This window comes from Pan troglodytes, chromosome 1 (genome assembly GCF_028858775.2).
Source record: "Pan troglodytes isolate AG18354 chromosome 1, NHGRI_mPanTro3-v2.0_pri, whole genome shotgun sequence".
Classification (NCBI taxonomy): domain Eukaryota; kingdom Metazoa; phylum Chordata; class Mammalia; order Primates; family Hominidae; genus Pan; species Pan troglodytes.
Genome location: NC_072398.2, coordinates 151,668,100 through 151,740,188, shown reverse-complemented (window position 1 = coordinate 151,740,188; position 72,089 = coordinate 151,668,100). Strand labels below are relative to the sequence as shown.

The 72,089-nt window shown below is 34.5% G+C and overlaps 2 long non-coding RNA genes across 2 annotated transcripts; one reads left to right on the top strand and one right to left on the bottom strand.

Moving 5' to 3' along the window:
• Positions 1-18,943: 18,943 nt before the first annotated feature.
• On the bottom strand, positions 18,944-36,238 carry LOC107973938 (uncharacterized). Its single transcript, XR_010153455.1, has 4 exons — positions 35,213-36,238; positions 33,963-34,031; positions 26,204-26,329; positions 18,944-19,425 (listed from the first exon to the last, which is right to left on the bottom strand). It is a non-coding gene; the product is annotated as an uncharacterized LOC107973938 (long non-coding RNA).
• A 1,561-nt stretch (positions 36,239-37,799) lies between these two features.
• On the top strand, positions 37,800-53,352 carry LOC107973939 (uncharacterized). The gene is made up of 3 exons (XR_001716477.4): positions 37,800-37,862; positions 49,562-49,651; positions 52,291-53,352. It is a non-coding gene; the product is annotated as an uncharacterized LOC107973939 (long non-coding RNA).
• The last annotated feature ends 18,737 nt before the right edge of the window (positions 53,353-72,089 follow it).

Genomic DNA, 72,089 nt, shown 5'->3' with positions numbered 1-72,089 from the left:
TGGTCTAAGGTTAAGGCAGAAACATCAGGGGCAGGTTGCTGAATTTTATGCTGGGTATTTTTACTTTTGAGAAATCACTTAACCTCTGCTTTGATTTTTCTAGTTGTAAAGTGGGGTGTTGAAGAGGTTATACAATTTATATTCCTAAAGTACTCTTAAAATGGAAAATGCTGTGCAGGGTGTTAATTATCTTGTCGTGTTGTTATTAATAATAATTTAAGTCATACATTTTAGAAAACGACCATCATGCCATTTTTTTGCAACCCAGCTGATTGTTTTCCCCAAAACAGCATGCATGTTAGTATAACGTAAATTCAAAGTATATAAAACATCTCTTCTGTAATTGCTAGAGGTGGTAGTATCTAAACAACTTGTAAGCTTACATTATGTTAAGAGAAAAAATAAAGTAAAACAGATAAGAAGACATGCAGACGAGTAATACCATAACACATGTATGGCTGTGTGTGCACGTGCACATATGTTTGCTATGCCAACTAAGAGAAATGCTGAAGGGATATTATCTTAATGAAGGAACTAGGTCAGCAATCCTCAGTTTATTTTGACAAACTCTGCTTTCTTCTGTCAATTCTCTTCCTCGTAGGCCAAACAGGAGGAGAATTTCAAGTGACTTTACTGTTTTGTTCAGGCAATAAAGAGAACACATAGGTATGTAATACCTCAGGGTACTGACAGCTCACGGGCCAAGTAATGGAACAGCTCCTATGCGTAACTCCATTTCGGTTATAAAATGACATTAAGAGCAGCAGCATTGGCAGGATTCATGCGTTTTCTATGCCATCTGAGAAGAAATGCCCTTTCACGTGAGAAGAAATTACCCTTCTTAGAGTTCTTTAGGACATGTAGCAGGTAGGCTATGTGAGTAATCTTGAAAAGTTTACTGGACATCTGTTATCAGAAGGAGCTTCATTTGTGTAGACTAAGATAGATGTAAAATACTTCTGGAGTATCGCCAGAGTCAAATATAGAGCCTAATCTGCTCATTTCAGCTTGAGCCTATACTAATTTCTGTCCCCTGTCTCCTCAGACAACATTTATCTGAACCACAGATTTTGAATCCTGAAATTTTACTCTCTGTTGCAAATCACTGTGCTTGTTTTAATGGAAAAATTATATGGTAAGATATGAAACTTGTTGAAAGCCCTTAATGTCTGAAAGTGGAGATGAGGTATGTGCATAAATGATTGCATGAGTTGAATGTTTATTTTCAAAAAACTCCATATCAAATGGCTTTTGTTGTGTAATAAGTCACCCCAAAACTTAGTGCTTCACAACAATTGTGTGCTTGGCTCACATTTCCAGGAATTGACAATTTTGCACTAGATTCGGTTGATTTAGATCTGGGATTATTCACATGTCTGCTGTTTGCTTTAGCCTGGGGCCTCAGTTCTTTTCCACATGATGTTGTGTCCTCCAACTGGCTAGCTCAGGCTTTCTCATATTCTGTAGTGTTCCAAGAAAATAAGAGAGAGAACAGAGGAATGCTTAAGCACCTTTCTATCCTCTGTTTGTGTTACATTTGCTAATGTCCGACTGGCTAACACATGTTAAATATCAACCAGATTTGTCTCTTGAAGAAACTGCAATGTAACATTATAAGGTCATAAATGTAATTAGGGAAAGAATTTGGGGCCATTTTTACACTCTACCAACACTGAGGGGCAAAAAATGGAGACTCTTGGGAAAGCCAGATGCCATTTCATGTACTTTGTCAATCAAGCATATATCTGCATATATTAAAAATGTAAAGTCCAATTCCTTTTCTTTGGATCTCTTTCCCTTGAGATTTAAGAAGTTTGCAGGTGTCTTATCATGTCCCAGGGGCCATTTCTTGCTATCTCTAACTCTGCTGAATATAAAACTAGGGTGTACCTTCTTGAGGTTAGAAAGTCTCTACAATCTCTGTTTTTTTTTAAAAAAAAAAAAGAAAAAAAAAGAAAAAAAAAAGAAAAAAACCTGTCCTTCACCAACACCGAACACTCATAGTTTTAACACAGCTTCCATGCACAAAGAGGGTCTTTGCTTTCCATTGCTTGACTATTGCACGATGCCATTGCAAAGTAGATGGAATTAAGCTATGACAGGTCTCAGGACACCCTATTCCAAAATGTGGCACCTTGGCATACTAAATATTTTAAGCTGAAGGAGTTTGAGAATAGGCAGGGGCAGGAAAGACCCTGACCTTACCCTGAAGCAGGTCATATGTCCCTCATATGAGAGGTGTTCCCCAAATACCTGGCAGAAAGGAAAATTTTTATTCTCAAAGACAGAGGGACACCGACAGGAATCCTAACAAACAAGCCTCGCTAACCACCCTTTAGTTTAATACACTTAGCTTGTACCCTTTTCTCTTATATTTTTCCATATCTTTCCATTCGCCATCAAATGTAGTATAAAATGCTCAGTTTAACCATTTCTTTGGATCTTCATTTGCTAATGAAGGCATCAAGTCACATAAAACTTATATTAAATGCTTTCCTTTTGTTAATCTGTCTTTTGACAAGGAGACCCAGCCAAGAATCTGGAAGAGTGGAAGGAAAAGGATATGTTTCCTCCCCTCCAGCTATCTGTTCTGATTGCTGCCTCTGTCCTTGCTGCAGAACTTCTTCAAGTTGCAAAGTAAAAAGAAATCAGTGCCTATGCTATCTCAGGATGTTTAAACCTAAATTTTCAAATTTGTGCCTGTACTTCCAACATTATATCTTTTTATATTCACTTACATATTTACCTTACCAGAAAGTAAGCCTGGCCTCTTACAAATTCAGAACTACCATACATATCTTTTTCACCAGTGTAGCTTCTAGGTAAAGCTCAGGAACTGCATGATGGTTTTATTTTAAGGGCTCTGTTGCTGTTACCTGTGTTCAGGCCTAGTGCAGGGTCATCCTGGGACATCCCAAAGGGTATGGTAACATTAAATTCAAAGATAAATATGTGGTCTTGATCATTTCTTACCAGAATTTCCCTAGAATTCCAATGCCTACTTTCTAGGTGCCCTCTCAGCATCTTTTATTTTTCAATGTCTCTCTCTCCCTATACATCTTACAGCCACAAAACCAATTAATTACTAAATACTCAGATTTTTGGCCACACCATACCACAAAAGTAGAATGGTTTAAGTTATAGAAGAGTTCATGGCAGAGATAAGTGTCCATGCTAAAGATAAATTATTTAAAACTAGGGGAATTAAGAGAAAGATTTTATGAAAATTATTATTTCATTTTTTCCTTTACTTGAAAAATGTATAATCTTTGGTTATTAAGAAAAAAATGGGAGAAGCTCTCTGAGTGGATAAAAGTGGAGCAAATGCATAATTACTAGAAGTTCAAGCTGTTTGGGCAAAGAGAATGCTGGAGTAGATTGAAACTTAGAGTTTTTAAAGGGAAGAAAGAGGTGATAATTATTGATGGTATAAAAAAAGATCTTGTAGTACCTTGAAAGGTAGCCTAAGAGGTTTAAATTTTTTCATAGGGAGTAATAAAAGTGACAAAATCAGAGATATGGTTTAGAAATATGAATTAGAAAATAGCTTGAAGACTGTACTTGAGAAAGGTATGGTTCATATGGAAATGAGCTTTGGGAAAGCTATCAAGGTAGTCCAGGGTAAAAAAACTTTTCAGTTCACTTATTTGCTTAATGGATGTAATAATATCTTGTTTACTTACCTTGAAGATTAGAAAAGATATTTCACTATAGTATCCAACACAGTACTTGGCACTTAAAAAGAAGGCTGCAATAATGGTAAATTGCTACTGCAAGTTTCAAATATCCCTATCAGAATATATATCTGGTTTCCAATAGAGTGATTCTAAACTTGTTAAGAGGACAAACTTTTTCTATGCCTTTAATGACCCCTTTCCCCCTTTATATTTGACACAATCTAAGTTCTCAGAAAATACTTATTGAATAAAATGCACACCCACATAGCACACTATTGCTTTTATGTAGAAAAATCTATAATTTGACATAGATTTAGTTATTCAAATTTTAATATTATACACCTTAAACGTTTTAATTTTATTGCCTTTCTATGCTACTATGCAGGGTTTTTTACTTCCCTTTATTGTTGGAATTCTCTCACAAATCCAGAGGTTTTTGCAATCTGGAAAATAAAGTCAGAGGGAGGTTTTTATAACTGTCTCATTTTAGTGCCAAACCACATTTCAGGTTCTAGTTCAATCCATTCTATCATGGGCCTTCTGCACAGACTCACTTTGCCTCCAGTTACCTGCGGCAGATAAAAATCGAGCCCCTTGTCTTCCAGCACACATCTAGAACTGGTCTAGCCTGTTGCTTTCTGTGCTCTCTTCTGTCCTGACTTTCAAGGGCTTCTTGGCTTTCTCAGATTTATCTCATTTCTATAATATCCCTGTGTGCACATAGTTTTATGACTTTGTCCTTTGTTATTTTACTTGGATTCCATTTGTTATTTGTTCTCTTTGTCTGTACATCACATCCATTACTCTGTTTTATCTAGCGCCCCAGATCCACAGGAGCCTTACTAACTGGAAAGCCCTATTGACCTTCCAGTTGATGTAGGGGGATCAGACACTGTTAAATACTTTGTTCTGTCTTAAGGCAACAAATGTGAGAAGCGCCAGAATTAAGTCAAGGCTATAGGCAAATTTAAATGCCAATGTAACTTCCAGAAGAGTGGGATAAGCATGCCCACAGGTGGCACCCAGTAAAGGATGTCGCTTATTAGTTTGTACGCTCTGGGCTTTGGATTGTAGATGGTGATAGTATTTCAGAGCCTACCAAATCCAAATATGCCTATCTTAGGCTTGTGTATACAATTCAAATATGTTTAGAGACTCACTTGCCTACAGAGGCCATGCAGTTATCCTTAATAAATAAGATCGCTATTGTGTCAGAAAGAAAATAGAAAGTGGAGAAGACAGTAATAAATCAAGAGGATAATTCCATAGAGAGCTGCCAGCTACTACTCAACTCCAGCTAATTGTTCCATGAGGAAATGCAAGCCTGAATATATGTAATATTCTGAACTTTTTAAAAAGAAGATCAAAATCTGCAGTTTTATATGGCTTAAGTGTACTTAAGACACTGTGGGACCAGCATTTTGTGAATGTAACCTCTCTTTTACAATAATAAGAAAATGGAGTAAAAGTTTACAAAGACGTTACTCTATTCAATTAGGGATATTAAAATTAAATTATGATATAGCATTTACTCAGTAGTATAAGCATGTGTTTATTTACAAAAAATAAATATTATTCAGTGGAATTTGTTTTTCATTGTCAATTGATGTATCTATTACAGCATATTTGGAAAATATTTACCAGATTTATTTTGTATTTCTCCTGAATAATTTTCCCCTATAGCCTCTTCTTAAGGGCAAGCCAAGAGGCTTAAGTCTTAGAAAGATGGATATAACAATTAGAGCGATGAAATCATTACTGGATTTTGACTGTCAAATTAGTCATTAAAGCCACTATGAATTTCTGAGTCTTTTGTTAGACAATTATTCTGGAAAGCTAGGCATTACTGAGAGAAAAGAGGATTTTCTAAATTCCTTAAGCTCCATTAACATATCAAGAGCCAATTCTGATAGAGTCAAGCTTGAATAGCCAGTTTTGTTCTATGCCAGGTAGAGAAATGAGGTTATGATGTACTAGAAATTCCACCTGCCAAAATAGAATGCAGAAACTTGACTGAGTTGGATGCAAGAGAATTTCAAGAGAAAATTTTAATGAAAGAAAACAGGTGCTAATATATAATTTTTCCCTCAAAGAGAATCCTCAAGGTGGTCTGTGAGAGAAATATCTAGATTAAGATGGAGGAACCTGGAAAAAACCAAAACTCTTCTCCAATAACATCACATTGTTTTGGTACCATATCTAGCATGACAAGCATTTGCTAATACATATGTATTTGAAGCAAATGATCAAAGAGTAGTTGTCTTGTTTCTTCATAGCCTGCACACATTGGGTTTCTATGTAGAAGATGTGTAGAATGATCAGAAGATTAACATCTTGTGGTCCAGATGAAGAACTCATAGTATACAAGGCCCATGAACCGAGGCTAATGGTCATGATCTTGAACTTCCACAGCTGATGTCTACAGGATGTCTCTTATGCTGACTGGCACCTTGGATAGGTTAGTGTGGAGTAGGAAAAACTCTGAAAGACTGAACTTTTACCCATTAGAAAGTGGAATCTACTTGCTTAAACCTGAAAAGTCAAGGCTATCCTCACTTGTCAGTTATAAGTCCTTATTCCTTCCATCACCATTCAACAGGTTAGGAGCTTAAGAGCAAGATTATATCAATCGAAAATAAAATAGCTATTTTCTTGCACACCTTAAGAATGATTTGTTAGTTATTGATCTTACCACATCTCTAAGTAATTAAAGAGCTTCTTAGATAGGGCTAACTCAATTGTCTCTGCTGGGAAATTGAATTAATTTCTTTTTTATTTTAATTCTTAATGGTCTTATGCTTTGCTGCTATGTCCAACACTGGTCTTACCTCATGCTTGTTTGCTATAAGATGTTCCTTTCTAAAATTAAGGCATTTACCACTATTTGGGAGAAAAATCAACCTACAACAGTTCATATTTCAGATTTCAATTGTCGAATCCTCATCAACATATTTTATAGTTCCAATTGTTCAGTTCTTTGTCACAATAAATTAAGAATATTTTATTTCTTCATGTAGTTCTTGGCTGATCATTATATAAATCCTCAGTTTTCTGTCCTTTTTTTCTGTAGTTTGCCTGCAAATACCATAAAATGGGAGGATGAGGGGAACATAAACTTTTTATTGGTAGTGTGGAGAATAATTTCACATATCAGACTGATTTACAAGTCCCTGTTTAGCATTTCCCTTCACTGTGAACTCAAACCAAAAAATGTTTGGTCCAGAAATACGGACTTTATGGTACTTGTATAGTGCCAGGATAAAAAGGCTTGTTTAATAGTAATAACAGATTAGGAAGCTCTTATGTTGCCATTTCCTGACAATGTTCTATAGCTATGCCAACATAACATATGACTAAGTTGTGTGTCAGATTGGATGGGAACAGTAAGATATTGAGGATGTTTGGGAAAAGCAGCTCTTCAACACTAGGAAACTGTCATGGTAGAGAAAATCTGAGCGGGCAAAAAAAGCAACAAGCTAATGGGCTAAATTTATGATCAGGCAACTTACAGAAAAGGAAATTGGAATGAACAAAAGCAGGTAAAGAAGAGAAACACTGTTGTGACTACATTTGGTACAGCCATTGTGGGGTGATTTTGTGGACAATAATAGTTTGAATGTGTATATACTCTATGACACAAACTTCCACTACTGAGTATAGTAATACTCTGGAGAAATTCACACACATTGGCAAGGAAACGTGTTCAACACTTCCAACTAGTTATTTCTAGTAACAGGGGATTAAATTTAAAAATAGTAAAATTACATAATGGAAAAGTTAAAACTTTAAAGAATTAATTCTCTTTCTTGTTTTTGTTTTTTGGAGATAGTATCTCACTCTATCACCCAGACCGGAGTGCAGTGGCACGACTGTGGCTCACAGCAGCCTCTACCTCCTGGGCTCAAGCAATCCTCCCACCTCAGCCTCCTGAGTAGCTGGGACTACAGCCACATGCCACCACACTCAGCTATTTTTTTTATTTTTTGTAGAGATAAGGTTTCACCATGTTGCCAGGCTGGTCTCAAATTCCTGAGCTCCAGTGATCTACTCACCTCAGCCTCTCAAAGTGCTGGGATTATAGTGCGTGCCACCATGCCTGGCCAGAATAAACTCTCTAGATAGCTAAATAGATTACTCTCTATAAAGGTATGTGTGTATGCATTTGTGTGTATATGTTACATATATACAACATAAATACATGGAAACCAATGTGAATAGCAACTTTTAGAATAATACATAAGGTATATTATGTGATACTATTTGTACAAGTGGTAAGTATAATAGACATTATTCATTCATACATATATAGATATATGGAAATTTGAAATAGAGATAAAAATCATGATAAAGACTGCCTCTGTAAAAACAGACAAGAAGATATGACACAGTGTAAGTCAAATAACACTTCTAATACTTCAAAATTATCTGTATCCTTTTCTTAAAATAATACTTGAAGCAAATTTGGCAAAATGGTTGACAATTTCTAAAAATTATTGGAGCATAAATGTTAGTTACATTATTTTCTTTAACATCTACATTTAAAAAATTTCTAAAAATGATTGATGGAATCAGAAATCCCTCATGATTTTCAGCTTTGAAAAAAATAGATATGGATTATACTATCTTCCAGCTGTTTCTAAGGAAAATGAATCTTAACTTTGTTATAAGATGAGCCATAGTAATAAGAATTCTGCTCCTTTGTTTCATCCCCCAAAGAAACCCGTTCCTAATTCCTTAAAAAGCACAATGAAGGAATTAATGTAGGATTTTTATCTCCATGCCTCTTTGAAAACTTGGGTAGCTGCTGGCATTCTTACTGCTAAGTAATTAGCTAAGGCAGCTCCTGCAAAGACAAGGCAGGTGCATCCATGTGATGGTGGCTCTGAGTTGACTTGTCCAACAAGTTGACACTGAATAGCTTGCATAAAACACTTTGCTCTGATGCTATTGCTTTAGAAAAAAAAATTGCTCCTACTTTCATAATCTCTGAAAACTCATGTAGAATTCAGAACACAAAAAAAGAATATGTGTAAATGGCTTTTAGTTAACATAAATTTTGATAATTGTGTTCATGTGGATATACACTTCACCCATCTCTTTAAAATACTTTAAAATGAATGGAAGCAGTATAACTCACTTTCTGAGACCCATGGGGTTGAGAACAGTATGTGGCATGTTGTAGCTACTTAGTAAATATTTGTGGAAAGAAAGAGGAACAGAATAAGAAATTTGTTATGAATAAACATGGAGACCAAAGTTAGATGCAATGCAATTAGCTTCATATTCAGAAAATGACTTGCATTGTAGTCATAAGCAGTAACACCTAGCCCAGAAAAACATCTTGTAAATTTGTGTGAAGTTCCTCCCAAGCTATGGATCTCTGAAATCTTAGGTGAAAGAGTGTTTGAAGGATACATTGTTGGAAGAGAGGCGGAAGAGAGGCAGAAGAGAAAGCAAAAGCCCTTATATTTAAGTGACGTTCCCCTGTGGGGATTGAGTTTTTTTATTCTTATGCTATCATTGATTGTCTTTGGATGAGAACCCGGGAACACCAAATGTGAAGCAGGGCATCTGCGGTCCAGGGAGCGCACTATTTTTATACTTTACAGAATTGTGAAAATCTAAGCAAAATGACTTCTTGTGACTCACATAATACTGGGCCCAGATTACAGGGACCAGCACTTCCACAGAGATATTTGAGGCCAAAAATGTAGATAAACCTCATTTTTTGACCCTCTGTAAATATCCCTGGGATAATACAACTCAAACATGCACTTCTTTAACAGTGAGATTGTGTATTTTCCCATTGCATTGCGACATAACCACGGTATGAGATCAACTGCCTCCAGAGAGCTGAGCATTCACAAAGTCAAATTTCACAGCCCTGTTAATTTCTTCATTTCCACATTTTAATCAACATTACACTTAGGAGGAAAAAATACAGTTACCATTATCATCTGAATATCGCTTTATTTTCTCTTTTAGGGTAATTTCGTGCATAGTCCCTAACCTGTCATTAAAGTGAATTGAAATAACACACGAAGATAAAATACCAGGAAACCTGGGTATGAAATAGTGGCCTTAAACTTTATTTTTGAGAAATAAGAGTATTTTCATATTGATATTTTCTAACATTTTTTTTTTCTTTCTGCTTGTCTGTTAAGTTAGTGAGCAGGCTGTTGAACAATGGAAATTTTCCATCTGTAATGCAGAAATACTCTGAGATTTCCAGTCACTGAGTTTTTTCTGCTACACTGTGTGAGTTTTAAAGGGTAACTCACCTTGCCGGTGCCTGTTCCATATTAAATTTTATGTATAACAATTAAATTCCCCTCTGAGCCATCTGGTTTATTGGTTGTTTGAATTTACATTCTTCAAGTTGTCCTCCCAATTTACTCATAGTGGGACCAGATTTTCTCAGTTCGTTTTTCATAAATTCCCTGCATGTAGCCAGTCCAGTAAACTCCCCGCTGAGGTGGCTATAATGTGGCTCATACTTTTAAAGTTATATTTTCATGCATTAGACCCCACAAGGAAATGCACGTAGTTCTACTTCTGTGCATGCAAGTAAATTGGGGCATAATCTACTTTCAGAAAAATCACCTTGCTGGAAACTGAGTTTACTCTGAAATTAGTCCCTTTTTCTCTTTTTGTTATAATTGTAATCTGGGAAGAATTCTGTTATATATGTCATAGAGGTCCTTTATTTATACTTTAAATTGGAACCTGTTCTGGATATATTCATCCAAATAATTCATTTTAAGTAAATGAAAAGAAAAAAGAATTACTTTTCCTCCAAGCTTTTATTTTAGAAGGTTGGTTAGGTCATCAAATTGAGGGAAAATATCCAAGTTCAAAAATCAAACTTCTTTCTTGTTGAAATGTATATAATTTCTTATTCTTCATACATTTAAGCTGCATAATAGAATATGCAGCCTAAGTAATACATGAATTCAGTAGAAAGGAAAACTAACCAGACTTTCATGTTAGTAAAACCTGGTTGAGAGTTTAATATTTCATTAAATATAATTTCAGGTATTTATTTTTGTAATATGTACTTTAAGTGCCAACAACAGCAAATCAATCTCATCTTACATAATTTATAGTCTTTCCATGTGTTATATTTTCATTGATTGTTTTATCAACTTTTTAAAACATTTTTTAAAAAGAAAAAGAATCTTTCAAATATGCAGACTCTACAGAATTATTAATTTTGAATTCTACATAATATTTTTTTCTAAGCATTTAGTAAAGCATATTACGTATATATAGATAATACCTATATTTCATATATGTGTATTTCATGCAGATATGAAATATGTATATACTAAAGCCCTTCAAGAAATAATTACTAAACACCACAAATGCTGGGTACTGTGTTAGGTGCTAAGTCTACATTGGTGAATGACAGAAACGAAAATTTTTTCCCTCTTGGAACTTCACGCTAGTGAAGGGAGACAAAAAATAAGCAGTAAGTATAATCAAACAATTTATACAGTATTTTAGAAACATATAAATTCTATTATATAGGTACAGATGAAAGAGATTGAGGGTTCCAGGGTGGGAGTGGGTTTTCTGTTTTAGCTGGGGTTGGGGAGTCATGGTAGACACATGAAGTAGGAGACTGAATCTTGTAAATAATGTACCAGGCAGAGCAAAAAAACAGTAACAGGGTCTTATGGTGGGACTATTTTGAGACCAGGGAGGAGGACATTGTGTCTAGAGTAGAGGTGGTCCAGCAATGGAGGGAGACATAGTGAATAAGAATAGAAAAATAAAGAAATGATACAAGTCATGAATGACATTTTAGGCCTTTGTAAAGAGTTTGGGTTTTACTATTAACAAAAATAAGTACGATAATTTTGACTTAGATTTTAATAATATGCCTCATGCTTTTTGTTCTAATCCCTATCTCTTTCCTGAAGCAATCATATCAATATTTCAATGAAGATATTTCTTTTCCTTTTTTATTATTTCACTATTTTAAAAATTTATGACTTTATTGATGTACAATTGACAAACAATAGACCACATGTATTTAAAATGCACAGTTTGTTAACTTTTGACATATGTGTATGCAGTGAGACCATGAATGCAATCAATATAATGACATTTCTACCGCCTCCAAAAGTTTCCGCTTGACTCTTTGTAATCCATTACTCCCTTCGCTGTGTCCGCAGGGAAACCCTGAGCTGCTTTTTTATCATTATAGATTATTTTGCATGTTCTAGAGCTTAACATAAATGGAATTATATAGTAGATACTCTATTTTTGGTCTCTCTTCCTTCCTTAAGGAAGGAAGAAATAAATTTTGAGACTTATTCAGGTTGTTGCATGTATCATTAGTTCATTGCTTTTTACTGCTGAGTAGTATCCCATTGTATGGGTATAGCATATTTTGGTTATCTATTCAACTGTTGATAGACATTTGCGCTATTTCCACTGTTGGCTATTGTAAATAAAGCTTCTCTAAACATTGGTATGTAAGTCTTTACTTATATGTATGAACATATGTTTTCATTTCTCTTTTAGAAATGGAATGGCTGCAGCATATGTTAGTTATATGTTTAGTATTTTAAGACTCTGCTAAACTATTTTCCAAAGTAGAGTGCCATCTATCTTACATTCCCACAGGCAACATGTGAAAGTTCCAGTTGCTCCACATTTTTGCCAACATTTTGTATGTTGATGATTTATTTGTATTATTTTTATTTTTTCCAGCTTTATTGAGATATAGTAGACAAAAATTTTATGTTTAAAGTATACATGTTTTGCTATAAGTGTACATTGTGAAATGATTACCACAATCCAGCCAATGAACATATTCATTACTTCAAATAGTTACCATTTTGTGTGTGTGATGAGAAAATTTGAGACCTACTCTCCTAGCAAATTTCAAGTTCACAAAACAGTATTACTAACTACAGTCAGCATGCTGTATAGATCTCCAAAACTGCATAACAAAACTTTTAACCCTTTGACCAACATCTCTCCATTTCTTCCACTCCACTTCTGCCTGCCCCCTGGCAACCATCATTCTACTCTCTGTTTCTATGAGTCCAGCTTTTTTAGATTCATCATGTAGATGAGATCATGTAGTATCTGTCGTTCTGTACTTGGCCTATTTCGCTTTGCATAATGTCCTCCACATCCATCTGTGTTGTCTCAAATGGCAGAATTTTCTTCTTTTTTAAGGATTAGTAATATTTCATGTTATATAGACACCACATTTTCTTTATCCATTCATCCACTGATGAACACTTAATTTCATATCTTGACAATTATGAATAATACTGTAATGAACATGGGAGTGCAGATATTACTCTGACATACTAATTTTATTTCTTTCTGGCATATACTCAGAAATGAGATTTCTGGATCATGTGGGAGTTCTATTCTTAATATTTTGAGGAACCTCCATACTATTTTTCATAATGACTATACCAATTTACATTCCCATTGACAGTGTACAAGGGTTCCCTTATCTCCGCACCTTTGCCAACACTTGCTATAATGTTTTTTGATGATAACCATTTTAACATACATTAAGTGATATATCTTATTGTGGTTTTGATTTTCATTTTCCTAATAATTAGTGACACTTAGTGTTTTTTCATATACCTGTTGGTAATTTGTATGTCTTCCATTAATAAGTGTCTATTCAGGTCTTTGCTCAGTTTCAATGTGGTTGTTTCCTAGCTATTGAGTTTAGTTCCTTATTTACTTTGGATTTTAAACTTTTACTTGATGTATGGTTTATAAATATTTTTTTCCACTCCTAGGTAAGTTGTGTCTTCTCTCTGTTAATTATTTCCTTGGAGGACAGAATAATTTTTAGTTTCATGCAATCCCATTTGGCTATTTTTGCTTTCACTACCCATACTTTTGGGGTCATATCTAAAAATTCAGTTTACCCAAACCATTGCCAAGAAGCTGTTCCCCTGTGCTTTATTCTAATAGTTTTACAGCTTCAGGTTGTAAATTTAAGTTTTTAATCCATTTTGAGTAGTTTTTTTTAATATGTTATAAGATAGAGTCCAGTATCATTCTTTTGCATGTGGATATTCAGTTTTCTCAACATCATTTATTGAAGAGACTGTCATTTCTCCGATTGTGTGTTAATGACAACCTTGTGGAAAATCAGTTGGCTGGAAATGCATGAATTTATTTCTGTGCTCTCTGTTCCATTCGTCTATATGTCCATTTTTATGCCAGTACCATACTCTTTTGTTTACTATGGCTTTGTAGCATATTGAAATCAGGTAGTGCAATACCTTCAGCTTTGTTCTTCTTGCTCAAGATTGCTCTGTCTATTCCAGATATTTTGTGGTTTCATATGAATTTTAGGGTTGTTTTTACTATTTCTGTGCAAAATGCCATTGAGGTTTTAATAGGAATTGCTTTGAATGTGTAGATAATTTTAGGTACCAGAAAAATATTAATTTTGTAATTCCTGAACATTTTCCATTTATTTGAGACTTCTTCAATTTCTCTCATCAAGGTTTTATTGTGTTTAGTGTATGGACCTTTCACCTCCTTGGTTCAATTTATTCTTAGTATTGTATTCTCTTTGATGCTAATAAAAATTGATTTGGTTTCTTAATTTGTTTTTTGGATAGCATATTGTTAGTATATAGAAACACTTTTTCTTTGTATTTTGGTTTTGTATTTTGCAAATTTACCTAATTCATTTATTAGCTCTAATAGTTTTTATGATTAAGTCTTTACTTTTTTTGTACAGAAACAAATAAACTAGACTCAAAGCACCGATTTTTATCATTCTTCTTCTTATTTTATTGTCATTATTATTATATTAAAGAGTGAGTTTTCTAGTTCTAAGTGTAACATGCAATTATTGACTATACAGTCTTCTTATATCTTTTCCTATTTGAATGTTTGTTTTTTTCTTATTTGTATGACCTCTGCTGCATATCTTCTAAATATGAATCATTTTTAGTCAAAAGTGTGTCATAATCTTCTTCTAGTCTCTTGTGTTTTAAATTAGTTTATGGTATTTATTTCTATCTTTTTGTTAGATTGACTTTCATTATCCCCATGTAAAGTTTAACAATTTTTAAAATATATTTCTATATCTTGTTTTAAATATTCTTTCTATTCTGAGGTAAAAAACATAAAACAAACCATTGATGTGTTCATAAAAGTGTTGAATGTTTTTTCTCCTCTCTCCCAGACACTGAAAGTTTTGAATTTTCTTCCTCATTTAGGCTATTAATATGTAAGGAGTTTATCTAACTTTTTATTTCTTTTCCATGTAAAAAGCTGGTTTTCCTAACCACTTTGAAGGGTCCTTTCCCCAGTGATTTCCAATGTCACCTCTCATTTACCCAGGTAGTTGTTTTGTATATGACTGACCGTTTTGTTTATGAAGTTTCTGTGGGAAGAAAATCTTCTTTATCTTTGTAGCCATACTAATTAGCATGGACCAGTTAACAATAAAATCTTTCAAAATGGAATGTCATTTGAACTGGAGCTTGACAGAAATGGTACAATTCTCCAAAAGCACATGACTGGGTCATGAGTTTTTATTAAACTTGGTTTAGAAATATTTCTTGAAAGCAAATATAAATATAAGAACTATTTTCCTATCTACTATACCACTCTAAATTTCTTAGGGGCTTACATTTTCAATTTATGTTTGAACAACTATTAAACATAAGATCTTCATGTTAAAATTATTTTTGTTTATTCATTTAACAAAAGATATTGATTATTCAATATCTAATCTGTGATGCACTATAGCTCAAGGCATAGGGTATAAAATCAGCCAGGTCATATTGTCTATCCTCATGAAGCTCATCATCTTTTCAGGGATAGGTGGATGAAGAAGTAACTTTGATATAATAAGTGCTCTAGGAGGGACATGTATAAAGGACAACAGAATATAGTGAAGGAAGAGTTAACTTTGCAGTAAAGAGCCAGAGAAGTCTTCACCGAAGTGATCATGACTTAGTTAAATCTCTGTATGAAAATTTAAAGTTCACCAGGCAGGAAAAAAAAAAATGTGTTTTCTTACCAGTGGAATTACAAGCACAAAGTCACAGAGGCCTGATGTCATGTGGCATGTTCAGGAAATAGCAAACAACCTTTTAAAACTAAAGCAAATACTTCAGGTATGGGGAAGGGCATTGAAGATTAATCTGAAAAAAATAGATTGGGATTGGATTTTTAAGAGATTCGTATGAAGAAGTAGGTCATAAATCTATGGGCAACAGGCAACCACTGAAATTTTGAAATAAGCACATCACGTGATCCGATTTTTATTTCAGGAATTAACTGATGTCAGGATGATGAATGGACTGAAAGACATAAAAACTAAGACTTAGTAAAGTTTATTTTCGTAGACAGAACAAGAAGCAGATTTCTGGGTTTCTGTAATAAAATCTTCACTTGTTTTCTTGCCTCTATCTTTGCCTCTTATAGAATAATCATGACACAGCAGCCAGAGCTATTCTTTTAAAGACAAAATCAGGAAAGCAAATCAGGTCATGTCACTTCTCTGCTCAACTCTTGCAATGATTCTTCAAATAGCTCAGAGTAAAAGACAAAGTCTTTATCATCAATAACGTACAAGCTCCCATCACCTGTCTGCTTTTGTCTCTTACTACTCTTTCCCTGGTTCCCTCATTCTAGCCTCACTGGCCTCCTTGCTGATTCTCATAAATGCCAGATATGCCCCATCTTAGGATCTTTGTCTCATAAATGCAGAGTTAATTATTGCTTTTAAATCTTAGCTCAAGTGTCACCCTTTCACTGAGGGCTTTCCTGGTTACCCTATTTGAATTGCAAACATCCATTTCTTCCTAGCGCTCACAATCCTCTATGTCCTGCTCTACATTTCCTCCCAAAGCATTTGTTATTCTCTAACATACTATTTAATTTATTCTTTAAATTATCCGATTGTCTTTCTCCCTTGCTAGAGTTTAAGGCATCAATCTTCTCCTTGGTTCAGTAATGTGTCTGAAAGTGCCTAGAACTTTGTCTGGCACATAGCAGGCTCTTAATTAATATTTTCAGTGAAAAAAATAAGGGTCTTAAGAAAGTAAGATAGTGAAAAAGGAACGGTTGGATTGAAGAGTTTTGAAATGAATTTAGTGTAATTGTGGGTGGGACTTAGTAATTGATTTAATACAATCATTAAGTGAGATGAGAGAATAAAAGCTTTACCAATTTATCTGGCTTTGTTGAATCAGTGGATTATGGTATTAGTAGCCTATATTCTCTTATTTCTAGAAAAGGCAGAAAAGTTAGTTCCTTATAAATTTTAAAACCATGTAAAGACTATATAAAATATATTAAAGATTTTAAAACTCTCTTAAAATCTCCAGCTATACAAATACACATTGTCTTTGCTTTAGTGTTTGATAAATATTTTTATTTTTCCTTGGAAAAGACAGAGAGACAGAGAAATAGAGAGAGCGAGATGCAAGAAGATAGGCTCTTAAATTATCATCTACCTTCCTCAAATACACAAATTAAATGAAGAGAAAAACAGATCCAAATTACCCTCTATTGCTCTTGTTTCTCTCTCTCTCTCTCTCTCTCTCTCTCTTTTTTTAAACTATGGGACCCTTGTCCTCATGATTCTGGTTATTGTGAACTTTAGCTCTTACATGGATGTAAGAGCTCTTGCAATAGTCTGGTGTCCTATAAGAGCATAGGGACAATGACTGCTATACTCTGAACAGTGTGGCCCCGAGGAGAAAAAAAGAGCTTCAATCTAGCTTGGATTCAACAGTTACTTTCAAGTTCCAGCTTTGTTAATTTATTAGCAACAAACCCTAAAGCAAATTATTTAACCTCATAAAGAATCAGTTCCTTTGTTTGTAAAATGATGCTATTGCAAAATATTGTGTGGTGAAGAAATGTAGTTTTTGAAAATCGTGAAATGCAATAAACGTGTAAGATACAGTCATCATTCTAAACAGCAAAGTGTGCTCATAGACAAGGAATCTGGCAGAGAAATTAATGTTACTTGGTCTTTAGAAAACTATTCTATTTGTTGGGGGAGGGGAAGAAAAAACTAGTTTTACAATTTTTTCAACCAAGTCTGGTACTAGGTTCCAGTGTTATTTTTCTACTAGACAGTCACAGACAGAGTTGTCACATTTATATTTTTGCCCCAAAAGTTGCCTTGGGGTATAGTCACTCAGGGACCCCTCTAAACTTTATATTAGCTCATATCAGGATATTTCCTGACTAGAAACACTACTGAATGGCATCTCTAAGGGAGTTAAGTGTGTTTAAAAATTAATCAGTACTCTAATTTCATCTTCAGAATATTTTTTAAAATCTGCCAAAGGCTTACATTTAGTTCTAATCTGCCATTAGCTAGATCCCAGGCCAATCATTTTACCTTTCCGTGAATCAACTCTTTACCCAAAAAGTAAGCAAATAGACTACATAATTTGTCAGTATGTTTTACCTACAAAATTTTATGAAAATTATCTCTTCCTGGAAGAGGATGGCAACTAGTGGAAAAGGAATTGTTTTGAAAGCCTGCTAACTGAAAGTTAGCCAAAGATGTTTGAAGCAGATACTGTCCTGATAACTTGTAGCCATTGGAGAAGACACCATTTACTAATTGTATTAAAATTAGAATTAAAAATAGCAGCATAGAGAGGCAATTTTATTATATTTATAAAATTCCCTCTCTAGGTAGTATAAAAGTCAGTAGCCAGTGATATCTAAAAGCATGCACTTGTTTTGGCTTCCCTGTGAAACTATTTTTGATATAAGAGTTTGTCAGAAGAGATTAGTGGTGATTTATATTCTCTATTTCTAATTACTTTGCCCATTTCAGATCTCCTGAACAATTCTTGATAAAACTACAGTGAAAGTTTCACAAAACCTTCAATATCTATTTATTTCTTAAGGATCTTCAGTTAATTCGAAACCAAAGAACAATCTGATATCCTGTTTAAAAATAACAATGCATGTCATACTAATTATTTATCTGAACAACAGAGGGTTTCAAATAAACAAGCAATAAAAGCAACATGTTAGGGGATGATGCGAAGAGTAACAGCAATTTCATTTTTAACCAATTCTGCTGATGCTATAATTATTATTAGTTTTTGGAAATACTCCTTCATCAAAGAATGCCTACCGTGGCATTCTGGCAGAGCCCATGTAGAGTTGACGATAAGCATTGTAAAAAGTCCCTATGCTTGTTTTTCTCTGGGAAATCAAAAACAACAACAGCTACCAATATGGATTATGAATAAAAACAAACAATAGCTCGGACTAATTGTGTATGACCACTGTATTTTCTTTCATAGGCTCATTAATTCATCAGGAAACATGTATTGACAACTCTTTACATACCAGGTACAGTGCTCTAACTTAAAACTTTTCATGTTAGACCTTGGGTTATGACTTTACAGGCAACTAGGTACTTTTTTCTGAAAAAAATAACTATTTTTCTGGCATCTTCAACATGTGCCATTTATTGCTGTTTTTCCTGATGGTAACTTCACATAATGTTGCCTTATGTTGTACTTATCAATATTCTTAAAACATTTATTGACTCCATCTTGCTTATTACCAACTCATAAGCTTTCTGCATATTTTGCCATCATATTTTATTTCTGTATTGTCCAGAGCTTTACGCTTGAGATGCAGTCATCACAGTTTGGAAGCTTGTGAACATGTTGCACTCCACAATTTACAACTTCATGGAGAAACTCATTTTTCCACAGTGTTCTTATTTTGAAAATCTTCAAACCAACTGCAAAGTTGAAAAAATAGTATGATATAAGTATGCAGCTAGTCTCCAGCTAGGCCTACTAATTGTTAACATTGTGCCATTTTAAGTCTATTTATACATAGATACATTTTAGCTAAACCATTTTTTAATAAGTTGCATAAACCATGACTTTACTTTTGCATGAAGCTTTGAAAAATTACAACAAAAAAAGAGTAGGACATTTTCTACATAATCACAAAAACTCCATAATTATAAGTCTTGAAAATTAAATATTGATCAAACAGATTTATCTAATTTACAGTCCATTATAAAATGACCTCAGTAGTCCCGGTAATGTCCTTCACAGCTGTTTCATTGTTTTGGTGTTGAGCCAAAATTCAATTAAGGATCACATGCTATAAGTTAACTGTCATAACTCCTTACTCTCTTTTAATCTAAAATAGTGCCCTGCTTTAAAAAAGATTGTCTTAATGTATTAAAACTTAAAGAATCCAAGGCAGCTGCTTTTGTGATATAATTCGTACTTCTCTAATAATGCTGCATAGCTGGTGTTGGACCCTGGTCAATGTGTTTCACTAGAAGTCATGTATCATAAGTCTGATCTATGATTGGTAATGTTTGTTTGCTTGTTTTTTTTCTGTTGTAAAGGCATTTTATGCCCTTTGTAATTATTTTTAAACCCTATTTTAAGTAAATTTGATATAAATCTCTTTTTCTTTTTGACAATTTACTAATGGTTTGCAGAAGACATTGATGACTCTTCACTGTCTTGAAAATATAAACATCTTCATACATCTATTACTCTTTTTGCGCTGGGTAGATCAGTTACAATAATCTTCTTATTCCCCCACGATTCTGTGTAGAATAACTTGAATTCTTGGGCATGCAATTGTGAAATCATTTTTAACTTTTGACCGAATGTAATATCTATTAAATTTTCTACAATGATTCCATCAATCTGTTAAAATAAAGCTGGAATTAATTATTGAAAATCAGAAATATTGAACAGGAATGAAGTCTAACTCTACCTGTCGCATGATACAAAATGTTAGCATAGTTTCTAATATATTCTTTCCTGGGAACCAAATCTTAGTAACTAGCAAATCCAGGATGACTGTTTCTCCAATATCTTTAATAGATGTAGTAAAACGGTAACACAATTATATACTGTTTTCCTAAGTAATGCTCTTGAACTATAATGTATTTCCTAAGTTGTTGAACTCAAATATCTTTTCAAGAAGAGGACATAATTATTTAGCAGTTTTTCTTTCTTTCTTTCTTTCTTTCTTTCTTTCTTTCTTTCTTTCTTTCTTTCTTTTTCTTTCCTTCCTTCCTTCCTTCCTTCCTTCCTTCCTTCCTTCCTTCCTTCTTTTCTTTCTTTCTTTCTTCTCTCTCTCTGTCTCTCTCTTTCTCTCTAGAAATACAAGGAACTTCAGCTTTTTTTCCCTAGATTTTTTGTTTGTTTTACTTTTTTTCAAGGCAAGAAACTCATGGAGTGGTTATACACTCTTTTCCTAGGTCTATGCTCAAAGCTAGATGAAGGACAGGCACCGTGGCTCACACCTGTAATCTCAGAAGTTTGGGAGGCTGTGGTGGGTGGATCACCTGAGGTCAGGAGTTCTAGACCAGCCTAGCCAACATGGCGAAATCCCATCTCTACTAAAAATACAAAAATTAGCTGCACGTGGTGGTGCACGCCTGTGATCCCAGCTACTCAGGAGGCTGAGGCAGGAGAATCACTTGAACCCAGGAGGCAGAGGTTGCAATGAGCTGAGATCACACCCCTGCACTCCAGCTTGGGCAACAGAGCGAGACTCTGTCTCAAAAACAAAAAAGCTAGATGAGTGTACCAACATGGTCAGAAGCTCTTTCATGGTTTATTGCTTTGGCCAAAGCAATTACATTTTAGAAATAAAATACAATATTACAAATAAAATAACACAAATACAATGCAATATTTTTTTGTGAGCATTCTGTACTTTGCCTATACCCTCACCAGTACTAGGATAAATGTATTGAGAAGATTGCCAAAAATCCTTGTCCCTGAGAGGAGATTCTCTTTCTGTCAATGAAGATGATGAACTATTTTCATTTTCTAATTTGAGAAGACAGCCAAATGCCCTGCTGGGTTTAATCTTCTCTATTCCAGAGTATTATTTGGATTCTACAGGCTACATCGACAATTTATGTGCCTTCATTTGATTAGCAGATTATGAGGGTGGAATGTATAAATGCACTTCTTCAGCATTAAGATTGGGAGCACATTTTCTTTAAATAAGAATTGTACAAAATGATGACTGTAATAAATAATAATCATTGTATATTTCAAAATTGCCAAAAGAGTAGATTTTAAATGTTTTTATCATTTAAAAATGATAATTATATGAGGTGAATTTGTTAATTAGTTTGATTCAATCATTCCACAATGTAAACATGTATTGAAACATCACATTGTGCCACACAAACCTATGCAATTACTGTTTTTATTAAAAATAGTGTGTTTTTCTTTAAAAAAGAAGAGCGACACCACCTAGATTTAACAGTGCTCTACAGTGTAACAATTTTTTAAGAGATAGGGAATATCAATGAGAAATAGCACAATTCATCTAAATCAATGTGAGAGCCATCCTTTAATTTGATACCTCATCATTTTACATTTGTTGTTTTTAAATTAATAATTTCCCAAAGCGTTCATTTTGATCAAGCCTGTCATACTCTTCAAGTAATCAAGGTACAGTTAGCATTCAATTTCTATGCCAATTCACTATCTTGAAACAGAGTGACGAGTAAGACATATTTCAAACATACTCGGGTGATATCCAGAGTTGACAGAAGCAGAAACCTTATTTCCATTTTGTGTCTCTTGCATATCAATAATTTATAAATTATTGACCAAATGGCCTGCATGTCTTGGTTAAGACCTTTAATGAATGAAACAAAAAAAGAAACTAGGGTTTAATTAAAGAAAGGCAAATTTGCTTGGGATTCATCCTCTATCTCCAATATTAGTGTAAATAATAATAATAAAAAAAAACAGCTTCACGTGCCTTGTCTTGCAGGGCATGAAAGGTTCAAATAGAAAAGCAGCATGGTGATGGGGCTGACTGTTCCAGAATTGATGTGCCCATGCTCCGTGAGGAACGCAGCTCATCTGTACCAGCAAATGTGTTGGCTCCTGCCTGCAATTGTATCATTCAGGTGTGCATTGTAAAAACAATTCACGGATAAGCACAGGTAAGTGTTATTACTCATGTCCTATCCTGGTAAAACCATGTAGTGTAGACATGCTGTGAAAGTGCTCACTTTTGTCCAAGTGTTTTTCTTTGGAAATTTTTTAACTGGTCCCTGTTCTGTGTTAGATTCTCGACTTCTTTCGGCAGCACTTTGAAATGACATGTAAGAAGGGGTATTATAGTGTTCAGTGTAAATAAGAAATTCCTTTTTAGTTAAAGTTTTAGGATTCTCTATCTTATTACCTCTCTCAACTAAAAAGTAATACCTCGAGTTCCTGATTGTGCTGTTGGTTGACTTTCTAATGTGGTCTTTCCTTCTTTTTATATTTTCTTTCTTTCTAAACATAGTACAATATCTCTAGCTAAAAAAGAAATGGGTAAGTCACAAATCTGAAATATATTCCTCAGTCATGAACTTCACAGGTAACCAGTGTTCATTACAGAGGCTGAAGTTTTTAAATTTTAAGAACACTTTAAATCAATGCTTTTTGTGTGACACTGAGTAATTTGTGCTAGTTTTCCTCAGTCGTTTAATGACCCGTAAGTGAACTATTGCACAAAATAATGCAGTGTTCACTTATAATTTTCAAATAATTTTTTGCATGAATGTACTTTTAATTTAAACAGTATTATATAAATTAACATTCTGGAGTCTGAAACATTGTTCATTCCCTCTGTAATATCCTGGTTACAGACATTGAAATAATTTCACCTTTCTTAGATCAGCCTACTATAGCAATAACAGTGTCATTTGGTTTCTCTTTAAGGAAGCATACTGATAAATTTACAATATAGTTTGCAACTATGGCCCAACTACTAAGGATATTCTACTCCATGAAGCTTGTTAAGTTATTCAACGTAAGGCCAAGGGCATATTTTTAAATAAAATAAAATGAATGCTCTTAATTTATCAATTGTTCTGTCATTAGGGGTCTAAACTGTTGTATACTTTTTCTTGGATCATTAGGCAACCTTGTAATAAGGAGAAAAAAATGTAAATGTCTGGAACAATTTGTTCATAGCTATAAGCCTACAACCACGGTGTTAAAAGCTCCCTAGTGGCAAGGTAGTTTCAGAATTCCCATGTGATATATAGCATTGCAAACGAGGTACTATGAAAATTTCTACAGATGGCTGCTTAATGTGTAAATTAATCTGACTCAGTAAGGATCTTGCCAGTCACTGGCAGCTATAATTATAGATCAAAATAAGATCTTGCTCTACAAATTTGTTCAACCAGAGAACTGTAGCATATACACAAGTTTATTTAAATACTTTAATTATTTACTGCCAGGATTTGTGACACACGTGTGCTTCAACTTGCAAACACTAATAGGAATGATATAGCACCATGTTAGTAGCATAAAACAAACAAGGTAATTCAAAATATAGAGGAAAAACAACACAAAATAACAAAACCAAATATCCATCTCTAAGCACAATAGATTTTCAAAGCAAATTGATCAAATAATAGACATCAGTCAGAATGGGCATTTGGAAGGATCCAATTAAGTATGAAGCTGATACCTCTTTACAATCTTATAATCTTAAAATTAAAATTAAAATCTAAATTACCCCAATTAAGCCCTCATTAACTAGCTTAATTCAGAGGTCTACTTAAATTTCAAGGTAACAGCTGAAAGTTTATTTAAGACAAGCGTGTTTACACTTAATGAGATTCCTATGAATTTTTGGCTTTTTTGGAGAGTTTAGGAAAACGCCAACCTTGAAAGTCACATCTGTTCTGTTACTAGAACTAGAAAACAATCCCCTTCCTTCTATTAACTATGAGAAACAGAATTCTCTAGGAAAAATACACTGCAATTGACAAAGGATCCCCTTTTTCCCCCAAGGTAATCTTTAATATTGTCCTTACTCAATTGAAGTAAATCCTAATTTAAATAAACTAATCTGAAACTCCATTCAAAGAAAGGAAGAAGTGGTACCATAAGAGGAGATCTGCTATTACAATTTCAAAGCACTCCTTATTTTCTTTGAGGGTAATACTTAAAGATAACATTAACCAAGCTCTCTGCCTAATATTGAGGAATATGGCCTTCTCCTTTTCCATAGTGCCAGTCTGTCAATGGAGAGATGATTAAACTATATACATCTTTCTTCACCTTCATTAAGAAACTGTGTAGCATAATGTAGGGAACATAAGGCTGGAAGTCAAGACCTTGGTTTCTGCAAGAATAACTGATTGTCAGCAAAGCACTTAACCTCTATGAACCTCAGTTACTTCATCTATAAAATGAGAAGCTTGGGCCAGGAGACATCTAAGGTGTCTCTTTCAGTTCAGTATTTAATCATCCTATAAAACAGTGTGTATAGAAATGAAGAGAACTGACTGGTTCTCTAGCTAATCTTGACTCTTTAAACAAAGCTTCTCAGTGATATGGATGTTTCAAGGAAAAGAAGTTTGCCTTAATTTTTCACTTCACACAAAAAGCCCTACTTCTAGAAAGAAGAGGTATGTACCTCCATGATATATTCTAAGTTACTGGAAAATCCCTGTAACTCACTAAAGGCTCTGAAGTTGTCAGCTTTAGACACTTCTTCATGTTAGATGGCAGCATTTTTCAGTAGGCTTTGAACTTGATTTGCTGTTACTGGGTTTGTCAAACTGGGAGCATGAATGTTTAGCGATCTGATCAAGTTAAGGTTATTCACACTTAGTGCAAATGTGTTTTTTAAATCGTGTCTCAGGTCCCCATTCTGCAGTCAGTACAGAAGCATTTGGATGGAAAAGGGACTGAGCATTACCATTTTAGAAAAGATTCTTGAAAGACACCGCATTAAGGATAACTAAGTATTAGCAAACACCAGAAAAGCAAGGGCAGGAACTCTGTGTCTCAAGATATTCAGGGTACTCACAAAATATGATATCCCATTGGGAGGAAATGGGATTTCCTCTTTTCACTAAGAGAAAAACTTAATATTTTGCTGCTAATCTTATCGTGAGCTCCTAGTAGGGTTTGACTGTTCTACATTCCTTAGTCCTTTAATTAAAGCAAGACTGGAAAAGTGAAGCGCAACAAACATGAATGGTTTAGTAGCCAGAGCTTTTTCTTTTTTCTTTTTTTCTTAGAAAAACAATAAAGCAAAAGAAAAAAAATTATTTGATGATTGCTACCTAACATTTGTGTTTGGTGTTAGGAGGAAAATAGAGATTAGTGGAGAAAATAGCAAATCCCAGGTCTAAAAGGGGGCTGTGCATGTCCTCAGTTTCAACCAATGTTCCCGTATGATGGGGACTCATTATTGCCATTGATTGCCATGTCTTCTGAGTTCTCACAAGAAGTCTTCAATCTAGACTTTCATAAGCCATCCTCCATTTAAAAAAGAAAAATTGACAGCTATTTTTTTAAAAGTTTAAAATATTATGCAGGTTAAACAAAACACATTGGCAGGCTAGATTGACCCAAATCTACCAGTTTTCAGCTTTTGAACTAGAGCTCCATTAAACATATATGTAAGTATCAAACCCTAAAAAGCCAACACTCCTAATTGAATAAAAACAGCAATAACAACAACCAAACTCAATGCCCAAGTCAAAAACCTACCTGGGGACATACAGTAGGCTATCATCACCTGATTTCCTTGATGTTAGCCTGGTACTTAATCCACAGTGCCATGCTTTTACTGGTTAAGAATTTTTTTCCAATAATATGGACATGGAAGTATACCACCTACAGAATCAAAGATTACAGTCATTATTGTGACTAAAATAGCAGTCATATTATTAGAGACACTGACATACACTCAAAAAAATTAGATGTGGGTGTTTGAATATTTTGAAAAAGGATTATGCAGTGTATCTTCTCTATACTCTTTGCAGCTGATAAGTTATTAAATATGTTTGGAGGACAATATGTGGTTTCTTTCTAAAACAAGTAACAGTTTTTAATTTTTTCTTATTTTTTTCTTGTCAGCCATTTGCTGGGAAGTATCCAGTGTGTTCTTTCTTTTGCAGATTTCCACAAAAGGCACAACATTGAATTTGAATATTTCATTGTTTTTTAGCTGCTCTAAAGGTAAACCAAGAGAGGAAAGAAAATTCAAGTTAATTAAGGCATAATCCATTAATGGCATAAATACTGCCAACAAAAAAATAATAGTCAGTACTCTTAAAACACCTCTAGCCCAATTTTGTTGATTAAGTAGGGGATTCTACTCTTAGTTTTCATATTTTTGCATTTGTTTTATAGGATCTAAGCTAATACCATAGGGCAGTGGTAACCAAATTTTTTTTGTCTAATTCCCTATTACTTAAAAATAACACATAGTTAAAATTATATATGTAGTCGTATACACTATATAGACCATGTGTGTGTGTATATGTGTGTGTATACATATATATTTGTTTATTTATTAAACAATTATTTATATGGCACCTAGCAAATGTCAGAGACCAGAGACCCAGTGGTAAGCAAGACAGCTACTTCCTATTCTCTTCTAAATTTTATAACCTGGTGATTGATATAAACATTAAACAAAAAGCATTGAAAGAATTATTAAAAGTTTAATTGTGAAGAATGTTAATTAAAAAAAGAGTCTCTAATGGGGAGATTAACCATGGCCTGGTGTGGGTGGGGACTGAGAGTTTGGGTCTTGGAGGACAACTAAGAAAGTAGCATTTATGTTAGACTTGGAAGAAGGCATGAATGCTGGCCAGACCAAGAATTAGTGGAAGAGCATCCCTAGCAGCTAAAAATCAGAGTTGGCTTTTAAATACTTCTTCCCTAATGGGGCCTCATTCAGCTTTCTTTAAGGCCTGTCAACAATTTCACATTTTATTATGACTTTGGTAAATGATAGTACTATTGGCAAAGGCCTTAGGTCACACAGACTGGGTTCAATTTACTCACTGTGGAAACAAGCAGAGTAAATTCTTTTACTTCTAATTTTCTTATTTGCAAATAGAAGATATAAAACCTTGTTTCTTCTCTAAACTTTTTTGGAAATTAAATTAAGTAAAACATATTAAGCAAATGGCTCAAATTTGATATACGGTAGTTGTTAGTGTGTTATATTTTCTTTCCCCTTCATGATGAAAAACCCTGAAAAAAGATACATCTTAAGAATATTGCAGGTGGATGGAATTATGAAGTTGATTGAAGGGGTTTTATCCCCGTATAAAAGTGTTTGCTTGCAACCCTTTTCTTTGCCTTTTACTTACTCTTCAGGAAACAAATAATCCTGCTTCCAAAAAAACAAAAGCTGCCATTTGTTTAATGTAAGACATTGCACTGATAAACTTTAGTAAGATGTTTAGTTTGGTCTTTACAACCTTGGGTATGAGATATTCTCACTTCCGTTTTACAAAAGGAGAAACTGAGGTTACTAATGTTAAGCAATTTGCCCAAGGACAAATTCTTATCAAGTAGCCACTTGGGATTTAAACTTAGGTTGCATAACTCTAAAGGCCATGTTCTTAAAACTCTGGGGCATATTTTATGGAATAAATATTTTAATTATGTGTGCACATCATTTGAAATAACTTGAAAAAAAAACCTGTTAAGTATTACATTAGAATTTTATATTAGAAATATAAAAACGTTTATTTTTATGATACAAACATCAGAAAGTACAATTCAAAAAATATTTTCTTATCTCAGTATTAGTGTTTCCTCAAGGGAAGGGTGGGGTGAGCTGAGTTTCAACATTTTTGTTTGATTGTTCTTTTGGATTTAAAACAGAAAGATTTGAGAGCCATTGGCATGGAAAGACATAACAAAATTTAAAATATTTGATTAAAGTATTTTTCTTCTGATTGTCTCTCAATAGGAAATGATAGAAAATGAGAGAAGAGTTATATACATGAGAACGCTTATTTAAAAAGTGAGCAATTAGAATTGACATCTTTATCCAACAATAGAAAAATAATTGATTAGTACAGAATTAATTCATAAAAATGAATATCAATTAGCCATTTAAAATGATAGTCCCAAAGACACTGGCAAAGTAGACAATATTTTGGTATATGAAGACATTTGGAGGAAAGCAGGATATAAAACTACCTATTAAGATTTTAAGTTGGAATTGAGTCTAGACTCTTTTCCAACCTACAATATCCTGTTGCAGTGATCCCTATACTTATCACCATGGCTCCCCTTATATAAAGTCTGCCTTATCATATTTAAAAAAAGAAGAGAAAATATAACTATATAAAAATAGAAATATAATAAACAGACAACAAAATGATAACGGTTGTTCTCTTGGACTTATATATGGGCATTAACACTAGTTTTTATTTTCTATTCTTTTTAAAGTGGCCAAAGTGCTTTCAATTTTAAAACATTATTTAAATAAACAGCACACACCAAGTCATAGACATACAGAGCAATTATTTCTAAAATTGTTCAACAGTGGATTATTTCTCCATCAGTTCACCCTTTCTCCTTTTACATACAACTAGACAGTGATTATCATATTTTAATATATTTGTTTTTGTGTCTAGTTCATTTGCCAGCCTCCTGACTAATTAAAAACTGGGATTGTGTCTTATCCATCTTTATATATTCAGCGCTTAGCACAGCGGCCTACATTAACTAAGATTTCAGTGTACTTTGGTTTAATAAATGGATGAATCACTATATCTTAATACCATTTATTTCTCTAGTGTGGATACAAGGGCTTGGCAATAAAAATTAAGTTTTATTTGTAGTGGGGAATTAAGTTTACTGATTATTTGTAGAGGAAAATTAAGTTTACAAAATAACAGGTTTAAGCAATGACCATCAGTAGTGAAAAACACAAGAAAAGGCAAGGAAAGCAGACCTTATTTGCCTCTTGATGGAAATATACAACATCCTTAATGAAGCATTATTGCCTAAAGTTGAACCTGAAATAGAACACATCTCAAGATTCAACTAGTAGAAATATAAAAGATAGAAGAACATTAAACAACATCATAGAGATTCAATCATCAAAGTCCAGAACATGAGAACTCTAGGGGAGAAATGACCCAGTTTTGTCAACAAATAAATTGCAAAATAAAAAAAAAGAGAGAATGGAAATATATAGATTAAAAGAGGCCTACGAGGCAAATCAATCAAATGCAGACTGCAGCTGGTTTGAATCCTTATTCAAACAAACAAACAAACAAACAATATGAAAAAGGGACTTTTGAACTCTGACTGGTGTTTTGATTGTATTATAAAGTTAGTGTTAATTTTAACTGTGATAATTATATTATGGTCATTTTATTGGTGTGTTTGTGTCTTTTCGAGATGCATACAGGCATATTTATGGATGGTAATGAAATCTGGGTCTGTGAGAGAAGAAGGAGGGGTATCAATGAAAATGAAACCAGATGACTCATAAGTCCATAATTGCTAAACTCAGATGATGGATATGTGGTGATTTATTATACTATACTATACATTTATATATGTTTTAATTTTTTGTAATTCAAAAAATTCCTTAAAAAATAGGTTCAAAATAATTCAAAGCAAAACAAAACAAAGAAACTGGCTTAGCAAGGAGTCCCTGTTTTATTTATTCAATCAATTGCTTTTCTAATAACCTGGCCAGTAAAGCACTTCTTTTGTTTTGTCTAAGGTAGATCAATACATTTCCATCTTATGACTATAATTTTTTAAATATTTATTTTCCTTTCAACAGTTTTCGGGGTATAGGTGGTTTTGGTTATATGGATAAGTTCTTTAGGGGTGATTTTTGAGATTTAATGCACCTGTCACTGGAGCAGTAGTGTACACTGTATTCAATTTTTTATATATATATATACACACTATATATATTACTATATATACAATATATATTACTATATATACTATATATTACTATATGTACAATATATATTACTATATATACAATATATTACTATATATACAATATATTACTATATATACAATATATATTACTATATATACAATATACATATTACTATTGTACTATATATTACTATATATACAATATATATTACTATATATACTATATATAACTGTATATACAATATATATTACTATATATACACTATATATTACTATATATACACTATATATTACTATATATACACACTATATATGACTATATATACACACTATATATATTACTATATATACACAATATATATGACTATATATACACAATATATAACTATATATACACAATATATATTACTATATATACACAATATATATATTACTCTATATATACACAATATATATTACTATATATACACTATATATTACTATATATACACAATATATATTACTCTATATATACACTATATATATTACATACAGAATATATATATTACTATATATACTATATATTACTATATATACAATATGTATATTACTATATATACTATATATTACTATATATACAGTATATATATTACTATATATACAGTATATATATTACTATATATACAGTATATATATTACTATATATACAGTATATATATTACTATATATACAGTATATATATTACTATATATACAGTATATATATTACTATATATACAGTATATATATTACTATATATACAGTATATATATTACTATATATACAGTATATATATTACTATATATACAGCATATATATTACTATATATACAGCATATATATTACTATATATATATACACACACACTTTTATCCCACACCTCCCTTCCAACCTTTCCCCCATGTCCACAAAGTCCATTGTATCATTCTTATGACTTTGCATCCTCATAGCTTAGCTCCCACTTGTAAGTGAGAATATATGACATTTAGTATTCCATTCCTGAGTTACCTTACTTAGAATTATGGCCTCCAACTCTATCCAAATTGCTGCAAAAGGCATTACTGTGTTTCTTTTTATGGATGAGTAGTATTCCATGGTGTGTATATGCCACATTTTCTTTATCTACTCGTTGGCTGATGGGCATTTAGGTTGGTTCCATATCTTTGCAATTGCAAATTGTGCTGCTATAAACATGCATATGCATATGCATATGTCTTTTTCATATAATGACTTACTTTCCTTTGGATAGATACCCAGTAGTGGGATTGCTGGATATGATTTTTTTTTCAATGATTTAGTACTCCTAGGATGAATACAGCATATAAAGGCAAATGTATGCAAATGAATGGATAACTGTTAAAGAACCACTAGTCTTAATTTCACAAATCTCTTTTCTTGGGAGAGAACTAACATTTTGATTTCTTTGGTATTCAATTATTTGTTGTTCATCTGACTCTCTTAGGAATTCAAAAGACTGCCCAAAGTCTTCCTGCAGCAAAGCTATGTCTGGGGCACTATGTAGAGTTAATTAGGTAAGCCAAATAGAACACAGAGATTAGCATAAAGTATAGTTAACCATGTCTACCATAGGGTAATTGTATTTTCTTACCACTTATGAAGAAATGATTATGTAGTAAGTTAATGTTCCAATTTTACTATTATTTATAAAGAGCCACTATGTAAAAGACATTAAAAACTTCTGTAATGGTTGATCGTTACATGTCAACTTGGCTCCACCATGGTCCCCAAATAATGCAGTCAAACATTATTCTGGATGTATTTGTAAGGGTGTTTTTTGATGAGATTGACTTTTCAATCTGTGAATTTTGAGTAAGGCAGATTTTACCTCCATAGTGTGAGTGGACCTCATTCAATCAGTTGAAGACCTAAATAGAACAAAAAACTGAGCGCCACCAAGCAAGAGTAAATTCTGTTACAGGCAGCCTTTGATCTTGAATGGTAACATGGGCTTTTTTCCGGGAATTTCAGTCTGCCAGCCTACTCTGCAGATTTTTGGACTTGCCAGACTCCATAGTCTTGTGAGGCAATTCCATAAAATAACTCTTTTCATACACGCACACACACACACACACATACACACACTCTCTCTAAAGGCTAGGTTTCTCTGGAGAACCCTAATACAGCCTCAGACAGAAGTTTAGATATAATAAAAGTTTCAGTTTAGCACTAAACAGAATACCTATTAACAATAGAATTTAGTAAGAATATTAGTGGTAGTCTGTAGCAGCTACATATAACGGAGGTCCCACCTTCCCTTTAAATAGCCTTACTTCTCAAACTCATCTGAAATGTTGTAGTGTCTTTTGGCTATGTAGTGTATAGATTTTCTCGTTCAATTATTTTTCTGAATTATCCTCTTTTAGAAGCAAATCCCAACTTTTTCTCATTATAAATTGTTACATATTTAAATTTTTATTTACTCTTAAAATACGCAATATTAAAGATTGCGGCAGGTAAGACACAAAGATAGCTCACAAATGTATACTTTTTAATGGGTTACAGTTTTGGAGTCGTTCTATGCAATTTATTTAGGGAATATAAAGGCTATTTTAGTCAGTTTGGGCTGCTATCACAAAATGCCATTCACTGAGTGTCTTAAATAACTAATATTTATTTCTCACAGTTCTGGAGCCTGGGGATTCCAAGATCAAGGTGCTGACAGATTGGGTGTCAGTGAGGGCTCTTTCTGGTTTGTAAATGGCCTTCTTGTTAAGGCCTCACATGGCTCCTTGGTGTTTTAACAGAGGAAAAGAGAGAGAGAGAGGGGCAGACAGACACACAGAGAGAGGTAAGGAGAGGGAGAGAGAAGGAGAGTTCTCCTGTTTCTTCCTCTTTTTATAAGGGCATTGATACTATCACGAGGACTCCACACTCATACCTAATCTAGTTACCTCCCAAAACCTTATGTGCTCTTGTTGCCGGGGCTGGAGTGCAATGGTGCTATGTTGGCTCACCGCGACCTCTGCCTCCCGGGTTCAAGCGATTCTCCTGCCTCACCCTTCCCAGTAGCTGGGATTACAGGCATATGCCATCACGCTCGGCTAATATTATTATTATTTTTTTTATTTTTATTTTATTTTATTATTATTATACTTTAAGTTTTAGGGTACATGTGCACAGTGTGCAGGTTAGTTACATATGTATACATGTGCCATGCTTGTGTGCTGCACCCATTAACTCGTCATTTAGCGTTAGGTATACTAATATTATATTTTAATAGAGACGGGGTTTCTCCATGTTAGTGAGGCTGGTCTCGAACTCCGGACCTCAGGTGATCCACCCACCTCGGCCTCCCAAAGTGCTGGGATTACAGGCATGAGCCAGCGCCTGGCAGAATACTTAATTTTTAAACACTTTATGAGTGCTTCAATGTATAAAATTTGGAAAGACAACAAACATCCAGTCCACAGCAAAGGCAAACAAAAATTATAGACAACCAAGATAGATCAATGACTCAACTTCATCTTTTATGTATACATTCATCATCCTAATTCCTTTTCTCATAAAACAAAAGTATTATATCATTTATTTTCCGATGTTCACACTCACTCTGGATTTTTGTTGCTATTAATGTGGTCTGACTTCACTGGTATATTCCCATATGGAAGACAGTTCCTCCTATTATTTAAACAAAAGAAAAGAAAACAGAACAAAGTACAAAGAATGTGAAAAAGTTTTCCTGAGTATAATTGTTTATTAAGATTTGACAAACAAGGATGAAGAGGAGACCAAAAAAAATGTTTTTCCATAGGCCAGGGCAAAATTCTATTTATATTTCAAGCAGGACATTACCCTACAATGAATTTACTACCGCTTCAGTATGTCACCTCTATCTCATTTTGCCAAATCATCTATGTTGTTTTCTGTCCATCTTTTTTATCTCTTCCCTTTTCTTATAAGAAAAGCTCTGTCCTCATGTTATGCTGCCTGGGCTCTTCTCAGCACCCCGATCTTAGGGTCTTTGAGCTTATTCAATTATTTCTCGCTAAAAATGAGTTGCTGTTACAAGCAGAAATGTGGTGCAAACTGTTAAATGTAAAATCAAATAGAATTAACCAAAATAAGAAATAATTTAGTTAATTAAAAATAAATAATTATAATTTAATTAATTAGAACTAATTATGTAGAAATAGATATATATTAATAATCATAATAAAGTATAGACAACTTATTTTTTAAGTTAATATAAATGAATTTTTAAAATCCTATTATACACTCTTTATAAGAGATACATGTAAAGTATAAATACAAAGAAAAATTTTAAAAGGTTGTATAAAAGTTATATCAGTGCAATATTAAACAAAAAAGATGTTGGTTTATCAGTATCAGATATTTAGAATATAAGGCAAAAAAAAAAAAAATCCTAAGGAAAAGTAAGGTCACTGGACAATGACTTCAAATATAGTGGAAAAAAAGAAACAGAGAATTTGATGAATATACCATTAAAGTGCACACAATTAAAAGCATTTTTGTAATTAATAGATCAAGTAGTCAAATTTAATAGAGATAAAGATTTAAACAAAGCAACCAATAAACAAAATCTAGCAGATATACATAGAGAACTCTGCACTGAAGATTTTAATAGTATATGTTTTCTCAGATGTACACATAAAACATTGATTAAAATTTACTAAATTCCCAGTCTCAAATTATTGGTATTAGACCATAAGTTATCATGTCCTATGGGTCTGGGAAGACCCTATAGTGTCAGAAATGAGAAAGATGTTTTAAATAATGCATTTGGAAATAGAATAAATGGGTAAATGAAGCTTACTACCTTCAATCAGTATTTCACTTACTGATATATTTTCACTTCATCCCTTTATGCTGCCCTTTGCGCGTGGTGGTATGAATATGCGACTTTAGTCCTCTAATGTTTAGATCACTATACTAGTATCAGGTAATTATATATAGTTTCATTGGAAAGTACTCAGGGTAAAATGTTTCATTTTGATGCAAAAATTCATTTTGTTTAGTCGCTCCGTTAGTAGTTGGGATTGATCAGAAGGAAAACATATAGCATGGGTTGGTTGAGGCTAATAACTTTAGCTCTGTTTTATGTTTCGATCTTTCACTCTACTACAGGTTACTACCTTTATTTCCTAAATTTAAACTGCCCAAAGAATATTTATCTTCCCCCCACAAACTTGTTCATCCTCTTCTTTTTGGTCCCCCTCTGTCAGTGAGTGGAATTGCATATACCCGGAAAAATGCATTCTGAGTCAGAAACTGCAGACAGACTCTATCCTCCCTTTCAATCTTCACCACCGATCTTTACAGTTTGGACTTAATCTCTCATCATTTCTCATCTTGGTTTTGCATCAGCAGGCTAACAATTCTTCTTGCTTCTAGTATTGTTCTCTTCTAATCCTTTATGGTACAACCAAAAGAGTCTTTCAGAAACACAAATCAAATTATAGCACGTTCTTATTTTATAGATTCCCATTGCCTATGAGATATATTCTAAACTTATTTGTGCACCATATAAGGTCTTTCAACAGCTTGCCCTTTCTCAGTTTTCTATCCTCAAATCTTCCCTTTTCTCTCATACTCATCAAGTCACCCTATCAAACTATGCCTTTCTTTGTAACTTCCATGATGCAAAATGCCTTCTCTTGACTCCTTCTTGCTCAGAGAGCTCCCTATGCTTACAAAATTTTTATTCTTTTTTTTCCCATTTAACTTCACTAATTTCTACATCATGACTCAGCTCAACATCATCTCCATGAAGGAATGTGTTTGCAATTACTACTAGTTCATGTGCTTTGCCATATGACCATAATTCCATTGTAATTATCATCCCTGCATAGACTATTTTCCCATGCATATGACAACCTTTAGATTGCAAGCTGTTTGAGAATAAAGAAAGAATTAGTCATTTGTGTCTCCTTGGTGCTCATTATTGCTCAACATATATGACTCACACGTCTCATAGGAAATGTGTAGCTGAAGTAGAACCGAAAGGCATGAAGGGAGTATGGGAGTATGGGAAGGAATGCAGCAAGGAGGGAGGTAGTCCCTCTTTCTGTATTAGCTAAATGAAGTAATTTGGATATATTATACACCTAATAAAATTAGCCTGTTTATTTCTTTCATCTGAAAGTCTTATCTGTGCACCCCCAAATTTCCCAAAATGCTGCAATAAATGCTTTGGAAATGAACTTACTCCTCCATTATACACAGCATCCCTCTTTAGTAGTTATACATGCTTAAAATATTTATTTTGGCTGGACACAATGGCTCATTCCTCTAATCCTAACACTTTGGGAGGCCAAGGTGGTGAAAGGATTGCTTGGGTTCAGGATTTTGAGGTCAGCCAGGGCAACACAGTGAGACCCCATCTTTACAAAAAATAAAAAATTAGCTGGGTGTGGTGGTGCAGGTCTGTAGTTCCAACTACTTGGTAGACCGAGGTGGCAGGATTGCTTGAGCCCTGGGAGGTGGAGGCTGCACTCAGCTGTGACTGCACTACTGCTCTCCAGCCTGGAAAACAGAGCGAGACTCTGTCTCAACGACAGCAACAACAACAACAACAACAACAACAACAAAAGAAACATTTTTTAAAACTAATCTAAGAATAATAATTAATGGTATTAATGGTATTCCTGTTTCAAAGGCAAAGATCTAAGTTACACAGAAACTTTCCTTCGGTAGTTAAAATTAATTATATTTTTCATACATTTTTCTCCTTTCCTACCATTGCTAATTCTGTTTCCTCCTGAAACAGAATTGTTTTAGAATTTATGCACTTCATTTTTTAAAACATTTATTTATTGTCTTCTCTTCATATTTTGACAGGTATATTTAACATCATACATCTAAATTTAAAATATCTCTATTCAAAGTGGTCTTAGGATTCTGACCACCCTCTTTGCCTTAGGTATTATTATTGTCAAGTATTTCAGTTTTAATGTTCTTTTCCTCTTACGTCTCAAACCACGAGTTCTTATTTTTGTACAGAGTCAATTTTATTTTACATTTACCAAACTTCATATCAACTCTTACTGACATTTCTTCTTGCATTTTAAATTTTCCAGCTGGGACCATAGTCTCTCTTCTGAGGTATATTATTTAGATATTTCCTAATTGAGGCTCTGTTATGGTAAACAGTTTGTTCAGCTCTGAAAATGATTGATTTTTTTCCTAAATTTCAGTATACTAAAGTAACTGCCTGAGGGGTTCTTCCTGCCTTGTAATAAGGAGAGTTTAGTAGATATGAGGCCTGCAACACCACATGGGAGATGGAGTTTACTCAAATCATCTCCTCTGAAGCTCATAGGTTAGGGGTTTTTCAAAGGCAGCTTTGGGGGAAGAGGCGGGGGTGACTAGGTAACAGGTGCTTGCTGCTGATTGGTTGGGGTGGAGATGACATCATAAACAGTCAAAGCTGCCCTTTTGCAGGCTGAATCGCTTCTGGGTGGGGCCACAGGAGCAGGGTTGATGATGCAGGTGAGCCATGGGTGTCAGACATGCAAGAACCCTAGAAAGATATCTCAAAAGGCCAATCTACAATAGTGGTATTTGCAGGATTAATTGGGGACGTTGCCTTAGTAGGACTCAGGCTCTTCTCCTTCTCCTCAGCATGATGGCCTGCCATTAATTTTACAAAAGCAGATGAGTTTTGGGTAGGGCCTATTATCATTTAAATGATAGCCTCCATGTCTTCCAAAATGAGCTTGGAATAATCATTAATTATTAACATAATAATAATTATCAGTATAGAATATATTAATTATATTAACCAATATTACATTTTACTATATTAATATATTATAATAATGTATAACTTTTAGTATAATTATTCCTTTGAATAAGTATTAAGTATTCATATAATTAATTATTAATATAATTAACAATTATAACTATATGGTCTCAATTATTTCTGGCCCCAACGCCCAGAAATAATTAAGAGAAAGGCACGATGGGCTGTAAGTTAGCTTAGCTTACTGTGAGAATTTTTCTTACTGATAATTTTTGCAAAGGTGGTTTCAATTATTTAACTGAATATTAAGTTCTAAGTTAAGTTTTTTTTTTCTCAGCCTTTAAAAAAAAGGTCATTCTGCTACATTCTGGTTTCCATTGTTAGTATTGAGAAATTATTCCTCCATTCTAATTAACTTTTGTTTTTAGATGTCTCATTTTATTTCTTTTTTCTTTAAAGATCATCTCTTTGGTGTTCTTCAGAATCATGAAGAACAGTTTCTTTTTTAGCTATCTGGCTTTGAATTTGTCAGGCTTCTTAAATCTGAGGAGTCATGTTTTTCGTCATGTCTGGAATATTCTCATTTTTATTTTGACTGTAGCTTTTCTTCCATTTTTTTCCCCCTTTTATCCTGAAACAGAAGTTAGACTTATGTTGGACCTCCTCAGTCTGTGCTTCATGTACCTTATTTTGTATTTTTTATCTCATTGTTTCTCTGTGTCAGCCTGGGTAGTTTGATTTATTATTAACCTCACTAGTTCTTTCCCAAGGTATCTGAATTAAACCTGCAATACAATATGTCATGGAGATTTTAATTTCACTGATTATATGTGACTATTTTTACAAATTATATCTGATTAACTTATATATATTATTCTTTTTGGTGTTCCTACCTTTTTGGTAAGCAAATAAAGCTTATTGTATATCATTTAACTGTCATTCAATACTGCATTATCTTTGTGGGTATAACTTTACTCTTTTTTTCTGCTTACTCTTTTTTTTTTTGTACATTGTTTCTGTAATTTTGGATGATGAGCTCTAACTATGGGATTGCCTCATCCAGACAATACTTGCTTTTACTACTATTAAATTCTGGTAATACTTTTGAGTTCATATCTTTTGGCTGAGTGTTTTAGATCTCATAGTTTCAGTCTTTCATTTAGATATGGCTCTTTTTTTCAAACTGTATATGTGTAATCATCTTCTACATCTTCCAAAGTAAGCTTACTACTCCGATTTCAATTTCTTTAATTTGGGTGGAATTTTTCTTAACTTATTACAATTAGTTATATATTTGAAAAGTTATTTTTTATATTGTATCCAAAATTTAAAAGTGTTTTGTTAAAAATTTGTTTTGTTAATATCTGTTCTGTTGTTTTATTTTTTCATTCTTTCAATGAAACTATATTAAGTACTAACTATGTACCAGGCATTCTGATAGGTATAGGGAGTTGGGATAAATAAAGAAATAAATGATTACTGAATGACATAATATATGCTGTACTGAAATCTGAATAAGAATTTATGGACACACATGAGATGCTGAATCAAAAAACAATTATTGGCTGGGTATGGTGGCTCATGCCTGTAATCCCGGCACTTTGGGAGGCTGAGGCAGGCAGATCACTCAAGGTCAGAAGTTTGAGACCAGCCTGGCCAACATGGTGAAACCCTTGTCTCTAATAAAAATTCAAAAATTAGACAGACATGGTGGCGCATGCCTGTAACCCCTGCTACTTGGGAGGCTGAGGCAGCAGAATCATTTGAATCTGGGGAGCAGAGGTGGTTGCAGTGAGCCAAGATGACGTCACTGCAGTCCAGCCTGGGTGACAGAGACTCTATCTCAAAAACAAAAACAAACAAAAACAAACAAACAAAATTATTAGCCACTTCTAGGAAAATGAATTTTTAAAAAAAATGTGTATGTATATATGTGTATACATACACGTGTATGTATATATGTATATGTATATGTATATATGTATACATACACGTGTATGTATATATAGAGAGAGCATATTTACTTTGGAAAATGTACTTTTATCATTTGCTTTGGAAATGATAAGACAGGCATTCTTTCAAATATGTGATCAAGATATCAGGATGAATTTTGTAAGTGAAGATAAAAGGGAGTATATTTCAGCTGAATAAATGGTAGAAACAATGTCACTGAAATTTAAAAATATAAATATTGCCATGAATTACAAATATTTAATTGTTCTAATTGGCTAGTGAATTGGGTATGTAAAAGAGAGAAGTAAAAAAATAATATTGAAAAGGAATCATGAGAAGAAAAGCTAACACTAGAACTAAGAAATTTGAATTTTATTTTATTAGTGAGAGACAGTAAGTGAAGTGAGTGGGTAGTGGTATTTGACATTATTTGAGAAAGAAATTACATGAGGAATGCTCTTCTAAATTTGGAAATAATTTTTACAAAATGAAAGGTGGGTAGAGATATTATGTGGGCAAAATAGTTCCTCAATCGTATCATTCTAAAAGTATCTTATAACTACAGGATTATTACTGTATGAAGATAATTGATTCAGTCAGGATATTTTAGGAAAACAGAAGCCTTTCTAGGTGTTACATGCTGGAAGAATTAAATACAGGGGAATAGATACTAATAAACCTGCTGGAATAGTTGGAAAAGTGAAGACCATGGAAAAACATGATTAAAGTTCTGAAAATCAGATAATACAATAATCACAAAGAGCCTCTACCAATTATTGCAGCAACCTGTAGAATTGAAGGGGATTATTCATGAAAAGAAATCAGAAAATCTCTTGTGAAACTGCTCTGCCTGTGTGTTATTTTCAGGACAAAATGACATTTCATTCTCTCTGCCTTCCAAATATCATTCAAGTGCCATTCACTGGTGAATCTCAAATGGAACCCTGATGGCAAGGGAGCCTGAGAAATGTAAACTCTTGGTTTCCTGCCTCTGAGATACATGAGGGACATGGGAAGGAACAAAAAAGATGTTGAGAGGCCAACAGAAAATTCAGCATACACTTACAAATTTACTACATAGCTCTCAATACTTTGCTCAGTACGCAAAGCAGTAAAAATATATACTGGAAAATGCCTGGAGTGTTTACTGACAATTTTACTTTAGTGCAGAAACAACTAATCAAAAGGTTTAGAAAAATCATTCCTATCTGAAAGCACTTGCTTTAAAAAATCTAAAAAGTACCAATGAAGAAGGTTAATAATGGGAAACAAGTTTTTTGATTTGTCTGTTTTTTCTTCAATGTGTGAGCGTTTGTCACAGTTTAAACACCATATTACAGGATATGAAAAGAAAGCATTCTGGAAATGAGGTTCTGTTAGATCACTCTAAGTAATAATTCAATTTTATCAAGGTGGGAACTATTCCACCATGTTAAGTAAAATATGTAGGAAATATAGGATTCCACAAATCTACCAGGGAATATATATTCACTAACACACCAAAATACACACAGCTCTCTCCTTAACTGACATTCAAAAAGATAAGGCATCTAGATATCAATCTAAGTACTTTTCAAAAAGCAAAATTGTTACATATTTGCTTTTCATAGCCAAGCTCATACCGGTCTTTTAAATCCACTTTCTATCCATTTTCTTTTAGTTTGACCTGTAATCAGCAGTCTTCTTTAAGGTTAAAAAACCTAAGAATCATAAATACATGAGGCCTTGAGAGAAAATGTAGTTTATCTGGTTAATTCATGATTTTGACCAACCATGCTTTGTAACAGACACTAAAAGAAATATGTATTTCAATTATATTTTTTAAATTGTATACACAACTCTATTTTCATGCTAAATAATGTATGACTTTCATTTTATAATATTATATCCAACTTTAACATTGTAAATAAGACTCATTAAGTAATACTTTCAGTTGATTATTAACTGTACATATGGAAATGTTAAAATCAGAATTTTGTTTCCTTTTTATCATATTTTTAAAATATCTGTTTAACTTTGTTATATGGCTGGATTATAAAAGCAAATTGATATCTCATATCTAAATCATAAACTTTTTGGTTCATCTCTCTATGTTAGTTGATTTTTATGTAGGGAAAATCAGATGCAAAATAGTTGAAAGGAATAAGAAAAATAAATAATAAATCAGTAATAGTAAGCCTGAGTACCTGAGACCATATTTCTATATCATTGCTTGATCTCTCTCTCTCTCATTTCAATAATTTACATAATTTCAAGTAAGTGCAAAATGATAATATTCATTTCATTATTTGTCTGAGTACATGACCCCAATTTATAACAGCATCCAAATTTACAATCCATAGCACTTTTTTTTAAGAGACGCAAACCAAACATTTCTCTTCATAGGTCAGTGTAAGTAATCCTTTCATGCAAAGGGAGCTTTGCAGGGCCTCAAAGAAACCCCTTAAAGAGGTTCAGGGATATTACAGTGCAGCTTTCTTCAGAAACTAAATTTGCATTGGAACTGTTTACCTGAAAATAGTTTTTAAAATGTCTTATGCAGCCCCAGAGACTTTTGAACATACTTAGTAAATGAGGTAAATACTGGTTAGAATGTTTTAACTAAATAAATACCTGAGAGTTACTCTTTACCTGTTGGCAAGATTCCACAACTCCAGTATCTGAGTGAAAAATAAAGCCGAATTTTCCATCAACCCCAACAATACCTTGGTTTTCTCAGAGACTTCATTAAAATGAATGTTCTTAAAATTTAAACATTGCAACTCTCACCTCTAAGGTTTGCAGAAATGATTCTTTATTTATGAGAGATCAAAAAAGGTTATACAACACCAGTCATCCTGTCACAAGGGCTTTTGAAGTTTAGTTATATTTTTATGCTCCTGTTTCTGTTCTTAAAAATACAAAGTTTCAGCAGCATGTAAAGAATATTGCAACATATATTTCATAGAATTATTTTTCTTCTAAAAAGGATATTGCCCTCATTATATCTGCTTTCTTTCATGAAGAGAAACAAATTACATATTTTAAGAGCACATTTAAATTTGAGAAATGAGAAAAAAATAAAGATTCACCTAGATATTTAAAAGTTCCAATGTTCCAGTGTTTTACCTTTCACAGGTGGTTTAGTGATAGGAAGAGGCATTCCTTTTATTGACATGTGTGTGTGTAAAAGAAAAACTAAAAACTATATTAAATATAATTCTCAGAAGGTGTGGATCTCATATTCATCTTTATCAACACAACTTAGGGAGCATAAGGGAAAGAAATAAATAATTTCATTAAATGCAGGCAGAAATTAACCTGCCTGATAACTCTAGTTGGCTAAAACTCTTCTTTAAGCTGTTGAAATTGTCAAAGGCAGGCCATAGTCCATACTGACTCTAACTACAAGTTAGCCATCTTAGCTGAAGTCCTGGGGAATTCTAGTTTACTTTATAGAAGTATGACACTGTGGTATTTTTTTGGACTTGCTCTTACATAAATGACAGATGTCTTGCCAAGTTGTTATCAGTACCTGCAAGAACCTCTAGAGGAATAGGCAAAAGTTAATATATATTGAAAATCAATCCCATTCACTCTTCCGAGTGAATAGAAAAAACAGGCTCATTGCTTGCCTAGGTACAAAGCCTACAAACAGCATTTGAAAGCCAGAGGCAAAAGGTCCAAGACTTCTCCTCTGTACTTTTTCAAAAACTTTACATTTCATCTTCTTGAAAGTCGAAAACAACTCCAAAAAATCAGTTTTTTTTAAATTACTGACTTTAATTGTCTCCTTTCATCCATTGAGTCCAAGAAAAGAGAAAGCAATATCATAATCACTTACATCTTAATTTCATTTGAGCCTAGTGCCAGGAAGTGTTTAATAAGATTTTTCAATAGATGATACAGTAGCAAATTGAAATAAAGACAAAACAAAATGAAATAAAGATTAAGGTATCAAAAACCACTTTTAAAACAAACATAAAATACAGGTCTTAAAAATTTTTAGAAAACGATTCAAATGTTACATCAAAAAAGGGTAGTTATGTCCTTGTAGCTGAATAGAACTATGGCCATATCTTAAAGACACATTTCATTTTTGTATAATTTCTTTTCACATTGGGTATATCAACATGCAACTGTAAAGTAATACATTTTAGGTACATGAGGATTCATGTTTTCCATACTATTTTTGTCTTATCTTATTAGATTCACTTCTACATATCAGCAGTATTGGTAATTATATGTGTTGGCGATTGAGTCTCTAAGAATTCCAAATCTCTAAAAATCTTTCTTTCTATCAGGAAGCCATGTGGGTTACTGATGACTTGGATCATTAGCCATAAACTCAAGAGCCTACAGTAGTCAGTGAGAGAATTATAATTGATTAGAGTGTATTTTCTGTGCCAGTTATCAATCTATTGCCTCTCAGCTTTAAATCCATATGATGCTTTGCCCTGCTTTGGATTCTGAGGCTGGTCCCTCTTAACATTTTTCCTTTGCCAACTGGCACCTGGGTAAACTTTATCATGGGAAGCAATGGTGGGACACTGCAGGAAGAAGAGTCATCTCTTGCAGGTTCCAGTGTCTGTTTCTTTCCTTCTTGCTTCTGCAATGTGTGGCAGCCAGCAGTAGGCAGGACACATGGTGGCACTCATCCTCCCAAAATTTTTTATGGTATCCCAGTGGGTGACTTCCCAGTGAGTCTTGCTGGCCGTCCAGCAGGCAGTTTTCTGTGTCCAGTCTTGCAGTCTGCCCTTCTTCCCTATCCAGTATGTCATAGCCAGACCCTCTCCACTGAGGAATCTAGCCCTGGGTTTGAGGGTGATTGTGCTCTCTTCCAAATGTGTTTCTTCCCTAGGTACTCTGCCTTAGCCCTTAGCTGCTTCCTATGGATAGGATCTATGAATCCTTCAAGGATCTCTTTACCCTGTGGCAGTTAATCTCTTGTTACTAGCTAATAATTTTTATGTTAAATTTTCCCTGTACAAATTACTGGTGTGGTTTCTCTCTTCTGACTCGACCCTGAATGATTTATTCCTATCAGTTCTGGCTATTATATGGTGGAATATGTGTTTTCAAATCTTCATATTTTTCAAATAATCTGGAGGGTTTTTTTTGGTAAAAACTTTAAATTTCGTATATGCCATTTGACTTAAAATTTAGAAATCATAATGCAAACAAATATTCTATAAATTTTATGGTTTTCTAATCCTGCTACAGATAAATGGGGAGGCAGACAGGTGAATGTAGAATCACCGAGCAGGCAAGTTTGTAGCAGAAGTGAAATTCGAACACATCAGCGCAATGAGCCATTGAGGCAGAGAGATTGGAAAGGTGAGGCTAGGGTCAGGCTTTTAAAAGATTGTTTTGGGAGAAAGTTAAGAGAGAAAGAAGATATTTCTCAAGCAAACAAAAAAAATTACAGCTACTTCAAATATGGTCAGGAAGAAGTTCCACATAATGTATGTACACACACACACACACACACACACACTCAATTAAAACATATAGAAAATTAAAGTTAAGCCATTTGAGGCTAGAATCCCTCATGGAAATGGAAATGATTTCCTATTTCCATTTAACATGAAAAGAATCTGTAGCTTGCCTAGTTTTTAAAAGGGTAAATTGGCACTTTTTTTGCAGCTAAGAATTTTAAAAGATTAGAAGGGTCTAGAAGAGAAAAAAAGTTCAAGCAATTTTAAAAATACATATATTATTTTTGAACTATCTCAAATAAATGTGATGTGATTTTGTCACTTTATTGTGATCTAATTGTATATTCAGGAATGCAAGCCAGTTGCAAGGGTTGGTTCTATTTTTAGAACTCTCTTCTTTCACATTAAAAACGGAGAACAAAAGGGACAGTCAGGTGAATAGTGTCTGCTAATGTAGGTACTGTCCACTCAACCTTAGCATAATGGTTAAAGAAGGCTAAATATTTGAACAGTTTAGCATACAGAAGCATAGGGTCAGTACATCTTTATTTTTCATCTAGGCAGCTGGGCAGAAAATTAGTCAATTGAACTCCATCTGTCTCTATCTTTTCTCATTAGTTTTTGGAGGAAACATAATATTTTTCCAATATATATGCTCTTTTGTTTTTTTCAAAGTATATGAATTATCCCAACGCAAAAGTATGTTGAAAAATATTGAATGTCATGTCAGGAGGTTGGTGTATTTTCTCCTAATTCTAGCTAGGTATTGACATCTCCCATATATAATATAAAAATGCTGTTAAGAACAATGCTATTTTTCATCATATAATATGAACAGCACCAACAGTAATTTGTAAAACAATTAAAATGTTGAATAATAAACATGTAACTGTGACTTACTAACTTATATATATGAGGCATATAACCATGAAAAAGACAAAGATCCTGCATTCAAAGAGCTCTGTTTTTACCAGTGTAGACGAGCGCATATCTGACCAATTTTCTTCCTAGATTATGGTAGGTATTATAAGATAGTAATAAGCAAACTGCTAGGCACCTGGGTAGCAAGGTTGATTAATTCTTCCCAATGTTGGTTAACAAAAGAGATTAACTGTGCTATGATAAATGACTAGGTTATCCCAATGCATACAAGGTAGCAATGGTTACCCACTCAAAGAAAATTGCCTGAGAAAAAATGTAGAATGTTTGTAGGTAGCCAATCATGTAGCAGGGCTAGAACATAAGGTACTTGGGGAAAATAACCAATAGGGCAAAAAGTGAAAGGATTGATGCCCTGCTAAGGAGTTTAGATTTCATTGTCTGTGAAATGGTATTGCCAGAAATGTTTTCCAGCTTCAGAGTGGTTATATATTCATGTTTGTGTTTTAAAAGAATAAGCCTAGCAATGTAAAGAGCGTATTTGGAGACAGAATGCATGAGCTCCCGGGAGCTTAGGGAATGGGCTCATGGAATAACAGAGCATTTGATGATGAGGACCGGAATCACGGAAGAAGTGTGGAGGATGAAGCATAAGACAAATTCCAAAGACATTTCAAAGATAAACTTGAGAAGACTTGGTTGACTGGATTTAAAGGGTTAGGAGAGGTCGAAGTCAAAGATGATTGAAGTTTTCTAGCCTGTGTGACTGGGAGGAGACTGGCCCCATTACTGGAGCAAGGGAACACAGAGGAGCAGCAACTTTAGGGCGGGGGTGGAAAGATAATGAGTCTAATTTGAAACATCTTAGGTTTTGAGTGTCTGTGGGCCAGGCATGCTTCGTATTTTCTAAAAATAAAAGGGCTTTTGGGGCAATCATCTAAAATAATTGTAATATTAAAATATAATTTATAAATGTCACCCTGATGTAAAAATATTTAGCAATGCACATCATTAGCTCACACCATGCTATTTCGAGAGGCCTATGCATGCACATTAGGTCTAAGGTGTAAAAGTCTTTCCATTAGAGAATGTGGCCCAGACAATTACATTTGATTTGACCTACCTCCTTGTGCATTTTGGAGACATGGATTAAAGAAATAAAATATTTTTTCTCTTATTTTACTAACAAATATTTTGGATAACTCATATATACAGATAATTGGATTTTTTAAAACTAAAAATTAGACAATAAAGTATTGAGTAGAGAATCGGGTGGCTTTAACTAATGAAAATAGAATGAACTATAAGTTCCTTTTTGTAAAGACTACTTTTTTAAAATGTCTAAAATCAAACAAAAGTGCTCAGTAATTTCTTCCCTTAAATTACTATATTAAACCTTCTAATTATGACTGCTAAATATTTGAACTGAATTGTAGAACAGAACAAATAATAGGATTAATACTAAATTCTAAATCTATTTTATATAGTACTATTGAATTTGATTAAATCAATGGTAATTTAGCAATTAGTAGAAGGGCATATAAGATGTTACTATGCAAACAGTCTGTAAGGCATACTAGCAAGCTATTGAAACTTTGGGAAACAGCAGGTACTGGTTGTTAGTCTCTTAAAGTCTGTTTCCTCACATTTTCTTACCTCTAGCCAAGCCCAAAACTCTTTAGAATACTCACCCAATTTTATTAAAATATTAACAACTCATCCATCTAATTGATCAGCACTTTCAACTCTGTTGGAACTTTTTGATTCAAATAGAATGCTGGAGGAGCAGCACGCACGAGCAATGCAGTTACATGCACTCTGTTTTTAATATTTATAATTTCTCAGTTTTACTTAGTATTAATGGGCTTACACTTCTGCTTTTAGAATTGTCTTATCCCAGGTGATTGTTTTGCTCATAGCTCATCTCAGAGTATACAGCTTACTCTATCACAATTTTCACACATATTTTTGATGACAAACATCAATGCATATTCCTTGTGTATAATCACAGTTCATGAAGATTTCACTTATTTTTCTCATTTGCTACCTTCAATGGCTCCAAAAGATGATCTGAGAAGTATTATTTGAACACATTTACAGGAGAGGAAATAGTATCAATGGTTTGCTTAAGTTCACATCACTAACAAATGATGGAAATCACACTAGAATCCTGAATAAAGAAATTCACAGACTTAGAATGGACAAAATGCCAGTACTAGAAAAAACATTCCCATTGGAGATTTCTTTGTCTTTGATATTGTAATGTTAAAGAACATTCTCTCTCTCTCTGTCTGTCTCATTAGCCTTAAGATGAGAATGATTCCTAGTGTGATAGTTAAAAGATGCACACTAAAGTAATATATTTATAATATTCTTTTTCTACAAATAAGCACGACTTACTGTTTAGATTGTCTTGTTTACATTCAATCTTTAATCACCAAAGAGTCTTAAAATTTTTAAAAAGCGTTTTCTATCAGTATAGAAAATGTGGCCAGATATCAGCAATCCCACATAGGAGCAGCGGGAAATAACTATTCCAGATCCATGCTCTAGAACGTATACAAAGGTACCACATTACAAGCAGCAGGGCCTTGGAAAATGCAAGGAAACAGAGGCTCCTCAGGACAATCCAATCCATCTCCATTTTGAGTGCAATACGGTCCTAGGAATTTAAGTGGGCAGAATTATCTCTTTACTTCTTTCTGTTCTGTTTTCCTATGTGCTCTCACTTTCATTGAGAAACTAATGAGGGGAAAAAATAACCCAGAGGAAACATTCTGCCTTATCAACGGAGTTCAGTGCAAATAGTCAAAGCATACCGGATATAATAATATTGCAGCTTAATTAAAAGGCTTTTAAAGCAAACCTTAAAATTATCCACATCAAGTAGTGACATTGGCTCTGGTCAGAGCCAGTGCTCTTAGAAAGCTTTTATCCAGAAAGAGATTTGTTTCTGTAAAATGAACAGAGTGGTTGTTATTGCTCTTTCTTTGTTGGCACATTGAGAATCTCCCCTAGGTAAAAATGTATAAGACCCTTAGTGTACCACCTGTAGGGCAGTTACTATAGAATCTCAGAGGTCTTTCTTTATCTGTCTTTATATTTTTTGTTTGTTAATAGAACAGTGAAAACATACATGAGGCCATATAGCATTTATTTCTAATCTGTACTCAAATCCTAACTTCTCTCCTTTCTAGTTGTAAATTTTGAGCTACTTGTTTAACTTCCCTCAGTTTCGTTTATTCATCTCTGAAATGGCAAAAGTATATCTAGCTCACAGGCATGTGGTGAGTATTCCATGAGACTATTAATGTAAAGTACTTATCAGTTTAGAGTACTTTAGGTGTTGTTATTATTATCATTTGTCTTACTAATACCAATTTCATTGTTATTCTGTGATCCTGTGATGTTTTGGAGATCCAGCATACAGCCTTAAAGGCGAGGCTTCACTTAGATTGCAGCTAACGACCATTGCCATTGGCTGGTCATGACTGTATGCTGGCACATGTCCCCATAATTCTACCTCAAGTCCCAGAGGATGCTAACTATGAAACAAATTCCCAACAGATCAACAAAGAGTTCTTTACTTTTTAAATTCACTGGTACAATCGGCTCCATGAAAAGACAGTGACTTGCACTTTGATTCTTTATTTCTTAAGTCAGCTAAAAAATTCTAGGTTGTGCAAAGACTGAAAAGATACCTATTTATATTTATTTCATTATTATCTCCACCACCCCCAAGCCATCAAGTGAAGGCAGAGGGGAAAGTTGTCTGCAAATCAATATGATATATAAAGGAGTGGTCCTTCGGTCCTTACTGTGTCCTGGACAGCACACTTCCTGCTCTTTGAGGCCAGTCCAGCCAAGGGAGAGGTAGAAAAAATGCTGTGATTGACATGAGACTATACAGTGGGCTGTCTCTGAATCCTGACAAGTTGAATCACTGCTGGAAGAAGGCACTTATTGAATTTACAGAGCTCTGTAATTAGTTGCAAAACTAAATTTGCAGCACCAGCAAGCATATCTCAATCCTTACCTGATCCTTATATCGCCAGCTGTAGTTAAGGTTGAGTAAGCTGGCCCTCATGTTGGCACATTACAGAAGGGGAAATATTCTAAGAAACAATATTAGCAGGAAAAAAATGTAGATTTTAAAATAATAAGTAGCTCAACATTTTTCTCATCAAATTTATAAAAATAACTATACACATACATATGCCCCCTTTCCCACCTTTTCTTCCTTCATTGGTTCTTCTTTCTTTCATTTAAAGATAGAGAGAAGACAGTAAAAGTCATTCCATTGGATCCAGTGGGATTTGGTCGGGAACTGAATTCGCATTGGGATTCGGTGGGGAACTGAATTCTCAGTAGGATTTGGTGGGGAACTGAATTCCCATTCCATGGGATTCGGTGAAGAACTGAATTCAGGCTCTGGGTTGAGGATTGGCTGAGCACAGCACAGGCTGCCTTTCAGCCCCACCGCCCTCATTGGCAAGCAATTGCTGAGCAAGGCTTAACTTACACAATTGTACATGACAATAGGAAAGAATTATTGGGGATGAGAACTGCAGTTATTAGAGAAGAGCAGAATTAACATGACTAATACAATTGGGAAATTATTAAAGGCTGACTAGATGCTTCTCCATGTGGTTCTACTGAATAATCTTTCTGTCAGTTTAGCCAAGAACAAGAGCACAATGGGCAATTATCAAGTTTCATGGCAGGTCTCAGGTGGGGTTGGGTGGGATTAAGTTTAAAAAGATGTTATGCAATATGAGGAAGCTATGCAACAGGGACCAGTAAACAGTGTATGGTGGTCAAGGCCCACCATAGTAATGGGAGTGCAGATCTCCTCCAAATTCTTTATATTATACACATTGGTATAAACATGTCAGTCTTTTCTAAAATGCATGTTGTTGGCAGCTAAGAGAAATGAGAAAACAGGTGATTCATCAAAAGACTTGCCTAACTATAACATAATTCAATTAAAGAAGTAGAGGCTATCATAGTTAAAAAATGTAAATTGTAATTCCCGATCTCCGTGGCAATATACTTTAAATAATCCAGAATATATGTTCCCTTGTGATATTTCAGTTCTGTATACCAGAAGTTTATGATGCAATATAATAGTCTCATAATTAAAAGGCCCATTTTGCTTTTAAAACTTATAAAGCAAATTAGAACTGATCATGTGTTAATAAATGAACTCATTTATGCATATTGTGCTTTGTTCACTGTTGTTTGCCCAGAGCCTGGGACAGTTCCTGACACATATAATGGGCATGTTATAAATATTTTTCAATGAATCAATGAAATTTAATAAATCAGTTTTATATACTTAGCCCATTTGATCCTGCAGAACATGTATTAGAAACCCTGCTTGATATATATGGAAACATAGGCTAGAAAGTTTAGAAAGAAAAGTTCATTTATTGTTGCACAAAATTTCATTGAGTGAAAATTGGATCTCAAACATGAAGACTACTGGATTCCAGTCTATGGCTTTCTAACATATACTTACTCTCTCATTTGTAACAGTAGGCTATTACCTTCTAACTTCCTAATTCTCTCTAACTAAAAGTTGCTTCCTGTGTCATAGATTTTCAGATGTTATTAGTAATGGCCCAAGGTTTCTTTATCACAGATTAAATAACAGAAAACAAGTATTTGAGTAGCAGGTTAAACATGAAAATATTTAGTATAGGTTGTTAGCACCCAGAGTTTGGATCTTTTGGACCATATTATATTACCTTCTGAATAATAGGAGGCCTGTGTTTTGGTGATAATAAGTAAAAAGGAAATTTAGTTTTTTAGAATATATCCAGACATGGCTTTGTTAACTGTGGTGGAATGGGTTGATTATTTCAACGCTTCACATCTTCAAGGACTCACACTGTTTTTATTGCTCTCCACCCTGCCATCCTAGGAGGACTCTTCTCACCCTGCTACAGGCACAGCATTGTTGCAGCATAACTGTGTACTACATTAATGTCACAAAAGTGACCACCGATAGACTGTTCTTTACTCTGTGTCTCTTTCCAAGAACAAAGAAACTTTTCCCTAAAGACCCTAAGCAAACTTCTTTTAATAGCTTTTTGCCATAATTATGTCATATAAATCAATCAATGGCAAGGAGAATGTAATTATCATGACTATCATAATCAGTATTTACTCCCAAGGAACACTAAATGAGACAATATAGGCAGCTTCCTTAGCACCGTCCCTTAGCACAAAATGTCAGCATTCAGTAAATGTGAAGGATTTTCTCCATTAGTCAAGAAATAGGCATATTCTGTGGAATTATGAAGGCAACCACCAAAAGAAATAACACTGGGCCAGATAAAATACAGTTTCTCCTGTAAACTGTGTCTGTGTTAAAAGAGAAAGGGGAAGATCATATTTTCTTTTTAATATGTTTTTAATTATATGGTTGAAATTGGTTTGCTATGTGTACTTTTTAATTTTTATCATGCTTACCCCTTTATATTAGTGCATTTCAGTCAGTATTCATGTAAATATCAGAACCCATTTATTGAACTTGAATTATTGTATTGCTGAGCCCTCTATGTTTGCCATAGTCAAAGATCCTGCCATCATTTTTGTAATCACATTTATTAAGCACCTATGATGGACCAAGCATAAGGAGAGACTCATAACTTCTCAAGGGGCCTCTCATTATACTGTAGTGCCCAGAAAGCGTAGTTCTCTAATAAACATTTACTAATATTAATGGAGAAAAATGGGAATTTTTAGTTTTATTACAGCGTTACAACCCTACTTTTTAAAAGATTGATGTTTATGAAACAATCTGCTAGAATAAATAACATGGAGGGCTCAACTTTTCCTATACATTTGTCAGTTTGGTCTTCTTTTTTATGGCAAGATAAATTATGTGATTTGCTAAGACAATGAAAGAATTAATTTCCACAATTATCTTCTCAATAATAGAAATACTCTTAAAAATTTATTAAACATATCTTTTATCTTTATATATGTATAAACGGTCTCAACTTCTTCTATTTTAGCGTAGCACAGTGTTAAACAGCACCAGCTTTGAAATCAGATAGACCTATTTTCACATTCTTATCCTCTTGGTTTTTCCATTTAGTCTGTGCGTGACTTTGAATATGGGCAAAATTCTCTAAGCCTCACTCTCCTCATCTATAAGAGGATCCTAATAATCCCTTTCTAAATTGGGTTGCTGTAAGGATGAAATGGGATAATGCAGTAAATAATTTAGTACTGAACTTGACCCATAGTGAGCATCCACTAAATATTTAATGTTATTATATTTGTAGTGAGTAAATGATATCTACTCCTAGTGTCCTAGTGAGTAAATGATATCCAAGGCCGGCGTGGTGACTCACGCGTATAATCCTAGCACTTTGGGAGGCTGAGGCAGGTGGACTGCCTTCGCTCAGGAGCTCGAGACCAGCCTGGCCAACATGGTGAAACCCCATCTCTACTAAGATACAAAAAATTAGCAGGGCATGGTGGTGCACACCTGTAGTCCCAGATACTCGAGAAGCTGAGACATGAGAATTGCTTGAACTCGGGAAGTGGAGGTTGCAGTGAGCAGAGATCGCGCCACTGCACTCCAGCCTGGGCAACAGAGAGAGACTCTGTCTCTAAAAAAGAAAACAATAACAGCAACAACAACCGCCGCCCCCCCCCCCCCCAACACACACACAAACCAAATGATATTTAAATTGGCTGTTTTCAGCTGTGTTTTAGGATGTATACACTCACAGGAACAAAGTTTCAATGGAAGCTAATTTTTTGAGGTAGTCCTTAAACACCAAGTGCATTAAAAATCTACTAAAAGGCCATATTGGTACCATATGGCTTAGTTCTTGATTTGCTGCCTCATTTGGGGGAAAGGCTGCCCCATTTGGGGGAAAGAAGGAGAAAGATGAAGAATAGGAATAGGAGAAATATGGTGAAAGGATAAAAGTTTTCTGTTATTAATACTTCCTGGACACGTTGTTAATTTTGGAGACTAGTTTGAAATAGGTGAAACTTTCTTTTTGATTTGATATATTCCCTTTCCATGAAGCCTCACAGGGTAAGTCTTCAGGTTGGCAGCATTGAGATTCTCTAAAGGAATAAAGATTTTCAGAGTGATTCCATAACAATAGTGGAAACATTAGGGAGTAATAAAATAGTGAAACAAAAATAGTGTTTGTTTGTTATTTGCTTGTACTTATTTCTAACTTGAGAATTGCTTTTATTTGGTATATTTTAAAACTGGAGACTATCTAAATTTATAAAGTGTACATAATGTGTATTTGTATGTGTTCTTTTGAAAGTATGTCAAGGCTCTTGTAAGAATGGAAGACTCAAGTCATTTCTACCAATATAGGTTATAATAAAGCTATTTAGAATTTGCTTAAATGGAGAATGTGTACTCACTCAGTTAGGTATTCCGCTATCCTTATAAAAATTTCATGTAGGAGTTTTTCCTCAATTAATCTGCCAGCACACAAGGCAAAAAAGCATATAACTTACAAATTGAATGAAGAGAAGAATCTCATGCAAAATGAGGATAGAAATAGCAAAGCTGCATCGTACCCTTTACATATGGGCTAAATGCTTTCCTGAAATGTCTGGAAAGCGAATTTCTGCATTATTGAGCCTATTACCTCTCATTGTATTTACTGGACTGAATATCCGTTTTGCCAGGGGTGGAAAAAGAGCCATAAAGAAAACTAAATTCCTTGGCTCCACCCCGATCTACTTTTGAATTCCCCTTCCTCTTCTTTCCCAAATGGAGACCCTGGGGGTAATGCTCTTCAAGGAGACTGCAGACTGTTCCCAGGAAAACTTCTGTAAATCTCCAGACTAATTAGGATGGAGATTATTTCTTGTCCTGATCCTATCTTTTTCTTCCTCACCCTCAACCAGGTCCCTGTCTGTTGTCTTTCCAGAGATGAAGACAGGGTCCCTAAAGGGTACCCTCCTTTACTTCAAATATTGCCAGTGGTGAGGAGCTAATAATACTCATTTAGCTGGAATTTATCTAGAATCTTCTTATTTAGGGATAAGAATGGGAGCAAGGCATATTCCCCTAGTGGGTATCTAAGCATATTTCCTCTGTTCCCTCTGAAGACCATTCGTTTGGCCCTAGGAAACATTCCACAAATACAGGGTTGGGAGAATGCATGCTTGAAACCATATTCTTGATTTATAAATCCCATAACACAAAATGCTGCACACAGGTCATGAAGCAAAAATCCTACATGGTCACATAAAATACTCTGGCTTTATTTATTTAAAGAATTAACCTTTCTCTCATAGGCAGCTGGAATTTCTATCAGTTCTCCCTAACTAAGGTATTTTATATGTAATTGCCACATTGCCCCACTCATATAAGAGACACTATCAATTCACTCTGTTGCCTCCAGTTGTTTCTGTCACAAAAATAGGACCCTTGGCTGCTTTTGCTTCCTTTTAACAAGTATTTGTTAATTTTAATAATTTGCAGAGTTTAAAGAACAGCAGTTCTGTTTGTGTAAATCACAAGATTTAATTAGAGAAGAGGAATCCAAATGGTGCAAATAAAAGTCTGTGCATAATAAAATATTAATTGCCTTTAAAAATACAATAGTGTTCCAGTATTCTATTACACTCTAGCGGAAAGTGCTGCAAGCAACAGAGTGCAGTACCACAGCTTGGCTGTAATCATGGCAGCCATGGAAAACTGTTTGCAACCCTGAAAGGTTGGAGGAGCAACTGCCTTTGTTGCATCGCTGATTAGGATATCCTAGGTGTTTTTTCCCTTGGGGTGTGGGACATCCATCATATTCTCATTGTACTTCTCATCCTTGCACTCTTCTGTACCTTTTCCTAGAAATTCCTAAAATGTGGAATACTTTAAAGAATTTAAGGTCTTAGGGTTTCTGGTAGAGGGAAAAAGCAAGTTAAAAGAAAGGAATTTGTTTTGGCTCTACCATTGAGATATTGCATCAGTGATAAGTCCTGTGACCTTCGGTCCACAGCTTCACATAATGAGATCTCTGCCTCTTCACCTGTGGAATATATAAGGGCAAAGTGCTCAAATCAAAAGGGGTCCCTTTGATTTCTAATCAGTCTAGTATTCTAGTTAGTATTCATTTTCACATTAATCTTTTTTAGGAGAAGTTAAGTCTAGAATAAAAATTGTGATATATTATTAGGTAATACATTGTGCTTTCCAAATACAGAGTTTATGATAAATACATGTAAGATCAGAAGTAATACCTTGTCATTCTGCATTGTGTTCAAAGATATGCTTCACAACTTTGGGAGGTGGGTGGACACTTGAAGTCAGGAGTTCGAGACAAGACTGGCCAACATGGCGAAAACCATCTCTGCCAAAAATACAAAAATTAGCCAGGTGTGGTGGCAAGTGTCTATAATCCCAGCTACTTGGGAGGCTGAGGCAGGAGAATTGCTTGAATGCAGGAGGCAGAAGTTGCAGTGAGCTGAGATTGCCCCACTATACTCCAGCCTGGGTGACAGAGCGAGAGTCTGTCTCAAAAAACAAAACAAACAAAAAACCAAAAAGATATGCTTGACATACATTATGTATTTGATTGTATTCAATAGAAATTATCAAGTAATTCTGTATTAGAAGAATTTATAAAGTTAATGCCAAACAATTACTGTTACTATTGTTATTAGAATTATTGGATTAAATTTTCATAAAAAATAAGCATAAATAAACTTAAGTTAAAAATTAAAATCAATATTAGATCCCTATGTTATAAGTTTATTTTAACTTATAATAATTTAATTTTAGAATAACTCATTCACTCATATATTCATTCATTTATTCAAAAGACAGATATTAAGTGGCACACTCTTTAAGATTACTATGCTATTAATGAATCTGGGCAAGGAGCAAAAGAGGCGTTGGCACCAAAGTCACAGATCTTTCCATCCAGGGCAGACAGGTATTTCAAGATGTAATTTTACTAACATTCGATTAGTATGATAATAAGGAGGCTACAGTGTGCTTTAAGAGTATACATTAAAGGTTTAATATCCTTTAACATCCTAGTTTAAAAATAACTAGTAGCCATTGATTAGTAGCTAACACTAAGTATCCCTTTCTAATAAAAAATTTTAGCTTTTACTACATATTTTTCTATATTTTTATTGAAAATATCTAGGAATTTCTACCAAATTTGATTTCTAGAATATACATTGAAGAAATTTTATATCAGTAAGTATCAGCGACAGGATAGTCATTCATGGTGAAGAAAAAATATGTTAACTCTGCTTCCTACTATTGTTAGCAGAAATCCTATGGCAAATATATATTTATACTAACAATTTGTTTTCTCAACTATATTTGTTCTTTTATAGCTGTCAAAGAAAATAATACTTGGTGTGAATTAAGCAAATATATCTACCTCCTGTCTCTCTGGAGAATCACTGGAATTAAAGTCTAGAATTAGAAAACAAAATAGTCAAAACAATAAATAGAATATGAGAGGTGTCACTGTTAGAAAAATATTTTAATACATTTCTAGAAGACCATAATTGGATGGGGAAAAGCCTTAGCCTAAAGTACAATATTGATTGCTGTAGGAAAAGTTGGGGTTATTCCATCTGAAAGAGCTCTGGAAAATTCCTGTGACTCAGAGGCAGCAGATATGAAAGAGGACAAACCTGTGCGGTAGAGCTATGGTCCACTAGACTGGTCTCCCACTCCTGCCTACACAGTGAAGATGGCATTTACCCAACTAGACCATCTGGGGAAGGGTTATGCTTACAGGCTGACCCATAATGACTAGCAATGAATGTTTTCTCATATTGGCATGGTGGTGAGGTCCAGGTTAACCCTGCTCTACCTGTTCTCCTTAAAATGAAGCCGACTAATACACCCACAGACCCCACCGCACCCTTCCACTCAGAGTGTCCAGGCAGAATTCCACGCTCAGGGAAGAAACCGACCAGAAGTAAAAGCAGAGAAATCATACCAGCTATGTGTCCTGTGGAAACCAAAGATTACTAACATACGAGGACAGCAAGCTGCGTGGAAGAGAGACACCATATAAACAAAGAAAAAAAATGCCCCAAAGGAAACGTAATTCACAGCACCAGGCAGCTTTTAGAATTTTTTTTACTTATCTTCTGAGATATTTAAGAAGTTATCAGGTTCATAAAACATGAAAAGTACACAATCAAAGGATCAATCAAAAAACATGAAAAGCTCTTAAGATATCAAAATATGGAATCTGAAATTAAAATAAACCAACAAAACTAGAAGATCATAATAGCAAAAATTTGTATATACTTACAATATGCCAGATCATGTTTTATGCCCTTTATGTGTGTTATCTTATTTAATTTTCACAACAATGCTGATATAGACACACTATTATCCTTTTTTATAAATAAGCCTAAAGCACACAATTGTTAAATTGTTAAAGGGGCACTTATTACCCAGTAAATAAGTGGCAGTAATGAGATACAAGCCTTAGTATTCTGCCTCCAAAAACCTAGCAGTTAGGAATTAAACTATATTTCCTCCCAAAATACATGAATGATAAAGAAAAAATAAGTTTAATAAGGTTCCAAAGGGAGAAAGACAAAAAATTATCTACAAAGTAATAAAAATCAGAGAGGCATCAGACATTTTGTCAACCATACTTTACGCCAGATAGCAATAAGGCTCTTAAATTCTTACATCAAATGATTTTCAATTCAGATTTAATATCAAACCAAGCAGGCCTTTTATAGCATTCAAGGACTGAAACACTTGACCTCTTTAATATCTCTTAGGAAGTATCTGGAGTATGTGTGCCATCAAAATGAAGAAGTACAACAAAAAAGAAGGATGCACAAGATAAAAAATAAATCTGGCCAACCACAGGAAAAAGAGAAAGACAGAGAAAGAGGAAGAAAGAGAGGAAGGGAGGAAAGAAGGAAAGGTGGACATTACTGTATGCTATTGTAGACTTTATAAACACTGTACACTTAGGATGTACTAAATTTATATTTTTTCTTTCTTCAGTAATAAATTAAACTTAGCTTACTGTAACTTTTTTACTTTATAAACTTTATTAACTTTTTTTACTCTTTCATAATATCACAGCTTAAAGCACACACATTGTACAGCTATACAAAATATTTTATTTCTTTATATCCTTATTTTATAAGCTTTTTTTCTGCTTTAAACTTTTTTGTTACAAACTGAAACACAAACGTAATCGTTAGCCTAGGCCTACACAGGGTCAAGATCATTGATATCACTGTCTTCCATCTCCACATCTTGTCCCACTGGATGGTGTTCAGGAGCAATAAAGCACATCGAGCTGTCATTTCCTATGATAAGAAGGCCTTCTTCTGGAATACTTCCTGAAGGACCTGCCTGGGGCTGTTTTACAGTTGTTTTTCTTGTGAAGTAGAAGAAGTACACTCAGATATAATGACAAAAATGTATTGCATAGTAAGTATATAAGTCACATAATAATTTATTATCATTATTAAGTATTACGTACTGTACATAATTGTATATGCTATACCTTTAACAGCTGTCAATGCAATGGGTTTGTTTACACCAGCATCACCACAAATGTGTGTGTAAGGCGTTGCGCTGCAACATTACAGTGACTAGGATGTCACTAGTTAATCGAACTTTTCAGCTCCATCATAATCTATAGGACCACCATTGTCTATGTAGTTTGTCATTGACTCAAATGTTACATGGTGAATGACTGTACCTGCAGTGCAGTTCTGATGGGAGTGGGAAGCACAAGGCTTTGGATAGTGATCTCCAGAAAAAAATGACAAATGGAGACAGCAGAAAGTGGAAGCTGTTCTGGCAAAAGTGAAAACATGCTGGAGGTATAAAAATTACGAATTAGAGGCCGGGCGCAGTGGCTCACGCCTGTAATCCCGGCACTTTGGGAGGCCGAGGCAGGTGGATCACGAGGTCAGGAGATCGAGACCATCCTGGCTAACACGGTGAAACCCCGTCTCTACTAAAAATACAAAAAATTAGCTGGGCGTGGAGGCGGGCGCCTGTAGTCCCAGCTACTCGGGAGGCTGAGGCAGGAGAATGGCATGAACCCGTGGGACGGAGCTTGCAGTGAGCCGAGATCGCGCCACTGCACTCCAGCCTGGGTGACAGAGTGAGACTCTGTCTCAAAAAAAAAAAAAAAAAAAAAATACGAAATAGAAAACACTTTAGCAGCTCTCGGAATAACAATGAGTTTGAAATATAAACTAAACTGAATTACGGCATAATTCTGAGTAATTGAATGAGTATAAGAAAAGAGAATCCACCTGACATTGCTGGTAGAAACATTCTCTTTGGAATAGCCCAAAAGTCATTGAATTGGGCCCACTAAACCTAGTGTCACTGCTTGGAATAGCACTGAACAATATATGCATGGTCATAGTCAGGTTACTACTGATTCTCAAATTTTAGAGTCAATCGGTATTCATAGAAGATTTATTTGTGGTTGCAGTTTAGATTGTAAATATGACCTGCATAGATGGCATACATTTTAGAATGTAGCTGAGAGGTAAAATAAAAAAGACGATTAGGAAAAGTTAAGGAAAATATAGAAGCTCAATTATATTCATCTGACAAAATGAAGAATCAAGAGATAGTTTTGAATGTTATAAACACTAAAAATTGGGGTTTAAAAGGTAACCAATAGAAGATGAAACTGGAGGTCATTGTGTTAAGTGAAATAAACCAGATACAGAAAGACAAATATATTGCATATTCTCATTCATATATGGGAGCTAAAAAGTAGATCTCATAGAGGTAGAGAATTGATTGGTAGTTATCCTACAATATGGCTTGTATAGCCATGTCATATTATGGGTCAAGACACCATAAATTGGGTCATATAAGTCATAATTGGATCAATATGGTAGCTACATACACACACACACACACACACACACACACACTCTCTCTCTCTCTCTAAAGGCTAGGTTTTTCTGGAAAACCCTGACTAATATAGCCTCAGACAAAAGTTTTGATATAATAAAAGTTTCAGTTTAGCACTAAACAGAATACCTATTCACAATAGAATTTAGTAAGAATATTAGTGGTAGTCTGTGGCAGCTACATATAAGGGAGGTCCTACCTTCCCTTTAAATAGCCTTACTTCTCAAACTCATCTGAAATGTTGTAGTGTCTTTTGGCAATTTAGTGTATAGATTTTCTCGTTCAATTATTTTTCTGAATTATCCTCTTTCAGAAGCAAATCCCAATTTTGTCTCATTATGAATTGTTACATATTTAACTTTTTATTTATTCTTAAAATATGCAATATTAAAGATTGCAGCAGGTAAGACACAAAGATAGCTCACAAATGTATACTTTTTAATGGGTTACAGTTTTGGAGTCATTCTATGCAATTTATTTAGGGAATATAAAGGCTATTTTAGTCAGTTTGGGCTGCTATCACAAAATGCCATTCACTGAGTGTCTTAAATAACTAATATTTATTTCTCACAGTTCTGGAGCTTGGGGATTCCAAGATCAAGGTGCTGACAGATTGGGTGTCAGTGAGGGCTCTCTTTCTGGTTTGTAAATGGCCTTCTTGTTAAGGCCTCACATGGCTCCTTGGTGTTTTAACAGAGGAAAAGAGAGAGAGAGGGGCAGACAGACACACAGAGAGAGGTAAGGAGAGGGAGAGAGAAGGAGAGTTCTCCTGTTTCTTCCTCTTTTTATAAGGGCATTGATACTATCACGAGGACTCCACACTCATACCTAATCTAGTTACTTCCCAAAACCTTATGTGCTCTTGTTGCCGGGGCTGGAGTGCAATGGTGCTATGTTGGCTCACCGCGACCTCTGCCTCCCGGGTTCAAGCGATTCTCCTGCCTCACCCTTCCCAGTAGCTGGGATTACAGGCATACGCCATCACGCCCGGCTAATATTATATTTTAATAGAGACGGGGTTTCTCCATGTTGGTGAGGCTGGTCTCGAACTCCGGACCTCAGGTGATCCGCCCACCTCGGCCTCCCAAAGTGCTGGGATTACAGGCATGAGCCAGCGCCCGGCAGAATACTTAATTTTTAAACATTTTATGAGTGCTTCAATGTATAAAATTTGGAGAGACAACAAACATCCAGTCCATAGCAAAGGCAAACAAAAATTATAGACAACCAGGATAGATCAATGACTCAACTTCATCTTTTATGTATACATTCATCATCCTAATTCCTTTTCTCATAAAACAAAAGTATTATATCATTTATTTTCCGATGTTCACACTCACTCTGGATTTTTGTTGCTGTTAATGTAGTCTGACTTCACTGGTATATCCCCATATGGAAGACAGTTCCTCCTATTATTTAAACAAAAGAAAAGAAAACAGAACAAAACAAAGTACAAAGAATGTGAAAAAGTTTTCCTGAGTATAATTGTTTATTAAGATTTGACAAACGAGGATGAAGAGGAGACCAAAAAAAATGTTTTTCCATAGGCCAGGGCAAAATTCTATTTACATTTCAAGCAGGACATTACCCTACGATGAATCTACTACCCCTTCAATATGTCACCTCTATCTCATTTTGCCAAATCATCTATGTTGTTTTCTGTCCATCTTTTTTATCTCTTCCCTTTTCTTATAAGAAAAGCTCTGTCCTCATGTTATGCTGCCTGGGCTCTTCTCAGTACCCCCGACCTTAGGGTCTTTGAGCTTATTCAATTATTTCCAGCTAAAAATGAGTTGCTGTTACAAGCAGAATTGTGGTGCAAACTGTTAAATATAAAATCAAATAGAATTACAAATAATTTAGTTAATTAAAAATAAATAATTATAATTTAATTGGAACTAATTATGTAGAAATAGATACAATATATTAATAATCATAATATAGTATAAATAGACAACTTATTTTTTAAGTTAATATAAATGAATTTTTAAAATCCTATTGTATGCTCTTTATAAGAGATACATGTAAATTATAAATACAAAGAAAAGTTTTAAAAAGTTGTATAAAAGTTATATCAGTGCAATATTAAACAAAAAAGATGTTGGTTTATCAGTATCAAATATTTAGAATATAAAGCAAAAAAAAAAATCCTAAGGAAAAGTAAGGTCACTGAACAATGACTTCAAATATATTGTGGAAAAAAAGAAATAGAATTTGATGAATATACCAGTGAAGTGCACACAATTAAAAGCATTTTTGTAATTAATAGATCAAGTAGTCAAATTTAATAGAGATAAAGATTTAAACAAAGCAACCAATAAACAAAATCTAGCAGATATACATAGAGAACTCTGCACTGAAGATTTTAATAGTATATGTTTTCTCAGATGTACACATAAAACATTGATTAAAATTTACTAAATTCCCAGTCTCAAATTATTGGTATTATACCATGAGTTATCATGTCCTATGGCTCTGAGAAGACCCTATAGTGTCAGAAATGAGAAAGATATTTTAAATAATGCACTTGGAAATAGAATAAATGGGTAAATGAAGCTTACTACCTTCAATCAGTATTTCACTTACTGATATATTTTCACTTCATCCCTTTATGCTGCCCTTTGCGCGTGGTGGTATGAATATGCGACTTTAGTCCTCTAATGTTTAGATCACTATACTAGTATCAGGTAATTATATATAGTTTCATTGGAAAGTACTCAGGGTAAAATATCTCATTTTGATGCAAAAATTCATTTTGTTTAGTCGCTCCATTAGTAGCTGGGATTGATCAGAAGGAAAACATATAGCATGGGTTGGTTGAGGCTAATAAGTTTACCTCTGTTTTATGTTTCGATCTTTTGCTCTACTACAGGTTACTACCTTTATTTCTTAAATTTAAACTGCCCAAAAGATATTTATCTTCCCCCCACAAACTTGTTCATCCTCTTCTTTTTGGTTCCCCTCTGTCAGTGAGTAGAATTGCATATACCCAGAAAAATGCAAACATAAAGAAGCAGGGAATAGAATAGTGGTTAGGGGCTGGAGGGAAAATGAGAAGATCTAGATCAAAGGGTACAGCAAACATTCAGTTATAAGATGAATAAGCTCTGGGGATCTAATTTATAGCATGGTGACTATAGTTATCAGTACTGTATCATACACTTGAAATTTGCTAAAACAGTAGATCTTAAAAGCTGTTACAATACACATGCACACACACATACACACACAAAACAATGGCAGCTATGTAAGGTGAGAAATGTGTTAACCAACTTGATTGACATAATCATTTTACAATGTATACTTATATCAAATAATCATATTGTAGACCTTGAATACATACAATTTTTATTTATTAATTATTCTGCCACAAAGCTAGAAAAAAAACAGGAACTATGTTTTCAGCAATATAACCAGAAGGTTCTGTCCTTTGTGGAGTGGGCTCCTGGATTCCACAGATAAATTCCTAAGATTGCAAATGAATGTGGGACAAATGATTTGGGTCAGTATGTTTTCTATATTCTAATATCTGAGTAATCATGATATATTAGATTCATATGTAGCAGAACAAAAGGCAAGATTTATTTTCCAAAAAATTTCTAGATATAAGGAAAAGACTGAAAGTTTATACTTGAAGGCATTTACCCCTTTGAGTTTTGAGTGTATAATTACATGGGATGAATACAGGGTGTAACAAAAATATATTTCGCAGATAAGTGGAAGATATGAATCTTGACTAATTGCTATGTGACAGTGGCCAAGCACGCTATCATTTTTGTGATTCAATTTTCTCATCCACATGAAAAAGTAAGAGAGGAAGAGAAGAAAGAAGGTTGAAAAAGAAGAGGGAGAGAAACAGGGAAGAAGGAAGGATGAATGGAGAAAATAAAGGAAGAAAGGAAAAAAGGCAGGCAGATAGGCAGTCAGTCAAGAGGGAAGGGGGGATTTGACTTTAGATTGGCTCTAAATTTATATATTACTCTGAGTGAGGAAGATGGTTTACTTGGAACTGAAATGATAGATGTGTAGTTTTGGAGATTGGTAGGGATTTTAGAAAGCTTTGAGGCAGAGGTGTATATTTTAGTTGTGGAGTTTCAGGAAATGGGGTCCCTGAAGTCTCAAGAAGTAGGTGGTGGGGTCAAATCAGTTACTAATTACAGAAAACGAAACAAAGCAGAGGATGCTTGGAGGCACTGGCAATTTATTAATGTATCAAAACTACATTACTCTATATTCAAAGTACTTTTTTAGGAGCTTTAGAGGTTCAACAGACACAGGCTCTGATTTAAAGAAGGTTACACCCAGACAGGAAGACAACACACAGTGTCTTCTTAAACTTATAAAAAATCAAATGCAATTGCCAAATATGTTGTAGAAAATAAATGGTCTGGGATTGCAGAAGAAAAACCACTAATGCCTTTGCTAGAACGAGAGAAGACTTTTGAGGGCACAACGGGTTAGAGACTGAGATTTCATAGCAGTTCAGACTGGGCCTCCCTCCCCGCAACTCTCCCTTTCTCTTTCCCTTTCCCTCTCAATTTCTCTAAAAGAGGCTACCTGAAACAATAGACCTGGTAAGGGAATAGCGTTAATGCGATCTTTCAGGGAAGGTGGAGTGACTTTGTTTACCTGAGAAATGAAACTAGAAACTGTTGGTCACTGGAGACTTTTTTCAGTCTTTGTATGGAGCGCAGAAGTAGTTGGATTTCGAAATCTATATGGCCCTTGATCCCTGGAACTTTGTTTCCATTCTTGCCTTATTCTTAAGTAGCTTGCTTAGACTAGTCAATGGTGGACAATACTGTGGCTCTTCCCAGCCACTTCCCCTAGAGCTCTCGCTCAACATGTAAGGCATGCTTCCAAGTTATCTCAGACAGTTTTCCAGATATTTGTACTGCACAAGGATTGTAGTTGTCCAGCCTCAGATACCAGTTTTAGCGCCACCTGCTGCTTAACTGTTTTTTTTTGTTATAGCAGTACTGCCTTCAGTGACATTTTCTATAATACATCTGGCCAATTTGTGAATCATCTCCGATCCAACTAGCTGGAAAAATCATATGTAAGCAGTATCTTTGGGGTCATGTCTGAATAAAGTAGACATTCTTTCTGCTACATACTGATGGTTAGGACTGTCACATGGTCATTCATAACTAGAGAGAGGTTGGGAAGTGAAGTCTAGCTGTGTGCCCAGGAAGAAGGGAAAGTTCATTTTAATGATCCAGCTAGCAATATCTGGGAAATGGAAAGAGTGTTGTGATAGATTGACAATGCCTGCCACGGGAAAAGGGTCGGTGTGGAAATATTTGTGTCACGTATTTGCCATCCTGGCCATAAACAATGCAATTAGAAACAATTGTTAGCCAAATCTCTTAAAAGTTTATAAATGATCCGATTGTATTTCAAATACGTTTCCCCAATAATCTCCATCTTTTCTTAACGATCCTCTTCAATAGTGCTTTTAAAACAAATTTTGGCTAAAACTAGAGTTTAAATTTAAAACAGCCACCAGAGTATCTTTTATAAAAAGCCTAGTTTTAGAACATCCTTCGCTTTAAAATTCTACTGTCTGTTCTCTAATTCCACAGGGCCCAAATATTTCAGAAGCAATATAATCTTCAGTTTATTTCAAATTTCTAAGCTTTCCCTAGGGCACTTGTCTCTCTATAGGACACGAGTAACTAGGAACTTTGGTCTGATGCTATCCACTTGGTTAAAGTTCACAAAGGGGAGAAATTGCCCATGTGGAAACTGCAGTTCCAATACTTGTCGCTGAACATAAAATAACTCGGGCCTCCAGGGTTAATGGTAACATTAGAATCACTTGAGGCTCAGGTAAGAAAATTGTAATTAAAAAGGAAATAGAGTTTGAGATATAGCTGAACTTTATTGTATAAAAGTACAGTGTAGCATTTCCTTCTTAACCTTGGAGCCAAGTCTCTGAACGTGCTGAAGTTTTTGATACCTAGAAAATGCCTTGATGAGGGAAGGGGAGAAGGAATCGGGGGGAGTTAAATAGACCACTGTTGGAGTTCTGCCCTGAATTTTTTAGAATAATTAAGCCCTGCTTGCCATCTATTTCAAGTTTCTCTACTTTTGTTTCATCTCAGCTCAATTTTCTTCTCATCAGTTCTTGTGCAAGGTGCCTTTGGCTTTAGTTCCTTCACAACTGATTGGCATCATCCCCTTCCCTTTATGGAATATCCCCCCAATTTCTCCATTTAGGAGTTTAGCCAATTAAGCAGAGTATCTTTTTTTAATTATTATTAACTAAAATTGCATGGCCTAGTAGCAGTGTTTTCTTATTCCTTCTCTGTGACAGGCTGAAATAAACACACCACCATCTGATAAAGGTCAGCTTTGAAACACAGCTGCCTGCTGGGCGTGGAGCGCAGACACAGTGCACCCCAAACCTTTCCTGACTACTAATACAATTTCAAATCCAATTAAAACCCTTAGCCTCCTCATTGAATCCTGAAGTGCTTAGGGAACCAACCTCTTCAGACATAGCCTAGTGAAGTCTTCTTCCCCTTCCTACTTTCAATCACCACTAACTCTCAGCAGTTGTTTATTTCTAGGACTAAATTGAAAAGACCTCAACAAAGACATTTTGGAAATGGAAACCCAAGAGCACAGACCTCTCACTTTTCACATATCCACCCGAGTCTTGGTATAATAATTCACAACGTGGCACATACAACTTCCTCCCTCAACAGACTCACTAGCTTGGAATCCTAAGTCTGCCAAAGCCTGTTTTGTTTTCCCACTTGCATTCACATTGTTTAAATGGAGTGAAGCCCAGGAGAAATTGATTTCTCTTGGTTGCATTATACTTACATGTTTGTCTGATCTCATAGCTATGCTGAGTGCCTAGCAATATGACAGTTTTAATAAACACCACACAGTTCTGAGTAGGAGGCATGCAATCAGGAAAGGTGGGGACCATTAGCGTACCTGCTTATTAGTCCCTTTGACAAGACGGACGTAGGGCACTTGGTATCTTGCACCTGCTACAGATGCTCTGATCCTCAGTAGTGATGTGCTCTTCACCTGAGGACTCAGTTGCAGCAGTGGTATGCATTTCTCTTTGTTGAGTTTCTATCCCTCCTGATACTTCAGCTCTGCAAAGTACTCAGTGGGCCAGAACCACTCTTTCTTTGTGTTTGTGCACATGGTGTTAAGGGATTAAAAAACGGGGAGGAAGATTTACCCTTTAGGAAGTAAAGTGTTGGAAGCTTACACTGCTGCTGAACAGCTTATGACTGCTAAAGGGGGTTTCCTTTCACTCAGATGGTCTAGGGGCCTGAGAATCACAAATGTGGTTCAAACCCTTGACGCTGTACCTATTGTGGCATCTGTCCTCTCCATGCTATTGTTGGTGGCTAATATACAGAGCAACATCTTTACAAAACATTTACATGTAGGGAAATTTTGCAAAGCACTGAAAGGAGTTTCAAGTCCTCTCAGAAAGTCCACAGGGTTCAGTGAAAATAGAATCTAATCAACCTGTAAAAATTGAAATCCCACATCTATTGCATGACTTGATTTGATTTGAGGTATCTTCTTTTTGATCCCCAAGCAATAAAATGAGTTGACTATCTCTCCTGGAACATTATCTGCACCTGTCTTTGCTTTTCTCGGCCTCCTCTTTATTCTTTGTCTTCTTTCAGGCTTCTATTTCTGAAATCTTACTAATTACTCCTTGGCCTAGGTATAATCCATCTTTACTGTGGTGAGTGGCTTTGCCACTAACTAGAGAGGAAAGGAAAACAGTCCTTACTGCCTGCCTCCTATTTATGAGGTACTTCTTTGCCCATCCCTTTTTTGTGTCCTTCTTTCCCTAAGTTTCATGATTTCCCTCTTGGCTCCCAGGGTTTTATAAAGATTTTCTGAAGAATCATTGCTTAATCAATTAAATTTGTATCAGAGCAGTTTCAGAATTCTGTGTGGTGTTTAGACAGGCATCTCCTGTGCTCACAACACAACAGTACCATAGGGAAGTTGATGTTTAAGTAAATCTTTCATTAAATGTTTCAAGACTGAGACATCTGTCTCATTCAGCATCTCCAATAATAAAAATATTGTATATTCATGCAATATTTAAAAATTCATATGAAAGTGTAACTATTATTTAATTTTATCCTAAAAGGTAACCATGGAAAGTAGTATAGCACTTTTTCAATTAATTTTTTAACACATGAGAAATTAAAACTTGAAGGATTTTAGTGGCAGAAATGGAATTAGAAGCCAGATCTGATAATATTTGGTCCACCTTTCCATTATAACACAGTTGACATAATATCTAAAAATTACAGAGAATCAACAGTGATTATTAGTTTTGATACTATATATAATACTTGCACACATTACATTAACCTAAATTTGCAATAATCTGTAAAATGTCGATTTTTTCATGTTACATCTGCTTTTGAATTATTAGTTACTTTCTCCATTATACCTTGTCCTATACCGCCATCAAAAGCATATGTTTAGTATAATATTTTACAATAGGTTTCTTTATGTATTAATACAAACAGCCCTTCATTCTGAGAAACTCTGAGCCTGTGTATAATGCCAAGCTCACTGAAGGGGTAAAAAAAATTTTTTTTCAGTGAAAAATGTGTGAATACAATATAGAACTCAAAGGAATTTTACTATAGGGAGTCCAAACTTTCTTACCTACTCAAAAAAAAAATTTCATGGGGATGCTAGGGAACATTGTTTAATGCCACATTCCAGAGGCAATACCCAAAGCAAGGGTTCCTTCTAGCATCACGTTAGCACACAGGTTCAATTATGAATATGTGGAGAACATCAGTGAACTGCCCCCAGCTTCTCCTTTGCCTCTCTTCTACAGTCATCTCCCATCTGTACATTGTTAATGATCTCTGAGCTCTGTGCTGCTCAACTCTAAGCACGAATGTGATCACAGCCTAAGGAGGGAAAGCCTCATTTGAGTTTGATCTGTTCATTCAGCAATAGTGGAAGGAAAGGTGTGGAGTGATTTGCCCAACTCTGGAAGCATTTCTGGAGAAGCGTGTTGAAGCCAGCAGACTTAATTTGTTTGACCTTCAGATTCCATCTTCCTTGAAATTAACCTTTGTTTTTATTCTTTTTCCTTTTTTGTTGTTGTTTTCATGGCCAGTGGTGGTATCTCTTAGAACAGTCAAAACTGGTATTCGTATACATGTGGCAATTATGTGTATTTGGGTGTTGTGGTGTATGGTCTGGCATTACATTAATAAAGAGATCCCATGTTGCATAATTCTAAGATTTAAGATTACTACTTTGAATGCTTTTAAATTTTTGTCCTGATTTGTGCTCATATATATTCTAGCATACTTCATCTTTCCTATGAGGAGAGATAATAGGAGGCAATTTCTACATTACTTATCTCTGCTTTAATTACAACATATTGCATGGGAGACATTATTTTCAAATGCTTTCCTTTTTTTCTCAGTCCTGATTGTTTCTCATCCCAGAGCAAATATTCGCTTAAATGTTGTAAGCCATCTGTAGTTTATAAAACACCTTTAAGCTATTGTTTTAAAGTTTCATACCTTTTAATGTTTTCCTATTTATTTCCTGCTGATATCAACATATACCCTGCCAAAACCAATCTTTGGTGGATACTAACATATTCCTATTGAACATTTGATCCAGAAAGTTTGCATATAATAAGCAGAATGAACATCTGTGAGGGCTAGATAATTTTTAATATTTATGGAGAGTTCATTTCAGTGTTACAATTCTTATGATGAGTTTGGTATTTCAAGACACAGTGTAGGGTGAGTCCTTGAAGCGGATTGCATCATGGGACAAGTTTGAGAACTGAGTACTAAAATGTTGATTAATTGGGATTTCAACTGTGTAGGAAAATATCACTTGTAAGAATTTGAGCACTGTGAAAAGTACTCATGAATAGGAGTTGATGTCATACATTTTAAAATTGGCATATGCCAAATGCATTACAGAAAAATGTTTCCACCTTAGAGAGAAAAGTCCACAAATGAAACTTAATGTTTTTACTCAACAAGATGTCTAATGCTTTGGCTAACACTTTGGAAAACAGAAAAAGTAATAATTGTGGAATTAGAACAACATCTTATTAGTATATTCTCCTGTTCATAAAGTGTTAGTGCCTGGAAACAAGTCACAGGTTCAAGTATAATATCAATGCATTATATGGCAAGGAAACTTGTCTGAGGTGGTTTTTTTGGAGTCTCGCTCTGTCACCCAGGCTGGAGTGCAGTGACACAATCTCGGCTCAGTGCAACCTCAGCCTACCGGATTCAAGCGATTCTCCTGCCTCGGCCTCCTGAGTAGCTGGGAATACAGCCGTGTGCCACCATGCCCAGCTAATTTTTGTAATTTTAGTAGAGATGGGTTTTCATCATGTTGTCCAGGCTGGTCTCAAACTTCTGACCTCAAGTGATCCACGCACTTCAGCCTCCTAAAGTGCTTGGACTACAGGAGTGAGCCACCATGCCCTGCCCTACTCTGAAGTTTTTGGGTTTTATTGATTTTTTTTTTCCTGTGGGTATTTTAATGTTTTCTAACTCCTCTCCCAGGTAGTTTCCTCAGGGTCAGATAAAGTGAACTGGTTGGCACAGGAGTTTGCTAAGATAATAAATGTTGTTATCATATACTGATGAATAAATTGCCAATCAGATTTAGACTCAGGGATCAGAACGGTATTTAGAGATCGTGTGCTTTCAACCTTCATTAAATTGCACTCTAAATACATTTTAAAAATTCATCTGATGATGTAATGTAGTTTGAGGCAGATGCAGGACTGAAATGTAACTCTGTCTCTTAAAGTACCTGAAGCA